The sequence below is a fragment of the Cryptomeria japonica genome, chromosome 4, assembly GCF_030272615.1.
Source record: "Cryptomeria japonica chromosome 4, Sugi_1.0, whole genome shotgun sequence".
Classification (NCBI taxonomy): Eukaryota; Viridiplantae; Streptophyta; class Pinopsida; order Cupressales; family Cupressaceae; genus Cryptomeria; species Cryptomeria japonica.
Window position 1 is genome coordinate 347,113,523 of NC_081408.1, and position 72,089 is coordinate 347,185,611.

Here is a 72,089-nt window from a genome sequence, read left to right on the forward strand (position 1 = left end):
CTCAAGGCTATGAATGTTACATTTCTTGCTCTCATTCCTAAGAAGGAAGGAGCTAACTCTCTTGATCGACAAATATCCCTGTGTAATGTGGTTTATAAAATAATCATAAAGTTTATTTTTGAAAGACTCAAGCCATGGCTTTATAAGTTAATCTCTAAAGCTTGCAAGGAGGCTTTGTTGCTAGAAGACAAATTTTAGATGGGATTATCATAGCGACATAAGCTATTTATTCTATGGAAGTTTCTAACAAGAAGGCTATGTTCATAAGTTGGACATGGCTAAAGCCTATGATAGGGTCAAATGAAACTTCTTTCATAAAGTACTTACAACCCTTGGTTTTGGTATTGAGTGGATCAATTGGGTTACGAGTTGTATCACCTCCTCTTCTTTTGTGGTCCTTATCAATAGTGAGCCCATAGAGTTAATTGGTGCCTCTAGAGGTCTTCGATAAGGGGGTCCCCTCTCATCGTACTTATTCATTTTAATGGTTGAAGGTCTAGGAAGATTTATCAAGTCTCGTGTTAGATAGGGATTGATTCAAGGTTGGAATTGGGGTCATGGTCTTCCTCTCTTTTCCCATCTCCAATTTGTGGATGATACTGCTTTAATGGGAGTTGCTAGAATCAATGAGGCTGCTAACTTTAGAAAGGATCTTGGTATATACTTGGCAGCTTTAGGACAAAAGATTAACAAAGATAAATCTTTTATCTTCTTTTTTAATACCCCTCTTATCATCCAAGCCAAGATTTCTAGGATTTTGAGGTTTCAAGTTGGGGCTAGATTCCTTTTGTATATCTTGGAGTTCCTCTTTCAGCACGCCCTTTGGTTGATGGGCTTTGGTAGGATATTTTGGATAAACTTCATAGAAAGTTTAATGATTGGACATATAGACGGCTCTTCACTATTGAAAGAATAACTCTCTTGAAGTCGGTGGTTTAGGCTCTCCCTATCTATAGATATTTTGCGCAGACGGCTACAACAAACTTCATTAAGGAGTTTGATGCTCTCTCTAGGGAATTTTTGTGGTTAGGTAGTTTACTTTCTTCAAAGTGGAGTTTGGTTAAATGAGACTCTGTTTGTAGGCCAATATAGGATAGTGATCTTGGTTTGTGCCAAACAAGCATGAATGTTCGTGTTCTGGCTAGAAAGATTTTTTGAAAATGGTGCACCAACCAAGACCAAGGTTGGGCTAAAATTCTAAATATAAAATATCTTTGGGGAGTGGATGATAAGGATGTTCCCCAATACAATATGACAAGTAATGGCTCCATGATTTGGAATACTCTTAAGAGGGGAGTACAATTAGTTAAACAATGGCTCTTTTGGATTTATAATAAGGGTGTTGAAGCTCTCTTTTGACATGAATCTCGGGATGGATTCTGTCCCATTCTCTTTTAATTTCCTCAATTATAGTTTCTTTGCAATAGCTTTCTCGAAGTAGGTTGGAGTAGAGTTGAGGATTTTAAAGTTTCTTTGAATTTGGGACAAGGAGTGGCTAGATGGAAAGAGCCACATGAGTGGCCTCTTGGAGGATCAATGTAGGCTAGGGAAGATTTAGCTAGGATATTGGTAGGAAGAATGTGTAACTCCTTAAAAGGACCAAATACTTTTGTCTAGGGACTTGACTCAAAGGGTAGGTTTTCGATGGCTTTAGGATACTTGGAGTTGGATAGGTTGACCTATAGAAAGGAGAATGTCCCTTTGTGGAAGCAGGTGTGGAACATGTTGGCTTGGCTCAAGTATAATTTTTTATTGTGGTTAGTTATGCAGAATGGATGTCTTGCTTGGGAGAATCTCCATAAGAGAGGGTTTCAGGGGCCTTTTGTTTGTGTTCTTTGTAATAATGAGGAGAGTACTTCTCACCTTTTCTTCCAATGTTCTTTCACTAAGGAAAGTTGGCACTTTTGGTGGGGAGTCCAGAAGCATGCCTATGTTCATGATAATTCTTTGGTTGAGTTTTGGAATAGTCTTGGCAGATCCCCTGCTAAGACGTCCTTCTTCCATGTTGGATGGGATATTGGACCTCGTTTTATTATTTGGCAACTGTGGTTAGAAAAAAATTATAGGATTTTCCAGGATAAGAAGATGTTAGTGCAACAAGTGTGGCTCTGAGTTATTAATATCATTTAGGAAACTTTGATGGATAAGTGTGATCTTTCTATTGATGCGGACCCCGGGGATTCACATATAGTCCAGAACTTGAATATTTCTGTAAAGCGGAAAATCGCGATCGAACCCTAGTTGCTCTCCCCTCTTCCAACTCCAAGGAGAGAGAAGGGAGATTCACTCTAGGGTTGATGGTTTTCACTTAGGGGAGAGACTTTACATTCAAAAGAGGGGTTGAAACCCACAAGATACAATCCCACACAATGCAAGATTGGATGCTAAATGTGTTTCAAGGGTTATGACAGCAAGGCTACCCTCTTTTGTAAAGAATGTTGATAGAAGAATTAAGCTAGGAATGCATAGAAAGTGAGAAAGATTCACTTATAAACTGAGATAGGAATACAGTATGAAGCTGCGGACCTGGAATTAGTAGTAAAATGTCGATACGACGCTGTCCTGCAAATTTGAGCGAAAGTTGCCGGGACGATGGCGCCCGAGCGCCACGGTCCTCCGAAAAATCCGCGAAACGAAGGGGGATCTGTTCGTCTCTGCACAAGGATTCCAGATCTTCAATTTCAGCCGCGTACCTGCAACCTACACACAGAAAAGCGAAGACGATTGGGGGGTTAGGGATTAGGGGTTTGCCTTTAGGTCAAACCCCAGTTTTGGAATTAACCAAGAAATGAGCAATGCTGTAAATGTAAATGTCTGTAATGTAAAACAAGTACTAATACCTTGTTGTAAGGATGTTTGTATCCTTATGTGCGAAGGTATAGATGTTGTATGTTGTATGTAGCATGTAGTATGTGATCTCCTCTTCAATGGTTGAATCCTTGTCTTGAATGCAACACTTAGCCTTGAATGGAGACTTGAAATGATCAATTGCTTGAAGGAATGCTTGAATGCTTGAATGCTTGACTATAGTTTCCACGCTTTTTGCACATATGACCTTCCTTTTCCAAATGGGAGAGGACAATGTAGTTTATATACTTGTCATTTAGGGCTGATAGACTGATTTTCCCGACCTTAGGCCGACCAGGAAAGATAATTTTCCAATTTGCAAACATAAAGACCCGAAGTCTAAAAGAGACCGGGCCCAAAATAGGACCCAGGGACCAGGGCGCTGGGCGCCATGGTCCTGGGGGACCAGGGCACTGGGCGCCCTGGTCCTGAAGGACCAGGGCGCTCGGTGCTCTGGTCCCACCTCCCGGGACAGCAGGGTGCAAGGAGGTTCAGGCCAGGGTGCTTGAAAAATGCAGTTTTCAGTGTCATAATCAGGTTTCGGGGTCTCCATTCAGGTTGCGTGTTGCGTCGCCATCGTGAAGACCGAAATGCGGTCGAAATTGCAAGTGTCACAATTTTAGGACGCTACAATTTCTAATGAGGGTATTAGAGATCCCATTTTTAGGAGGAGTCAACATGTTAAGCTTCAACATGCAAAAAAGAAGGCTCAATAGGATGGTAAGTGGTCTCCTCTACCTTAGGGAGTCCTTAAGATAAATATTGATGGTTCTTCTAGAGGCAATCTTGGGCATGCGAGAATTGGAGGTGTTGGTAGAGATGGAATGTGATTTTCCTCTTTTTTGTGTATAAGGGGCAACTAATTAATAATTGTATGGAGGCTCTTACTGTTCTTTTAGTACTAGAGAGAGGATGTGCTCTTAGATGGCAAAATATTATTTGTGAATCTGATTCGTAGGTTCTTATGGATATGCTAAATAGGCAGAAGGTTGATGATGTTGATTGGGATTTGACGATCATGGGTAGACACATTCTTAGTTTTAGGGAATCTTTGGAGTCATATTCTTTTTGCTATGTTCCTTGAGAGTGGAATAAGGCAGTAGATTGTTTGGGTAAATGGGCTTCTAAATGATTAGATGGTTGGAATGTGGGAGAGGGGCCAATTGCCCCCCAGAGTATGCTCAATTTATTTAGGAGATTGTTATGGAGGATATGGGTTAGTTGTGACCCATTTTGGGTCACTTTGTTGTTGCTAGTTTATGTCTTGCTCTCCTTTCTGAGCTTGTTGGCCCTCTGATTTGTAATGCTCTTTCTAACTTAATAATTTTTTACTCCTTTTTTCAAAAATAAAAAATAAAATAAATTAATTAAATACAAAATAAAAATATATCAAAATCCAAATATTTATAAAAATAATAATTTTAAAAATAATTATAAGTGATAAATTCATTGAATTTACACATCATTAAAAAAAAGTAAAACTAACTTTCAAAGTTGATAATAATTTTTTTTTAAATATATATAAAATAAAAAATCAAATCATATATGAAATCACATAAACATTATAATTAAAATATTAAAAAAATATTCATCGTGTAAGCTGATATTTTGTAAAGAGGTGCTATCAACTTTGGGTTTGATTTTATTTATTTGACAATGAGAAGAAACAATCACGAAAATTCTGACTCAGGACAACTTGGCCAAAAGAGGATTTCAGTTCCCCAACAGATGTGTCCTTTGTAAAATTGATGCTGAAAGCTCCCCCCATCTTTTCCTTCACTGCTCCTTTGCCAAAAACCTTTGGGGGATGATCTATCACAAGCTTAACATTTCCTGGATCATGAATGAAAATGTGTTGCAGATGATGCATGAGTTTGGGGGCCCCTCCTCCAACCCTATGGTCCGTCAACTTTGGAAGCAAATTCCCCCTCACCTCTGCTGGAGTATCTGGAAGGAAAGGAATAACAAGATTTTCAGGGACAAGGTGGACTCGTTGGATTCTGTCTTTGTTGGCCTTCTTAAACTCATCCTACAGAACATTTTTGTTGCTAGGATCAAATTGCCCACCAATCCTCCCTCAAAATGGGATTGGGAGATCATTAGCAGCTGGAACCTCCCTAGCTCCTTTGCTCACTTTGATAGCTCTAAACATCTCCTAAGGCAGAATACCATTTGGTCCCCCCCTTTTCCTGGCTGCTTCAAACTCAACTTTGATGGGGCAACTTGTTTGGGCCTCGCGACTAGTTGTTGCTTATGCTGGGAACCTGAATGGCTACTCTAGCAATCAAGCGAAAGCTATGGCCTTGGCTTGGGGAATATGACTGTCCCTCTCCATAGGCATAACAAATATTGACATTGAAGGGGACTCTAAGCTCATTGTGGATGTTGTCAAAGGGCGGAACAAACTTAACTAGACTATTGAAAGTATCATCAAGGATATTCTTAGGCTTATAGCTGGGATTGACTCCTTCTGTATCATGCATGTGTATAGGGAAGGCAATGGGGTTGCTGATGCTCTCGAAACCCTTGGATTATTGAAAATTGGCCTAAGATGTTGGAGGAACCACAATTCCTTGCCTCCTCATGTTAACTCCCTCTTGAAGGTGAAGTTATCGAAATTCACTCCTATGATATTGCTCTAGTTTAACCTCTTCTGGTACTCCCTCTTGATGCTTTGCGTCTCAAGAGGATTTATTTTTTAAATTTGAATATGGGGAATATGCTGACGACTACCACCAAATTTTGGATGAGATGGATTAATTAACAGGGGAATATGCCGAATACTGCCAGCATGTCCACCAAAGGGGACGTGTGTGCAGAAATCATGTTTGGGTATGAATTTTGCGGTCACCTCCTCATGATGATCTGGAAGGGTGATGAAATGTCTGGATGTTGGCCTCGCTAGATTGTTCTCAAGGCTAGCCATATGAAAATGCCATGTGCCACTGGTATCATTAATTGAACTAGCTTTGATTACTTGATAATTTCCTATGTGCCTAAGGTCCTGTCTTTTGTTACGATTAATGACTCTCACAAGTTCCCTATTTCCAAGGTCATTAATGGCAATAATTTTGCTTTTTGGTGCCTTGTTAGTCGACTTAGGCTTAATTTATCTGACCCCTAAAAAAATTTTAAATGTATTTTCTCTAACAGTTGCATCCTTAACATTCTCTACGTGGCTTTGCTTATGTCCCCTGCTAAGAAAGAGCTCTCGGACTTGGCTATGGGGGGTGACAGTGCGTTACGAACTTGATTATCCTAATGATTTTAAGAAGGATGCCTTGGTCTGGAATTACTATATGGAAGGTGGGATTGCTGATTTCATGGAGCACCTTACTGGCCATGATGAGTAGCTCTTGGTCCAGTTTGCGACCTATTGGTTTGGCAGAAGGGTCATGATTGGGGGTATCTCTTTTGAGGTTTTAGGGGATTCTATTGCTCAAGCGATGGGTCTCTCGCTGGAAGGGAGAAAATGGAAGAGGACTAGCCATGTGTCTAATAGTGAAGGTCTGAAACACTTCTTCAGAAACAAGGAGGAGTTGGTGAAATTACAGGGTGGTCTTGTCCGTGAAGAGCTGAAGCACCCCTGGAACCAAATCTGCCTGTTAATCATGAAACACTTTACACTGGAAGGCCGCTTCAAGGTATTTTATTACTACCACATCCCTTTGCTCAATCACTTCCACAATAATGACCTGATTTGTTTACCTTTTTTCTTATTGCATTCTTTGGAAGCTTCTATTAAAGAAGCCCTGAATCCCAAGAATGGGGACAAGCTGCCAATTCCACTTCACCAAGGCCTTATTTATACGCTCTATGATTACCATAGGTCTCTCTGCCTTCCTAGGAACTTAATGTTGGTTCATCCCTTTGCTTTGGCTTCGAACCCTTTCACAACCTTCTCTTCTGGCCTGAATTTTCCTAGGTTTCTCCAATTTGCGCAGAATGCCCTTGCGATTGCCCAATTTCCCCCCTCTATTTCTATCATTGAAATTACCCACTCTGTGTCCTCTCCCTCCATTGGCAAGGAGAAGTTTCTTACCCCCCCACCAAGGGCAAAGGGAAATCTTTGGCGAAGCGTAAAAGAATTGTCATTGATGATGACTCTTCGTCAGACAATGTGGAGGAGGAAAACCCCTCTCTGGACATGGAAGGAAGGAGGAGATCCCATAGACTTGTGTCTAAGGGATCCTTGCCAAAAAAAAGTGAAAACCCAACATGTCTATGATGCTGAAGAGGATCATATTGATGACAAGGAGGGGGAAGATCTTAAGGATGTGGACATTTCTGGGCCTCCTATGTTTGCTGGAAATGATAAGATGGAAGGGGAACCTGTGGCCCCTATCAACCTAGTGGACTTGGAAGAGGTCATGAAAATGGTGGGCCTAGAGGATATGGGAGCCCAGGTGGTTAGTGCCCCTGCTAAGGATGCGCCGAAGACAGTTGAAATTACTAAGGACAGAGTGGACCTGGAAGCGGAGATGGGGCACAATTTCGAGTAGAACAAGGAGGGCAGTGCCACTGATACTTAATTCCCACAAGGGATCCCTACCATGGAGAAAATCCAGAGTATCAACACAAATGTCAAGACAATCCTGCACCAGATTGAAAGCTTGGCGCCTCTCCTCGATGTGAAGGCCATCATTGATGAGGTTAAAGAGCTGAAATGAAGGATGGACGTTTGTGATACTCAGATTATCAGTGTTAACAAATTTTGCCTGCATGTTCTTCATAGCTCGGCTCTGACTCTCTCCCTCCTGAGAGAGCGTACTGCAGACAATGATGTTGATAAGAAGGAGGCCAGGGAACTATATAAGTTCCTCTTCAATGAAAGGAACAAGGTTGTAGATATGACAGGGGTTCACAAGTCGACCCCTTAGGTCTTTTTCTGCTGGTTTGGTTGGGGTTGGTGTCCCTTGTTTTGTTGGTTCGAACTCTTGGTGTTTTTTGGTTCTAAGAGACTTTGACTTTTAACTGTTTTTGTGCTGTTATAGTGCCGTTGATAGTTCATGCTATGTAAAGGGTCAGTGCCCTAGTTCTCACTACTTTTTTAATAAAAAACAATCATGAAAGAAAAATGTTAAGGGATATCTAAAAAAAATGTTTATTTGCCATTTTAACTTTGCTCCGTTGTGCATCTATCGATGTTCAGACTACGGTAGTTGACACCTATATTAATGGCTTGCTATTTAACATGTTTTCTTTCAAAGGACAAAGCTTATGTTTCACTAACTTTTATCACATCTTTTGAATGGAAAAATGTGATCGACGAAAGAATGATGAAGGAAGAAAAATCAAATGCTTGAAAACACTCAATTGTATTGCATTGAATTTATATGATGTCAACTGTTGATGATTAAATGACATGCCCTGCTGACAGTATTTTATTAATAAATAATAAATAATGTACTTGCATTTTTTTTTCTTTTCGAAAACTGAATTTTATAGTTACACAAATCAATAAGAATAAAGAAAAATGATATTTTTATAATCATTTAAAATAAAAATTAAATTTAGATTATATAATTTTTGATGATTTTTTTTTTTAATTCTATGTATTCATTGGTTAAACTAATTAAGGAATAACATTTAATCATTATAAATTTATTGTTACATATATATTTTTTGATTGGTTATGACTTTTTTATACTGGATTTGCTAACCAATGAGGGTCACATTTGGGGGACCCCCTCCCCGTGGTTACATTTCTTTCTTGGTCTTGATGTATTGACACCTCCCAATTTTTGACTCATGCTGATCTCGAAATCATCTTCTCTTTATCACTTCACTCGTCTCTCCTTATCGCTTCATACATCTCCTTATACCTCTCGCTCCTTATCTCTCCATGTGGTCACCTCATCTCTCCTCAACCGCGAGCACCCTTATCACTCCACCAATCGCGACCCATTATCTCTCCATCTGCACAACTCTGAGTAAATGACCCCTTGTCACTCCATCTTTCGCTACTCTAAGTGCACGCCAGTGTTGGGTTCAATGCTGGTCAACGTCAAGTATGCCGACACCCAATCCACGCTGGACAAACACCGTGGCAGTGGGGAGAAGCGCCAGAAACCTCCATTTGAAATGACCCACATAAGAGTCAAACCAATGACATCGTATCAACATGGCTTGCAACTTACCGCTGCATTGTGGGTTGAACCCCTCATTGTTACATAACTAGCAGTTGCATGCTTTGTGCCCGCAACAAGAAGCCGATAGGCAGAATTTGTGTAAATGGAAGATGGGTACTTTTAAAAGTGTACCATTACATTTGATCATTTTTATTTATTAGTGAAGTAGAAAAGAAAGAGATAAACGTTTAAAAGGAGATTGTTAATCTAGCATTTGAAATATTTTAATATAGAAAAGCAATTTTCTGGCAAAGTGTGTCATATTCATAATTAGGCAGAAAACAATGATCTAATGTGAAAAAATTCTGTTTTTTGAATCACTAAATTAGAAGTGGGCATTGTATGACGAAGTCTAAACAAGTGAATAAAAATTTTAAGATGAGAATTGTTCTGAATCATTGAGCATACAAGCTGGAACTGCGAGTGTTGTGTCGATGTCATTTAAAGAAATGAGTAGCACAAAGTAGAATGTCCAAAATTAAATATCATTAAAATTCTCAATGATACATTATAACAAACTATGCATTTATAGAAAGAATGCTTCATTTATCTCATAATAGTCTATTTATTTCATACAGAGTGGTTTTCAACAGCCCTTTAGCACTTTCAAAAAAGGAAGTTCTAGTGAAGATTATAAGTTAGTGGAATAAAAAGTATATTCATTTACTGTTTATTAATTTAAAAGCGACTTTTATTAAATACAGTAACATTCTAGGACACATCTATTTTGGCTTCAAAACGATAGTACGGATTGACTAACACGCGTGTTAGTCGCGCGTTTTACATCGTCGATTTTGCAATAAACGACTGCGATTGACTAACAAGTCGCTATCACGCTGTACAAAAGATCTGTTTTACTTGTATGCCTAGGCACGGATACATTATGACCAAAACAACATATTATATAGGGCAGAGTACATGCACTCAAGTTCTTTGAAATGAATATGCACTTTATTTGTTCTAAATTTTTGTGCCCATTTTTAGTGAATGTTTTGATTAACCAATAGGCTATATTTTTTAATATCTTTCACTAGGAAAGTTGTCTCATACTGGATAAAAATCTTCCAAACAGTTCAAACAATCCTTGCCTCAGGCTTGAAAACAAATTTTGACTCAACAGCCAATATTTTCATTTAAAAGGCTGCAAAAACCTTATCTCAAGCTCAAGAATCTAGTACCTCTAAAATCACAATATTTTTACATCACTTTTTATTTATTGTTAAAAGATTGATCCAGTAGCTTAGGAAGACTGATTTTGGTTCGTCTCATTTTTTAGGAAATTCTGTTTTGACAGGGTTTCATAATATTTTTCGTACAAACTGTGTCCATTTTTTCTCATCAACATCGTTAACAGCATGACACAATCTTGTGCACAATCTTGAAATAAGTCATTTGCCATGATTTCAATTTTCAGCTGACCTGACTATGTTCTCCTTAACACCTCTTGAGCCAAAACCAAAAATGTACATGAATCTGGAGCTATCTGCTACTACACAACACAGTCTTCTTTTTTTTGCTCCCCCTGTGATGAAAAATGCAAAACAGGAAAACCTATGCCAGAGGCTTCTAGACACTACATAACTCTCTCAACATTTGCCACATCCAAACGTCAAGGCATGTGGGTTATTAACAAATTCCATCTGATCCTTGAAAACCCCATATCCCTGCAATGAACTGACAGAGCTATAGTTTTATGTGCATTCTCTTGCATTGATATTTGGGAATATATCTGCCACACATCTAAAACACCAATCACAAGACGACAAAATTATTTTCATCAAAATTTTGTATAAAAAGCATGTATGTTGCAATGACACATTAGGAAGGAAATTATACAAGAAATCCTGACAGTTTGATTGGCTAAATGGAGAATAGATTAATCACAATTTAACGTTGGTGCAAACAACTTAGATGATACTGTTATAAGGCTAGAAATCAAAGGACAGACAATGATACTTAGTAAATCACATTCAACTAAATTAGGTGATTTTAATCAACACATATTAAACTCTTTCTAGAGTTTAATGTCTACTTTTTCACCGATTTATCCAAGCTTGTCATCTCTGACAATTTTCAACTAAACATGAAATTCATTTCACCATTCAAAATATCCTCGGGAATAAGTTTATCATAAGAAGATGGCTTGGCCTCCATGATGCAATTTGGAACAAAACCCAATTAACACGTGGATAGGGGAAAAAAATTATTAAGTATTGTAAATGATAAATCTATAAAAAATATGCTTCATCTGAAAATATGCGGTTCATGATGTAAATAGGAAATACATTAAAGAAACATTCCAGTTGCCAAGACAAAGATTTATCACCTACGGTATTACATAGATCAAACTGTAGGAAGGGATATGAGGCGGTCGTGGAAGATGCGCTGATTTGCAAGTATAGAGAAGAATGTACATTTATGCAAGAATTTGCAACATGATCACCATTATCTTCTTCAAAATGCAAGACTTTGATAACTTATCAATAGTAGCCTTTATAATGCCATTTGGTAGAGCGAAGAATATGGCAAGGCCACATGAAAGGAGCACTCCCCACCACTGCAATTGACGTTGATCCTTAAACGAATCACAGAATGTAATGGTGACTGTTAAAGTCAAGGCAAGAATCATGAAAAACCACCACTTTGGTATTGCTTTGTCCTTTCTCACGAGCCTAGAGTGCACATCCATTTTTCTGTCTTAGAACGTATGTATCCTGAGATTCCATATGTCTCTGCAATTACAAATTATAAACCATTAAGACTATAATTTCTAAATCTAAAAAAAAATCAGAATCAGAATCATATTATAGTGAAAGGAATAGAGAAATATTACTTTGCATTGAAGATGACTGGGTGCATGACTGCGGCAAACAATGTTGCAAATTCTATGCTATAAGAAAAAACAAAAAAAGTGCTCATATGTAACTGGCCATACTTCTCATAGGAACAATATCGAATCAAAGTTAGTAGACTTGATATTTGACTTTGATGCAGACATTATTTAAAATGAACCATTTAGTTAAATCTAGCAATTGATCACATATTGATAGATCGGTATACTTTTGTATGTATATACTAAAACCAATTCCACTTTTCTATCATAGGTCAGGAAGAATCACCAAAGTAATCTCAAACTTAATAACTTGTGTTCCTTATAAATGAAATATAAACAATCTACGAAAAAGATTCAACTCATCAAATAAATTATAAAATATTTGTTTTGCATTGATCCAAATTATCACAAAATAAGATGATGTACATAAAATCTATCACCTTGAATGGTTCCAAAAGCTAAATTGCAGCTCTAACAATCAAAAACCTAAAAGAGCATGCAGATTTCCATGCAACTTCCAAATGTGCCAGCAGTAAAATAGATTACTTGAAGAAATTAGAAATTATGTTCTTCATTGCAAAAGCCAAATTCCCTGAATGAAACTTCTCACATAAGGATAAGAGATTGACACTCATGCTGAATTGATTGGCCACAACCATGGAGAACACAAAGATTTTTAACCAAAAGAAATTTCTTGTGCATGGTCTAACAAAATTTCTATATATAGCTATGCTTTTGAGTATTTCCAAATTCAAAATGTAAAGATGGTTAGAGTTTAACAACTTCTTTCTAAATCTAAGACAACAAATAACACAGGAAGTGTCATTTTCCTGCTTGCAATGATATATAGCAAGGCAAGTTACCAAAGTGCTTGAAAGATGAAACTTATACTCAAACAAAGTATTTCACAGTACAATTAATCTTTAATTTAATATTAAATAAGCATCTTCTATACTAGTATAGGTTCAAATGCTATTGTCCAACCAAGCTGCATTTAAAAAATTATCTATATACTAAATGCCGAGGATTTTTAATCTGAGATTTACAAAATTATCAATGTCTCGAATCAAAGGAAGTTAACTCTGAATTTTACTTTAATGCAGGTTCTATATTTGAAATGAATCACTTTGTTAATTATGGTTTTGACGTCTTTGGTCAATCAAATGTAAAACAGTATGAATCTCTATTTATATGCTAAAACTAATACCAAATTTATGTCATGCATCTAGAAAGAATTACCAAAATAATCTTGGGCTTGATCACTTGTGGTCCTTTTTAATTTCATGTTCAATTGATAAATTAAAAAATATGTGTTCTGCATTGACTGAAACTTAACAAAAAAAATGATAAGATGATTCACAGCCAAAATGAGATCATCCAGAAAAACCATGTCAATTAGAGGCTCCAAAAACTTGATAAAAAACTTGATGTTCATCCTAACAATCAACTGTCAAGAGAGATGCATATATCACCTAAAAACTGTCACACATGTCAAGACCAGATCTGACTACTTCAAGAATAAGACAGAGTCAAACAACTTCATATAAGAAGTTAACTCTAATCAATGTCTCGAATCAAAGGAAGCTAACTCTAATCAATGTCTCGAATCAAAGGAAGCTAACTCTGCATTTTACTTTAATGCAGGTTCTGTATTTGAAATTAATCACTTTGTTAATTCTGGTTTTGACGTCTTTGGTCAATCACATGTAAAATGGTATGAATATTTATTTATATGCTAAAACTAATACCAAATTTCTATCATGCATCTAGAAAGAATTGCCAAAATAATCTTGAACTTGTTCACTTGCGGTCCTTTTTAATTTCATGTTCATAGTCTTATGAAACAAAACAACCTACAAAAATTCCAATTTCTTCAATTGGGTATCTCAAAAATCCATTTTAAATCATATCACACACATATATATTTAATAAAGAAAGTCAAATTATATATACAGATCGGCAAACACAAGTACTGCTAGAGAAACAACCAAAGAAGCTAACACAATTGTAGCTGAAATATAAAAATCGAAATTCAAAACTTGGATACTTGAATTCGTTAAAAGTTGGCGCTAGATAGCCATTTCAGTACACCTCAAAATCTCAGATCTATTATCGAAACCCAAAAACATTATTGAAAGGAAAAAGAAAAACTTAAAAAGATACCAGAAAACAGAATCATATTTTGCATAAAATATAGCAAAGTCTAATACAAACGAAATATAAGGAAATCACACCTTAGCCATTGTATCAATCTGATCTTCTCAATTTCCGGCCAAAGAAAATTGCAAAATAGTTCAAATTTTGAACCCAAACATTTCCATATGCTTCAAATACTTGTCCTTCACACTACAGCACGACTCCATGATTTTGAGCATGGCAACGCATCCTTCCACAAAATTGTTAAGATAAACTAGTGTGTATTACCGATTAACTGCAAAAAAACCCAAAAACCCCAAAAAATTACATCCTATAAGCAACTGCAAGAACAAAAAATTAACCGTATAAAACCTAATTGCCCTTACTCTGTGAATAAAAATGCCCAATTTTTTATCTCGCATGGAAATGAGGGAAATACCGGTGCATTCAACATATAGGTATCTAAAAAACATAGATTCTTCTTCCGCCATTATCCACAAACAAAACAGAAGCTAGGTTCTTTGTCTTCTGTAATTTGACGAACCCTAATGTTTTAAGAAATCCCTACTCAGCAGAGGCTTTGGATATAAATGAAGGCAAGCAAAAACGATATTTGTAGAGACAATAGAATGAGGAGCATATGAGTTTCTTCTCTTCATCCTGAGCATCAATTTTCTCTGAATGCAAAGTGAATTCATCGTCATACTCTGCGAGGCCACCATGAACTGGTAAGCATTCAAACCAATAAATGTTTGTCCAATATTGAGTGCACCACCATCAAATGTTCAACTCAAATGAATTAACTTCGCTGACAAATACGTAGAAGACGTACTACATACATGTCGCCCAAAAATTAATACAATGTTATAAATAAAAACCTTAAACGTATTTTTTAGTTGGCAGAAAACTTGACGGAAACGTGTCGGAAAATTATTTTTTCCGGATGGCTGACACTTTCCCGATCAAAAAACCCCATACTAAAAGCCTATCGGCTTAATTATTATTATATATTTATATTATTAAAATTATTGTTTTTATTTTTGAAAGTCAAATAGCAATATTTAATCATTATAAATTTATAATTGTTATATATTTGATTTTATATATTTATATTTATTTCTATAATTATTATTTTGTAAGATATTCTCTCTTCATATTAGAATTTATTTTTAATTATATTATAAATTTTTAATTTTTTTTTATAGTATATTTTGTAGCACTGTTTTAAATTATTTTACTTCATCGATCAATCACAACAAGTATGATGATATTGACCTGAAATATGTGATGAGATCCAAGTTGAGAAAATTAATCTTTAGACCTTTGAGACCAACTAATATATATATTATCTCTCTCTTTTCTCACTATACAAATACATACACCAATCTTATTATATGTATCTCTTTTATCTATACCTCTCTCATCCTCCACCTATATCGCATCCTCTCTCTCTCTCTCTCTCTCTCTCTCTCTCTCTCCATCTCTTCCTCTCTCATTCACTCCCCATCTGCATATTTATCTCGCTATCTCTACCTCTCTATCTACTTGTCTCCCTCTTCTCTCTTTCTCTATCTTTGTCTCCACCTCTATATTCCTCTCTCCCCCTGTATCTCTAGAAAATTTCCCCTCTTTCTATCCATCCATCTCTCTACCTCCCTCTTTATAAACCTCTATATCTATATCTCTTTGTATCTTTATCTCTATCTCTCCATTTATCTTCTTTCACCTCTATATCTCTATCTATAAAAAAAATAGACCAAAATCTTCTCTAATTGACCTTCAACAACTAGTCGACATTCTTGTTTCAATATTAATCCCACACTCTTAATTTGTGAACATATAGTAATATAGTAAGAGCTAATATTTGCATTTGTCCCTCTACAATGGTAGATATTTATTGTTTCCTTTAAAATATACAAGGTCCAAATAAACGCCAAGACGCATGGTTTGGTGAACCCGATCTGTCCTTAGCTGGGGGAGGAACCGTTTTGTTCTTTGGTTCCCTTCCACTCAAGGAAAAACATTGTCGGCAGAGTTCTGGGTATCCTTGTCAGGGGTACATCGGCTGCGAGGGGGTTGCCCTTAAAACGCCTCGAGGTGAAATATTGATAATAAATAATACTCTGGGTGCCGAGGTTTGACTAATCTATTTCCTTCAATTGGCAGAGAAGGAACATCAACATTGGAGAAATCTCTGCTATTTCAGATCAGATCGCATGGCCAGTCCTTCTCCTGTTGTTGGTATGTTCGATGCAGTAATCTTCATATTTGTTTTGAATGGTTTTCTGCTTTTGATAAGATTAGTTGGAACTGTTTCATATTGAATCCAGATGGTGTTATTGATATCACAACAAATACTCAAATGGGCGCCCATAAGAAGATTGGTGTCTGTATTTGTATTTGACACATTGAATTTGGGTTTATACTTGATTCCTGAAATCTTCCACCAGTTGCACAATTTGCCATTTTGACTTATGCACATGTATTGTTTGTCAGTAAACCGAGACCGTGGATCTGATTTGATTTATCAACGACCTGTTTCAATCTGCTTTAATATTGTTATGTGGGTATTTTCGATTCAGGCGAACAAGTTCCTAATTTTGCATTATTTACAGTGAGTATAGGTTGCAATGTGTGTGGGATTTCATGTTGGAAGGTTTGATTACAGCACTAGGGGTAGTTAGTTACCAACGGATGCCATCATTATTGAATACTCTTCATAGGGTAAATCCTCTTGTTAGGTATGTACTATGTAGAGGTGAGACTCGTGGGCTTTTACTGTTTGCAGGGCTGGGGCAATTCCCCAGAAATTTTGGTTTTATCCTGTAATGACCAGGATTGCCTGCTCATCAGTGATCATTGCTTACCTCTTGCCGAGGAATTTCTCCACAGCCAAGTGGGGTGGGATTCAGCTTTTGAGCCCTGAATCTTCGTTAGCTGACAATTATGTAGGGAAAATGACAGATGAGAAAATTGTTTTCTTAAAAAAAATAAAATCAGTGCAATGGAAAAAGAACAAATATGGACTTTCATGGAGCTTGCATTTTTATCTTTTGATATGCGTCTTATATGAAGCAGATATTGTCCCCCATTTTAGGTTATACTTTCTATAACATTCGGTATTGGTACTTCATTTTCATACTATTCAAGATGTTCTAAATTTTTTCTTTAGATTTGGTTAATTGCTCTTTTGGGGCGATCTTTCATCCAGAACTTATATCTGGTCTTGTCTTTTGGGAATACGACATGCATTATTTGGCTTAATTTTAAAATTTTTCAATATTTACCGGCCTTTTCCTTTGGGGCGTTTGGCACCCCCCAAGTTGAATGCTGTGTTAGACACAATTTTAAAATCTATCAAAGTCTCATGTGAGCTCAAACGTGGGCTGACTGATAAGCCCTGATATTTTTACCATTTGAGTGAAAACATCTGAACCTATGGAATACGGTATATCTACTTCATTTTCATATCATTTGTCTGCAACAAAGTCTAAAGAAATATTTTTGAAAATAAGGTATACCTTTCAAAAATACAATTGTCACTTTTCTATACTTTTTGATATTTCTTATGGTATGATCGTGGAGTGCAACTCAGTTTAACCTCTAATACACCATGCTTTCTGTTTAAATTTGCAGTTTTTTTGAACACATTTTTAGTCTACTACACTAAAGGACGACCATATTTCATGTTCATGTGAAAAGGAATGTTTACTTAAAAAAGTACAAAAAAATGCATTCAAATGCCATTTGATTCTTAAAAATCTCTTTTTTGCTGCTATAGTGGAACATAGCGTGTCTAGGGGATTCATGTGGAGGATACAATGAGAAACTGAGCTACACCCAGTAATGCTAACCTGTTAAGGAGATTGGACGGTGTAGATTTACATATCATCTATAGTAGAATCAGATTTGGTTTACTGAGGCTCGTCCATGGACATTTCCACCAATAGGCCTCTTAATTGACTGTCATTAGTTTGCATTATTCTGCATGCATGGATCTACTTCTATCCTATTTGTATAATTTGCAAATTCTCTGGTAATTATCAGTATTAGAGGTGACAGAGTGCTTATTTGAATGGTTTTGAATTTGCAAATCCCTGCTAAGATGGGGTTTATCATAAGGGTACCATAATTTGCAGGGCAAGCTTATGAAATTTTAGATGGAGCAGTACTGATTAACATAGATGACCGTGGTCATGTTTTGATAGTTCTTATTTATGGATGATGGAAATATATTGCAACCATTGGGAACTGCATAAGAATTATCAGGGCCCTTTGTTAAAGTTGGGTTTTCTGGGAAGATACCTCTATTCTGAGAATTACTCTGAATATGAATGTTATTACAATAATAGTATGATGGAATGTTCATTTAGATGCAAAGCATTGCTCTCCTACAGGCTACAGCTGTAGTAATGAAAATCTTAGGTAAGAAAACCAATTTTAGTTTTAACATGCATTGTATTCCTGGCTCTTTGGGAATTTAATGTTACAATATGTCTGGTCTAAACGGCCAAATATCAGTGGTAAAGTTTATCCTTCTCTAAGAGGTATTCCCCTTATTATGGGCATGTCTTAACTGCCACAACTGCTCACAGAATATGTAGTAGCTTCTGCTGTGACTTCATGTACCACAGCATATCACTACAAGTACACGATAACATCTTTGGTGCCTCCGTTAAGTAATATGTCAGATTGACTTGCCAAATTCATGCCAAAAACTCATGTCTTCTTTAAAGTAATATGCCTAGAGTGTTAATAGCAATCTCTTCTGATCCTAAAACACAAAGCTCACACCTTTATTTATCTTTTACCATTAAGTAGTTTGTCTAGAATGCTTATTGCAACATTTCCAGATCTACAACACAAAGATATGTACACAAATGCAAGGAGCCAAGCGAACTGTCAAGATATGTCTAAAGTTAATCAGGGGCAAGGAACCGGGATGACCGATATGATGCAATGATTCTCCATGTCATCTAAATGTTACGGGTTATATAATGAGCATGTCCCCTTATGGGACCCCCGCAAGTGGACTTTTTCACTTTACCCTAGTCATATTGTTTACCGTTTGCTCTGCTCTGGTTTAGACCCTATTATCAAACTTGCTTGGGAATAAACTGGGTCTTACCAATTCATCCACACTATGGGTTCTATTGTGCACACATGTCAGTTACCAAGGTCTATGCCATAAATAAATTACCTAACTGCCATCTCAAATGTGGCATCCTTTATTGTCTGGTACTGATGCATATGGGGGGTTTGCCTATCTCATCGTGATGAAGGGTCACAGCGTGTGATCCAAAACATTGATATGAAAGACTGCTGCACTGTTTTATCCAGAAGCTTCAAAAACTCATTGTACATAATGTTAAGAAATAAAATATGCACATATATATCAATACCCATTCAAAGATGAAATTCAAACATCATTATAAATCATCATCATTCATTTTTCATTATAGTGAAAGCTACAAAATTATTGCGAAAGAGAGGAAACACCATTCTTCTTTTCAAAAAGAGGATAATTATTATCAAAGGATAATTTATTAAAGAGACCAAAGAGCATTCTAGCTTCGAGATCATCACATAAGTTATATTTTTGGGAGGGATGGCCTGATGGCACTTTACTGTTGACCATAACATCCATTTACACAAGAACAATCTATAAATTTTACTTCTATTTATTGATATGACTGATATTAAAGCAGTTATTTAGCCAATTTTGGTCCAGGATAAATCATGGTCCATCAACCTATTAATAGATAGCCTTATATACATTGTCTGTACTCATCATGGGTCATGAATAGAACCCATTTGTTTTGCTGCTTATAATTCTGATTTTTATCCAGGGTTAGTCTTTTTAAATGCTAAAGGAAAATATGCATTTTTTGCTCTCAGGTAAATTGTTTGCTTTTGGTCTGTTGAGCATAATATCCCTATTTTTGATTTAAGGAACCCTATTTTTGTTTTAAGGTAACCATGCCTTCCAAGGTAAAAAAAAAGTTGAAGGTTATAATAAGGTGGCCTCTTAAAATGTGATTTGTACCCTCATTTGGAGGTTTATCAGGGATTGTGGGGCCTCATATCAAGTAAATTTCAGTTGCATTTTTATTTGGTTTCAGGAAAGATGAATGCCTGTTTAGTAGTGACCCATGGATGCCTAGAGATACAGGAGTACTGATACTGGTACAGAGAGGAGTACTGATACTGGTACAGAGACATCACTCAAATTAGGGTATGCAAGAAAATCGATAGAGATACAGCTATTTTATATGTAAATGTTATCACCAGAAATTGTGGGTCTGTACAGGGATGTTATTCAGTCCATGTTCCTATGATGGAGTTTCTGTCAGCTAAGTGATTACCTTTCAAATTTAAGCCCTGGGTGCAAGGTCAACATGGGCTGATTTATTTGCCAGTTATTTTTCAAGTCGTCAAGACATATTTGTGCAAAAATATGAGGCAGACCTCTATTTCATGTAATTACAATATAAACCAGTTTGTTAATACAAAGAAATCAAGCCATCTAAAACAGTTCACGCTTATTCATACATGTAAGTCATCATGTGTAAGAGTCTAAGATAATAATTTCTTCCTGGATCTTTTCACTGATGCTGAAAACATAAATTTAATCAGTTTTTCTCCTTTCTTTTGTGTAATAAATTCAGTGGGCTTTGTCCTCATACTAGTTTCCCTTTTTCAAGGTTGAAAATGAACAAATAATAATAGATGTGTGGACATGAGAGGTTTTGGTACTTTAACAAATGCAAGGGATAAGTTATAAAATTGCATGGATCAACCTTTTTCCTACCTTTATTTATGTTTCAATCTGACATTGCAACACTGTAACATCATTTTATGGGTGCGCAACAGAAGGGGAGATCTCTTTTAAAATTTACGCAGCCTTCTGTAGCTTCTTTTCAAACTCACACAAACTTTTGTGTCTTCTATTAATCCCTTCTTAATTGACTTTTACTTATTTCAGTTTGTGAATTAATGTGAGATAGATGTATGTGACTACTACACTTGACCACGATATGTGCAATCCAGATTTAAACACATTCTTTTAAGTAAGTGGTTTTCATGAAGGTAAGTTAAATTTTGATAAAAATAAGTCACATTCATTGAAGTTTTCTTATTTTCATGTTTTTAATGTTTTTCTGGATTATACTAGTACATTTATTATCAGATAATTTTGTCACCCAATTCTCCCTTGTCTTGTTTGAGATCACCTTCCAGTTATTCATCCGATATAAGCTCACCTTTCGGTTATATGCCTTCCCTAGCATTAAGAATTTCTGTCCACAAGGGGATGGTAAGCAGTTGTGTAAATCAATAAGCAGGTTTATTGACCCAAAAATTTTAAAATAATAAAAGCTAACAAACGGTGTCCAAGAATTTCATTAGCCTAAACCTTAGGAAAGTGTACTCCCTTCAGTTATATCTGATGTAAACTCTTGTTTCTGTTATATGCCTTACCTAGCATTAATAATTTCTGACCACAATGGGTAGTTGGCAAGCAGTTGTGTAAATCAATAGGCAGGTTTACTTACCCAAATTCTTTAAAATTGTTAAAGCTAAAAAAGGTTGTCTAAGAATTTCATTAGCCTAAAGTTAAACCTCAGGATGTGCACTCACAACCTATTTGTTTTTGTTTGCGTATATTCATTGCACAGTTCCAAGAAACTTTCGGTTGCTGGAAGAGCTAGAGAGAGGAGAGAAAGGATTTGGTGATGGGACTGTCAGCTATGGAATGGATGATGGAGATGATATTTATATGCGGTCTTGGACAGGAACAATCATTGGACCACATAATGTATGGAAGTGTTTGTATGTTATATATGTTTCTTTGTGCTTCTCTAGTAGTTTACACTAAATTTTCTTCTTATTGTTTCTGTGTTCCATAATAATTTGATTAATAGTCTTTTCAAAAAGGTGGACCACCCCCCTTTTTCTATGATTGTTTTATTCAATTGTCAATAATTATCTCAGATGTTCTATGTTTGGTGGATCAACTAGAGCTCTTTTTTCCTTGGTGCAGTCAGTGCATGATGGCCGCATATATCAGCTAAAATTATTCTGTGACAAGGACTATCCACTCAAACCCCCAACTGTCAGATTTCTTTCTCGGATCAACATGACCTGTGTAAACAAGGAAAATGGAATGGTGAGTCTGATTAAACTTCTTCTGTTATTTTGAAAGCTTTCAAGGGAGGGGGATCTACTAAATTTTATGATAGATTGCCATTAACTGTTTTGTTTTTATCTTTATTGGAAAAAACATGATCTTAAATTACTATACTCATTTTATTTCTCCATTCTATCTTTCTATACATGAGCATATAGAGCATTTGGAGATATTGAAAGTTGTACATTAAAATAAATCTAAACAAGTTTTTCTAGTCTTCTTTCTCATGATTAAACCACACACCGATAATGTTAGAATTTTCAATGCTATTCAAAGCCAAAATATATTCAATCTTTTGTTCAACTCAAAACAGTGGTATGGACATCCATCTGGGCTTCCAAAAAGTTGCTTGAAACCAAAGCGACTTGGTATGCAAAATCTATCTCATCAATCAAAGAGACTTCATTAGAATAGACATATAGTGAGCAAATAAAATGAGAGTTAAGCCCATGTTTTGTGGAATATAGATTTTTTTCATTTATGTCCATGTCGCCGATTACAGTGCATTGCCCATTACATACTGCATGGTGCATAAATGATAACTACATACAAATAATTTGCAAAATTTGAATTACAATCTACTTTGTATAAAGTCAACCTTCAAACTAAATACAAAGTTCCAAAAAATCAGAGCCCATGACTCTTGCTGCTATGAAGAGAGCTATACTCAAGGGCTGCAATTCCTTATGATGAAGCTCTTGGGTTAGAACCTCTTCTAATTCATTCAACCATATTGATATTAATTTTGACCTAAATCATCAGGATTGAGGACATTATCGTCTACAATCCACTTAAAATTTGGATCAATCTTGATAGGTCAGTTGGTCTTTGTTGATGGTACCTGTTTTTTCATATTGAGTCAAGTATCTACAATGTTAAACAATTGCTAGTTTGGTGATTTGATAGTTCAAGCATTAACATTTTGATAGTCAATTTATTTGATCATAAAAACTGATTCACATTCCTTCTATGTGAAACTTGCCATATATATTTGGTAGAGGGGTTAATGTTAAAAAGTCATGAATATCCATTCTTAGTGGAGGGGTTAACGTTGAAAATAGTCTCAAATATCCATTTTCAATAGGGAGATTAACATTAAAAACACTCACAAAGGGATTGTGTTTTGACAACTTGTCACCCATTACAGGATGACTCCATCTAAAAATATAGGTTTTGGGATTAATAGAATTGTTCGTTCAATTTGATGCTCATTTATAGTTGTGTAAAAACTACCTAAGCATATTAGAAGAAAACTGCCTAAAATCTATGCTACTGGTTCGTGCTTGTTGCCTTCCAAATTTGGGTACAATTTGCTACGGGGTTAGATTTTGGTCTGGTGCTGGCGGGGGTGCATCTAGGAGGCATAATTTAGCTTGTGGGTTTGTCTTGAACAAATTTAGGAAAACCCATTTCCAACCTGCTGAAATTTCCTAGAAACCTAACTTTTTTTGACATTCCAAAAATTATCTTTTGGATGTGAAAAAACAAATTGCTAATTTTAAAGGGGAGACTGCTGGGCACGATTTCTTGTGTAATAACAAACAAGGAGGAAATACTACATATTTTTCTCTAGACTCGAAAACAATTATGGAATGTTCATGTGAGTAAATCCTTAAGATTATTTGGGTTTTTGTTTCAAGTGGAGCTTGGAAAGGATATCCTCAAATTTTATGACAAGACATATAAAACCCTATCGTGTTGAAAACCCTAGTGCAAAATGCATAGAAAATCCTGTTGCATTAAAAAAATCAGCTGTGGAAGTAAAAAATTGGTCAAGAACAGCAAAAAAATGGATTAAATCCTATGCTACCCCAAGTTTTCGGGATGGGGACGGCAGGACGCGTTTCCAGGACGGCAAATTTTTCTTGCCAAATTTGGGGATGGCGGGGGGACGGCTATATAAAATATAGGGAAAATTTAAAATATATAGGAAAATTCTAAATGTTCATATGAAAACATGGATAAAGCATGCATATATACATTATATTCATATGAAAACATGAATAAATATAATACATGCATCAAGTAAAGGGCAGATTACAAATTAAATAAATATGAACTTCTGACCTGAAAAACAAGCAATGATGGCCCTTGATGAGAGCTGGAATATGCATCCAAAATCAACAATTCTCCCTAGTTTTCCCAGTGAACATTACAATAACCAATACTGTCGTGGGAATCTTCACAACTTGGATCCAAACCAAAAATCCTGTCACGGGGACCCATTCCCTGCCTTGGTACCCCTATACCTGTCCCCGAAACATTTCAGGGACTTGGGAACTACGGGTTCCATTGCCTTAGACAGCCCATTATACTAGCAATGACTCAAATTTGACCTCCAATTTTGATACAGACCTACCAATTGCATCTGTTGATCAGGGATAGCCATATATTTTCTATGTTTTTGTCATTTTATAGTTGAAACTTGGAGCCGGGCATTTTGTTATAATTCTTGTATAATATGTGTGATCACATTGACAATGAGAGCATTTGAATTTTGTTAATTTGTTTTTCAATGCTCATGTGAAATCTCAATTCATGTCTAATGTTATGTATTAAGCATCTACAATGTCTATGATGAATGCTATAACAATGTTATGAATATTTGAAATTTTTTTATATTTTTAATTTTTATTCCATTTTTTTGTAGTCGTCCCCTACCATCCCCTAAAAAATGGTCCAAAAGTACCCCTGTACTGGAAATACGTCCCACTGTCCCCTGCTGTCCCCATCCCCAAAACTCGGTGGAGCATAGCAAAAATCAGATTGCTAACTTCCCCCAATACTCTGAAATGTTTCACACGCCAACCAGCAACATGCTATTGCTAAGCCCGACGTTCCAACTCCTCACAGACAAACAATACAAATCTCTATGCTGACCAAAATGAATCTCACGCCAATATCAGGGTGTTCTCACTCCAGCAGCACCAATATTTTCGCTCAGCAACATATTTATTTGTGCACAGTATAATGAGCTTATTCACGCCAAGTCTAGAAGGTAGATTTAATCAACCAACAGAAGAGTGTGAAGGTAACTTAGAAGAAACTCATGCCAACAGTAAACTTCAATGCCCAGCCAGAAATGAATGTCAGATGCTCAGCTGATTCTGATTTCCACGTCCAACAGGTTGCAACTCCACATCCAGCTCTAGGAAAGGGTGGCTTGCTAGTAACCCTCACATGCCGTTATATGACTGATTCAAGACCCTCAATTTGTTGCCTTAGTCACACATTCAGCTTGAACAGCAATGGCAGCTAGATGGAACACTACAATCACCCAAATGGTCCATAATTCCAACACCCATATCATTAGATGGTTGGCAGCTATTGTTGGTTGAAAATTTTGTACACTTGGCGGATGTACAAAATTGTGGTTTCAGCCATAGTGTGTGAGTATGATACTCTCCTAATTTCGGGAAGGCATCCCCTATCTACAAACTAAACTAATCTAATATGGGTGGGACAGTAGTCTTTCTTCTTCTTTCAAGAAAAACTATATTCTTTTCTCTTCACAGAAAAGTAATAGCAATTGGAAATAAATCACAACAAATATAGAAATGAGACTTTTTTGTAGGATTTTTGGAACATAAAGGGAAGCAAAGTTCCCATGAAGGCACAAAGACTTCCGTCACTTCCCCGGGATGAGAAAACAGAAAGAAAGCTCAAAGTCTTCTACTATCTATTCTCCTATCAACCTTTTTAGATGATTTTCTGCTAACTAAGCACAATATGTAGGAGCTCAAAGTCGAACTACATGATGCACTTCATCTTACATGCACAAGTCTTAAAAATAGAAGCAACACAAAGTCTACAAGCTATCTTCCCACTTTAGCTTTCCACACTAGTTTCAAATATGATAAGCAATTCAAAGTTTGCAAGACCAAATCTGAAAACCAAACATATAACTCTAAATACAATTAGCAGCTCAAAGTTTGCAAGATTGAATTCAAATCCCTCTTTCACAATAGAACAAAAATCACAATCAACTTTAGAAAATGTCGTCACATAACAACTTGAATTGGCACAAAGTCTCAACACAACTTGCCTCTTTTATTGAAAGCAATCTGATTTACATTTAAGCTCAAAGTCTTAGAGTGCACATACAAATTGGCAAAATTTTCTTGCATTGCCAAAAGGTATCAATTACAATAGACCCCCTCAAGTATTTATAGGAGAGGAGCTTTGAGAAAAAGGTGGGAGGATCCCAACAAACTTGAGAAATTCTCTCAACCACCATGACTTATTCCAATTACAATCCTAATTGAATTCAACTTGTAGTTGCTTTACATGTAATTACAAAAGTGCAAGTGATGAGTTAACTTGCAATTACAAAGTTTTTTTTTTTACATGTAACTTGTCAAAACAAAATTACAAATGCATAACTAAAGCTATTCTATGTGTCCAAAGACACGACTCTAACTGCTTCATCCTTTGTCTGTGATGATCTTCATGCCGCTAGAACTTGAAGTATTTTGGATCAATGAAGACATCTTGAACCGGAACAGGAACTTGCATCCTTTATGATCTTTGTGTCCTTGGCCAACGAACTTCAACCTTATCTTCTTGCTTGGGGTAGTACTGGCTTTTCAGGAGGGAAAGGGCTGCCTTCCTCTTTTCATGTCATGACCATCTTTGTCTTGAAAGTATTCTTTGCTTTCAACCATGAATTGTTGTTGTATCTCTTGTTTGTATCATCCTCCAATCTTGAAATCTGCTTGCAAAATAAGGCCCATGCCTTAATCCATTGATTTGATAGATCGTGTGTGCAAACCGAACCGACAAGGGAAGGGATAAACTGATGCAAAAATGGGATCACAAGTGAATTTTGGGTTCTGGAAGCTGCATTACATGTGTGGGAACAACAAGAGCATTAACTTGCAATTGTGGAGAACAAACATGCAACTTCATATGTGTATTGGGTAACTACAAGTTTGCACTTGTAATTGGACCTTTAAAAGTCATTTTCAAGTGTTTTTTTGATTGCATTTTGGACCAATTTCGGGTTCTGGATGGCTGATTGCAAGTGAAGACTTTAAATGGGAAAAATGAATGAAGGTGTGAAATGAGTGGATGAAATGGTGGGAATGGTATGTACGGATGATGGCAATGAATATGAGTGAAAATGAAAAGATTTTGGAAAGATCATCTTTATGAAAATGGGAATAACTTTCAACTTGTAATCAAGTTTTAAAAACCCGATTTTGAAAGGATGAGCATTTTTCCAACTTTGAAACTTGGAATTTCAACAAAAGATGGTTAAGATTTTTCAACCAAAGGGGTAGATCAACTATTTTTATTTCACTTGCAATCGGGTTTTTAAATCCCGAATGCAAGTAAAGAGGGAAAATGGGGAAAGACAATGCAATTCACAAATTGCTTTGCAAACTTGGAACAAAGGGGAAAATCTCTCACAAAACCGATTTTAGGCAAGAACTAACAAAACTAACTTATATACAAATTGACCAAGGAAACCCAAACAAACAAGAAATGAAAACAAAGAAGAAAGGAAAAGAACATACCTTGATCAATCAAAACGTCCTCCAAGAAGCAAGAAGCAATCGTTGAAAGAGAAGATTGAAACTCTTAAATAGACATAAACCACACTCCAAACCCTAGCCGCGTTTTAGAAAATTGCCATATGGATCAAAATGCTATTCAAAAGCATGAAGAATCAGTCAAGAAAGACATCCAACCTCCATGCCTAGGCAAAACAAGCAAGAATGATTTGGAAGAAAGAAAGATTCGTGGCATTTGCATGAAGAAAATCGTGGCATTCTACAAACACGTGTTTGCTGTTTGAAGGCCACAAAACCAGCAATAATGTCTTCTAAATGGCGTGAAAAGAGTTCCAAGATGCATGAAAATAGGAAGGAATCCAAAATGCTTTCTCCCTCCTTGAATTTCTCCACAAAAATCGGTGGAAATCTTCAACAAAATCCTCCAATATTGCTGATCGGGTTCTTGAGGAGGAATGACGAGTTTAAAATGCATGAAACCAAGGAAATTGGGTTTCTTTAACCTATTTGCAAGTTAAGAATGTTCACTTTTTCATGCACAAAGCAAAATCGGGTTTGTGAGAGCAAACAAGTTTAAAATGCATGTAAAAGGGAAATAAAACTCCCTTTACAAGTTTTAAACAAAAGACTAGTAAGGGGAAAATAAGATTCCTTTTACAACTCACAAAAACAACTTAAAAATAAAACTTGTAATAGGGAGATAAAATCCTATTACAACTTAAAGTGACTTTATAAAACTTGTACTGGAAGAGAAAAACCCCTACCATAACTTAAAATCACTTAAGTGGAACTTTTAAAAGGAATTACTAGTTTTATTTAAACTTTATAATTTAAAGTTCACTTGTAATATGTCTAAAAAGTTCCTACAATGACTAAAAAGCCAAAAAGCAACAAGGGGGAAATAAAAAGTAAGTTACAAGTTCTATTTTTCATAAACTGGACTTGTAATTAACTTAAAATTTCCCTACAACACTAAAACAAAGGAAAACATAAAACTTGCAACTTAAGGAAAATTTCCCACTTGCAGTAAGGGAGGAAAAACCCAAAATTGAAGGAAAACATAGCAAACAAACTCATAATGCGATGAAATTTGAAACGTGGTTTGAGGATGGATTGAGGATTAGTCTAGTCCAAGGATAAGGCGAAATTGTGCCTTAGTAATCGTGCCACAGATTAAATTTTTTCATTTTTTTGACAAATTGTTTATATAATGATCCATCATTTTTGAAAAGGACAACAACTATAGTCACCCAAAATGGTCCCTCACGTCCAAACTGGCAACATACATTCAATCACCCAGAACCAATAAACTCCATTGCCCCATAATCATTAAAATGTACAATCTTTGATTTCTTAAAACATGGCATTCACTTGGTTTTCCTGTAAACCCTTGCAATGACTCAAACAATTTGTCTTGCTTGCAAGACTCACAAATTGTTATATCATTTAATCAAAGTGTGAAATCTGTCTGATTTTACATGCAAATTCTTTTTTGTGCAAACTGAAAACTTGAATGGATTTCACAGTATTGGCTAGGGAGGATGTTTCATCACCAAACCTGGTCTTTGCCATAGGGTTTTTGTCTTAGGGCTGTACTTGAACAAAACTGTTCAATCTCCACAATTGTGGTTTTCACTAAATATCATACATCTAGAACGCCCAAATGCCTCTGTTCATCCTCCTTTTATTGCCATTGGAGAACTTTTTGGGAGAATATATTTTAAATTCACATTTGAATGATTAAAGCTTCCGGAATTGATTGTAAAATCACTTTTTAAAATATTTTTTTTGTTTTTGCTCATAAAGTGACATGATATTTAATATTTATTTTGGCACCAGGCAAAGTCACTTATTTAAAATAAAATATTCGACTTATAATTACAATTAATTAATTACAAGTTGCCGGAAAATATTAATTTAGGCATTGCCCCTTGCGGGGTCAAGGGGCAGCGCCCCTTGCGCGTTCCCTATCGCAATACAGGGCGGGGTTGAGGGGGAGCGCCCCGCGAGGCCAAAAATACTTTTATTATTTTTTAAAGGCGTTAGGTGTTATTTTTCTATTGGCCCACGTCCAATTAGGGTTACCCTTTAACCCCCCCAAAAGTCACATGTATATAAAAAAAATGCTTTTTTGGTTTGCTTTTGACGTGGGTGACGGGAGACGTTTGGGCGTCTCCGCAGAAGTCTCTCGAGAGATGGGGAGACGCCCAGACGTCTCTTGGGAGACGTCTCCACGTCTCCCTGGGAGACACGGAGACGTCTCGGCAGCGCTTGGGTGGCGGTGGCGGGACAGTGGGGGACATCGCATCCTTGTCCCCGAGACGTTTCTTACGGGGAGACGTGGGCAAAAAGGGGGGGGGGGGACGCGTCCCCGTGGAACACTGCAAATTATTTTCTCTTCAAATGCCTAGGCTGAAAATGGGGACATTACAACCCAAGGAACTGTTCTTAAAAAATTATAGGTTTGCTAGCCTGTCCTACTGTAGCATCTTTGGCTGCTGCTAACACTTCTTGATCACTATTTTAAAGAAGGAATTTTCCCAAGGGATCTCTTCTTCGTCACAAGCAATGTTTTAGAGTTGAAGTGTTCTCATTCCTACATAATGTTAGTGAATGGCTTGATAGTTTTGCTAGCAGTTACAGATCCTAATTGCTGGAATTACATCTGTAATCTATGGAAAGCAGGAAAACCTAATTTAAGATCCAGAAAAACTAAAGCTTGACACCATTCTCGGCAACGGTGTCAAGAATGTTGAGTCACATCAATCAAATAAGAGTTACATAACAGTTGCTACAGATGCTACAAGTTGACTAACTGGTCTTATTAATGATATAAAACTATTTATGGAAAACAAATCCAACTGTGAATACAAAAATCAATAAACTAACAGAATAAAGGCTCAGCTACAGTTCACCTCAAGTGGGCCCTTGCTTGGGTCAACTGCACCCTTCTCTTCTTCTTCTTCACAGAGTATTAACTAAATCAAATCCTCTTAGAACTCATCACGTGAAATTAACTAATATGGAAAAGCTGTCTTTGAATTATCTGCTCAGAAAAATAGTACAAGCTTGTAGAAAATCTATCCATAGATATGTTGGATCTCCAGAATACTGCTTCCTCTACACATAAATGGACTTTTAATAACTATTATATACTTGTCTACTCACTCCCTATTATATAGGATGACTCCTCTCTTATTTTGGAAAAAAAGTACTATTAAGAAACCAAGTGTAATCAAATCTAAAGAAGAGTACTACTACAACATTCAAATCTATTGCATAGGAAAAACAAGTTCATTGAGAAACATAAAGATAACTGGTGTTGGCCATTTAATCCTTGCTCGACCTTACTAGAGAATCATCATCTCCCATCTATTAGACATTTTTCTTTGCTTTGTTGAGATTTGTCCTTAACTGCATAGAAGTTATTACTGCCAACAATTGTCAGCGATTGTGATTCTTGGCTGCTGGCACTCTACATCCTTGCAATCTTTACTGTAAGATTATTATAATCACAATAACATGCTGTAATATCTTGGAAATAATTGTCTTAAACACCAACATTCGTTAAAACATTATACATTTGATATAATGCTTTTATCCAAGTGGCAAATATTAATATAAGGTCTAGGTATGGGGCAGAAATCTCTTTGGAAATATTCTTAAAATAGGAAATTAAAGCAATATATAGGCACAATCATGGGACCCATCACCATGCAATGCTATAACCCATGCTCTATTTCTCTGTGGCTATGGGGTTTTGCAGTTTTGTGATTAACAGTTTTTCTTCTATTTTTTTTGGCACAAACGTTGGGACACATAGATTTAGTATCATAAGGCACAACACTTGCTGAAGGTTTTGCAAATGGGGTTGCAAGTTGAGTGGGTTTAACCTTGGAGGAAACTCCATGGTTAAGCGCACTTGAGTTGGAGTAGTACTGGGATGGGTGACCTCCCGGGAAGGACCAATGCTTCATCTCTGTGAGCATCACCTAGATGCAATGAATGCTAAGTTTACCATTCATTCTCATGAGAGATGGGTTCTTGTGAACCACTAATTAATCATGGGTCAATGAGTTTGACTCGAAAACTACACAGTTGAATCTTGATAGCAATATCACAAAATAGCATATGTCAACAAGAGTAGATTATCATAAGGCACAACACTTGCTGAAGGTTTTGCAAATGGGGTTGCAAGTTGAGTGGGTTTAACCTTGGAGGAAGCTTTGTGGTTAAATGCGCTCGAGTTGGAGTAGTATTGGGATGGGTGACCTCCCGAGAAGGACCAATGCTTCACCTCTGTGAGCATCACCTAGATGCAATGAGTGCTAAGTGTACCATCCATTCTCATGAGAGATGGGTTCTTGTGAACCACTACTCATGAATCATGGGTCAATGAGTTTGACTCGAAAACTACACAGTTGAATCCTGATAGCAATATCACAAAATAGCATATGTCAACAAGAGTAGATTATCATATGAATGCCTGCAAATGAATGGTTCATAAGGCACAACACTTGCTGAAGGGACCCCAAATGGGGTTGCAAGTTGAGTGGGTTTAACCTCGGAGGAAACTCCGTGGTTAAGCGTGCTCGAGTTGGAGTAGTACTGGGATGGGTGACCTCCCGGGAAGGACCAATGCTTCACCTCTGTGAGCATCACCTAGATGTAATGAGTGCTAAGTATACTATTCATTCTCATGAGAGATGGGTTCTTGTGAACCACTACTCATGAATCATGGGTCAATAAGTTTGACTCAAAAACTACACAGTTGAATCCTGATAGCAATATCACAAAATAGCATATGTCAACAAGAGTAGACCATCATATGAATGCCTGCTCCCACCCAAGTAAAAAGAGGTTGCATATCTGATCGTGTCCCACAATATGTTTCCTACCTTGTAAAAGCTCTCCACAAACCTGGATAGCTAGGTCAATTGGAATTTGTATGAAAAGTAGTTTGTACAGACATTTATTGCAGAGCATCATATGTAGTAGCGTTGCATTTTAGCTTTCATGGAATAAAAGACTAGATAACCAGATAAGATACAAGAGGATACAAGCAAACTGTTGACAAAATCAGGGGCTGTAAAATCAGAGTAACCTCCAGTAGAAATGCAAAAAGGAGATAATTGGCATTCAAGACCGACATAAGTAAAATGTGTATAAGGTTATCTTGCCTGACATACCAAGCACAATCATCCCAGGTAAAGGAATCTTGGTAACCAATTGTTGATGGCTCATCATGTCAATCACTTATGCTCATGATTCCACCAGATTAGTGAATGCTTTAGGAAAATGGAATTACAAGTTGCCAATCATCAGAATTATGTTCACTGTTAATCAAAAAACCATAAAAATAGAAGAAAAATAGTTCACTCATCTGGGAGTGTGCTTGCAGATTCCTTGACAAAGTTGAGTCTGTAAACATGGTGATAGGGATTCATTTTCTTAAATTCAGGTGTAGTCCTTTCCCAGCTACTGGATGCTTTAGAAAATTTCTCAAGTTATTTGGTTCTATTTAGATCAGTCCAAGTCAAAACGCTATTTCAAATTTTCAGGATTATGAAACTTTTAACCATAGTCGAAGAAAATAAGATTAAATACAAGTCTTGTCTTGCAATTTTATTGGTCCTGGCCAATGTCTCCTTGTTTAGGGTTTTGACGATGTGTCACAATCAAGCCTACATAGATTATAAATATTTATAAATATAAAAACTTTGAATTCAGATGATTTATATACAATTTGGTTTATCCTGCTGATTTCTGCAGCTAGACAAAAACTACAAGAGAAAAGCATTCAAGTCTGCATTTTCATGTTGACGTGGATGATATTTTCATTTTTTCATTCAGAAGGAATATCTGATCCTGTTGGACATTTCTTCCATAAATTAAACTAGTTTAATTATGTCCTTTATTTGATTGCCACCATATTCCATTATTTCCTGTGAACATCCTAAAGAATGTGACTTGAAATGTATATTTCTCTGTTTTTAGATGATCTGTGTCATTTTATGTAAAGGTTTTTGAGGATTGATATCACCTGGGTGGAAGGATTGTGCATTTTGTTTAGTTCTTTGGAAAGTATAGCTTAAGCTTCAATCCATTTATTGTATTGGTTAACATTTTAAAAGAACAACTTTGGTCATTAATATAGGTTTCTTTCTGTTCTAATTTGCAGGTGGATCTGAAGCATTTTCCGATGTTAGCAAATTGGCGATCAGAGTACACCATGGAGGATATTCTAATGGAGCTCAAACGTGAAATGGCAGCATCACACAATAGAAGGCTGTCACAGCCGGCAGAAGGGACCACATTTTAGTTGAATCAATGATTAAATGAAATAGTTTATTTATCTTGGCCTTATGAGGACTTTACATGTACAGTATTTGAGGTTTTTCATTCATGGCATACGCATGCCACAATGACATAGTGCTTGCTGTTTTAGAATTAACTTATGTTATCAAAGGTTCTAATGGATTCTGAGTTGAATTTTCAGTGTCTGTTAGCAAGAGATCATGTAGGAAGTTGAACATCATTAGTCAAAGAATTGTTTCTTATTACATTGAATTATATATTATATGGGATTTGGTGTTTTCTTATAAATCACAAAGAAATAGTGATTCTGACAGTGGACGATATATTTCTTTTAAACTGCTGTTCTAACAGAAAGTGCCTTTTGTGGAGCATATTTCTAGTTGTATAGATGACTTGACATGCAATTTGTTCCCATCTCAAAACGAGTAAACCTAATATAGTTTTGTTCATAGTCAGGTCTACATTACATCCTACAGATATTTTAGGCAATCTTGATAATAGAAATGCACAGTAAAATAGACACAATTACACATTCAGATTCAATTTTACACAGCCTTTGAATTTGGATTTTAAGAAATTTCTTAGATAAACTTTGTAGGAGTTGAGCTCTACGTTCCACCAAGTTTCCGGGATGCAGGGACGTGGGAAGCAGGGACATGTTTCAGGGACGGGATTTTTTGAAGCCATTTTGGGGGATGGCTATATAAAATTATATATACATTATAGTATCATTTATCATTTTGACATATACATTATAGAATCCTTAAAATACAACAATCTTCATGTTATTAAATGTTGGATGCATTCTTGTAGATAGTAAATATACTGTTAATGCTCCCGATTTACTATAAAACTTTTTAGTCTACAGTTATATTACTGACAATCTGTATTGATAGCTTCTTGTGCAATGATTTATGAATCTGGTTGACCGAGTTATATATATATTAAATAGCTTCTTAGTCGTTGTTAAAGCACAGTTTTTGTAAATCCAGCACAAAAAGAAGGCTGAATGATAACCGAAAATTGTGATTTTCTTCTGTATTGATATGGGACAAAATAAGTCATAATTAAGAAATCTCGGCTACAATATGATTTGGTGTTTTTGATACTTGAAAAATTGCATCATTTTGTTCATGACAAAATTTTTTATTGTTGGGATTTGTACCTTAAAATGGGAATTAATATTTTATCATTGATTTTACATAGTAGTGTTTCATATGCTTTTTTTTTTCTCTTGTCGGAAAATGCATTGTGGATGTGTAAAAAAGCTTTGAATTTTAATGATTTGCGGATGCGTTTAAAAGTTGAGGTCATTTTATCAGTCCACTCGAGTTGAGGAAGTAAGTTGTGCCCTGTGAGCTGAATCACGGTCCGAAGGATAAATGTATTGGGAAGGTCTGTCATATGAAAACACAAAATTACCTAGATTTTTGTTTGTTGCATGGTGATACATTCTTTAATGCCCATCAAACTTTAGATCTAAATTCGTTGCCAGCAAGCCTAATGTGTTGAGCCTGCTCTATAGGGCCTTAAATCGAGTTTTCTTTATGTACTAGTTTATTTTTCATGATTGTTTTGTGGTTTGTTTTAATTGGGGATTCCGTGTTGATTTTGCCCATCTTGTGCGAAATATATCCTATGAACAATGAATACTCCCAAGGATAATTTTGTGACCTTGATTTCTCTGTGTTTGAGCTCTTCTCTGTGTTTGGAGCTCATGTTGTGGCTTTTCTAATTGTTTGGTTGTTCCTATTAATGGAACTTTCTAATTTTTATGAAATTTATTCATTTACTTAGTTTTCTTGAGTTCACGGGTTTGTTCCTTATGTTTGTTTCTTGGTACATTGTTCTCCTCTTGGATATAGTCAGGTTTTTAGATGGTTTTCTTTCAAGTTCTCAAGCTTCATTATTCTCAAATATTCCTAGGAGTTCTTTATGTTTTGTAGCTTATTATGTTTATATATTTTGATTTCACTAGATTTTTAATGTAATTTTTTCAATTAATGAGATGGATATATTGGGACCTTAAATCTTATAATAAGATGATGCAAAAAGAAAATCCATAAATTAGAGCAATTGGGACAAAAGCCAAGAAAATTGAACTAATCAACGTAAAACCTCCTTGTAAAAGCCTTGAAAGAATACACAATTGTAGTGACAAAGTCATAAAACTTGAACTATACAACTAAAGGCAAGGAGAATAAGGTCTATGCTACCACTAGCCTATTGTTGTGCTGAGAGAGGTAAGTCTTTTAATCAATTGTTAAATTCTTTCTCTAGTCACATTTTGAGCTTCCTTTTGAAGTTTCTCCACCTTTGATTTGTGACTTAGCCTTGTTTTTGTTCTTAGTTGGTAGTACTTGGAACCTATAACACCTATCACCATGGAAAACCTACCTTTGCATCAAGTAACACTAATTGTTTAACCCCAAGAGTTGTTTGAGCCTCTATTCTAGAGCCATTCCAAAACACTATTACTTCAAGGTCTCTTGATGATCATCAACCATTGTCATCTAAGATTTTGATGTATCATCAAGACCAAAGAAGTAGCCACAATTTCTTCATAAAATTCTCCACTTGACATTTCGTTCCAATTCACCCAATGTAGTTGAGCCTAGGGTGCATTTTGCTTGTCTATGATTGATTCATAATTAGGTCTAGTTTTGACATTTGGACTATTGGGATCATGTGATAACTGTGTAGTTTATTCTAGGAGAACAATACCCAAAGGGAAAAGTGTTGAATACTTCTACATATTCACATTCCTTTTGAAATTTTATGCAATATTAAAGAAAATTGACATCATGTTTTAGGTCTATATGAAGAAGTTATGGCTCAAAGAAGTTTGTTGAAGTTGCACAATTTACAACTAAAATTTGTTTGATGTGTTTTTAATCCACTTAATAATTGTTGGGTGGTTATGACAACAAATAAGGGTGTACAAGTATCATATGTGGCAATACAATGTTTTAAAGCATCCAAATCACAACACAAATGATGGAAAATGTCATGTTTAATTCAAAAATTCTAAAAATGACATTCAACATTCCAACGAAGTGATGCTTTGGTTTTTTGGCATCCAACATGTTATATTCAATTCATGTGGAGATAAGGGATGTCTTAGATCCTACCACCATGCCTTAAAGAGGGCGAGTTAGGTGACAAATGGTTTAGAGCCGCAATGGTAGATCACATGTATTTAAAGTTTATGTTAGTACAAGAATGTTTACTAAGGTATTTTGGAACTCTTTTAAGCATTTGTTTAAAATAAATTCTAATATTAAAATAGCTATGAATTTGGGATTTTTGTTTTAAGTTTATCCATAATTTTTATTAACTTAAAATCTTGAAATAACTTGACTTATTTTTTAATTATAGGTATGAACTTGAAGCATCTTCTTTAATTATAAATTTATAGAAATCACATAAATTTATGATAACACATACCCCAATCACTTGAATAAGTATATTTAATAACATTAATGTATGGTCGAATTATTATTTTTGAAACAAATCAAAGATATCCATTAATCTTATTAAATAAATAATTAAACAATGTAATATGCTCTTTCTTGAAGGGCAAGGGTGATTTGATTGATGCTATTAGCAAGGGATCATCGCATACACCATTCTAGGTCAACCTCATTCAATTTAATGTTGAGTAGATCTAGAATATTACAATATTATTATATTATCTATCCCCCCATAGACACCATATTTGTCAACAAAATTAAATAAGTACAAAAAATAAAATAAAAAATATGTTATTTCTTAGTTTACACAATTTTTAAATAGATATTAGAATTGAATCAAACTATATAATATCTACTATATTGTACTTCTATAATAAATGTTCTCATACACATGATGCATCAACAAATACAATTTAATATTTTGTAAGGTTCATCACTACCCAAAAATCAAATACCTAACAGGATATTAATTTAGAATGGGTGATTACATTAAATTGTTTATTTGTAAAATAGAGCTCAGATGATCACTTCAAAATGGGTTTGTTACATTGAGAAGACAATGTTGAATGGGTTAAACAATTAAATTAGTTTCTATAGTTGTCAATCCATTTTTGGACGTCTGTTATCTCTTTTTGTTGTTGCTCTTTCACTAGGCTAGATCACCACTGACACTTTGAACAATGTCTAGGCAACATGTTCCCACATGAGATTCAATTCTTATAAGATAATATTATTTTTATTTGATTGTGAGGGTCGAAAAAAATCATTTTGAGCTAACTTACCTTCATTAGTAGTAATAGCTACAATGTTTTTCGAAATATTCACCAACATACTAAAACAATTATCGAGTTATGTGGATGCACCAATTTACATGTTATATGCATGAGGGTAACTTATGCATTGGTGCATCTAGGGGCTAGATAGCCATTTCCTTCACAACATACTCAATTAACTAAATTAGCAAAGATGTACAAAATAATACAATGATTAATAGACACCAGATCTCAAAAGAAGATTCACTTGCCCTCCACCACTCATGGATCTCTTAACCCATTGGAGAAAATGATTTTGCCCTCTAGACACTAGATCTCAAAAGAAGATTCACTTGCCCTCCACCACTCATGGATCTCTTAACCCATTGGAGAAAATGATTTTGCTTCTAAGATCTTCCAGCGCTCTTTATGCCATGTGTTAATTAGAACCAAGGCTATTTTAAAAATCAATGAAAAACCAAATTGTTGTGTATGTTTAATTATTACTAAAATTTGAAATGATTTGGCTGTAACATTTTTTGACGGATTTAGATAGTAGATTAAAATTTATTCATGTATCCTCTAAATTTAGTTTTAAGCCAGTGTTGGCATGACAAGACTCCAAATTAGAGATAGTAATTGTTGGAATAAAATGAAATTGGACGAATATATCTATCCATGTCTTCCACTCTTCCACTATCATCTACTCTTCCACTTCCATGTGATAGGGAAATGCACTTCAAATTAATAAAAAAGTAAAAATAAATTCATTTATAAAGAATTGATTGTATTCATATGTAAAAATCTATGTTAAAACATTGATAAATACCATGTTTCAAAATATTTAATATTCATTTCTAAATGAAAATCATATTATATTCTAAATTTCAATTAAATCAACAAGATAAACACTTTCTCCTCCCACCCCTTCTTCCATTGCCCACTCCTCCAAAAAGACAACCTACCAAACTTTTTGAACATGTTGATTAAAATAATTATACATGCCCAAAAGACAAAAATATGTTTGAATAATTTACAAATTGAAATACCGCTGGATGTACTTATTACCAATAATTAGAAATATTTGGACTGCAAAGAGAGTACTATAAAAATGATCCCCACAAAGTAGAAAAGAAAACATTTTGTAGACTCAAGAAGAGAACAAAGAAGCAAAATCAATAAAATGTTTGTTGCCCATGTTGTGAAGATTTACTTGAGTCACATAAATAGTGTAGCAACACTGCAAAGGCCATTTTCCCCCACATGCTTCCTTATTCTAGTCTTATCAATTGAAGCCGATGTAGTCTCATTGAACTTTTGGTCTACCCAACAAAGAGATTGGTAGGTGTGGAAGATTCATTGAACAAATGTAATGAGATTTGTTGCAAAGCTGCAAAACATTCTTCACTCATCATCCTCAAATCCACTTTCTTTTGAACAATTCTTATATTGTTCACTTTTGGTAGATGCAATAGGAAAAGTTGAATACATACAATATATATTAGGTTGGTAGCACATATATTGTTAGCATAAAGAAGTGAGATAACATGTAATATGTTGAAAAATCGAATTCTCTTAAGCCTTGTTGCACCTCCCTACACTCTCATGCACACCTACCCTATTGATGCAAGAGCATCCCCGGTTCATTGCAATCTTGCATCAACCAAAAATATTTTCCTTTCTATTTTGTTTTTTGTTTGCAGTTTCAATTTTCCTTTTTGTGTGTCCCGGTTTTGGCTCATCGAATCCTATGGAGTTGGATTCTACTTGAAGACTTGATCATCTTTCTTGCTTCCAGACCACATCGCATTTGGATCATTTTCCGGCAAGATATCGCCACCGGTTTCCATGACAGTTTCCTATTACCGGTTGTTCCTTTGTTACCGGTTGCCTGGACCTATTCTGGTGATCTACCGGAACCCATTCCGAAGTTTGCGAAACCTTGGGAGTTGATTTCGATGTTCCTTGGCGCGTGGCCGATCTTTTCCCGCGATCTATGTTTCATCCTTTGGATTTTCTGGAGGAATCTCTTGGTAGAGGCTGACCTTGTTTATTTTGCACGTTAGGTCTTGTTCTTCGGGTTTTGATCCCTTTTCGGCTGACTGGATCCTTTGGATCGATATATATATATATATATATATATATATATATATATATAATTACGCATTATAATGGGAATCAATGAGAGAACCAAATAGCTAGACTGTGCGTAGAAGATAGAACATAAGAATCAAGGTCCCAGTTGTGACCTATTCTACCAGGCCTGTGAGTCGGTATATTGTAACCTGATTGTTACCGATTGGATGTAATCGAGTTTCATGCAATAAATCAATCTGTTATGGATTGCCTCCATCATATCTTTGTATTTCTGTTGTGTTTAATCTTGCTGACCGGTTTAGATTGATCTCTTGAGGTCCCTCCTCACCGGTGACTGCTTCAAGTGGTATCAGAGTGAAGTTTTGTTCCGGAGGTTGCATGTCTTGAAATTTTGTTGTAGGGTGGTGGATTGCGGATCCGAACTGCAGCTCCACTGTAGCTACAGAGGACTAGCGTGAATGATGGCGCGAAGAGGAGCTAGGAATCGTGGAGCGCACGAGAATGCAGACCCTGCTACGATGGAGATGTTGTGAGGAATAGCAACCCAATTAGAAGCCGTGGAGACAACCCAGAGAAGAGACTGACATATTGAAGATTAAGTGAAGATGAAGGAGAAGAAGCCCCGACAAAACAAGAAAACCTACTGACATTTGATCCGGATGAGGAAAGGTTTTTGAGGGTTTTGAGTAGGGCGAACACTAAACCTCATTTTACCCCACCGGAATATGATGGGAAGTTGGATTCAGATGAATTGATGGATTGGATCTCGGAGATGGAGAAGTATTTTGATTTTGAAAACAGTACAAAAGAGAGGAAGGTGAAATATGCTTGTACCTGGTTCAAAGGTCATGCATCTCTTTGGTGGGAGCATTTGCAAGTTGATAGACAAAGAAAAGGCAAAGAGAAGATTAAGACATGGGATTGGATGATTGATAAGTTGAGGTCAAAGTTTGTGCCGACGAATTATCATGGATTTGTTTCGAAAGTAGCAGAATTTAAGATAAAAGGAATCTAGTGTGAAGGAGTACACCAAAGAATTTTACAAGTTGAATATCAGATCCGGATATGTTGATGATGAAGTTGAACAAGTTGCAAGATATTTGAATGGATTGCGGATGTACAAGATGAACTCAATATGATAAAATTGGAGAGTGTTGAAGAGGCTTAAGAGTATACCCTAAAGGCAGAAGAGAGGTTAAGCAAAAGACATGAACAAAGACAAAGAGGTAGAGGTGGAAGGTTTATCGGAGGAAGATTTCAAGGAGGAAGAAGATATACCGGAGGAAGAGGAACCAATATAGATCAAAACAAAGGCAAGGAAGTGAGCAAAGAAGGTAATTCATACCGGAAGGATGATAGAATTTTCTACCAGAGGAGAGAACTAGATGGTTATTGGAATGAGAACTTTGGAAGACAAGACAAGAGGACATTCAGAGGAACTTGCTTTAAGTGTGGAGGAGAAGGACATTGTGCATTCGAGTGTAAGAAGACAAAAACTACTGGAAGAGTAGCAGTGGTGGAAGAAAACCCCATCGGATTAGACAATAAACCGAAAGATGGAGAACTGTTGGTGATGAGGAGAGCTTTGTGTCATACCGGAGGAGATGAAGAGCCCTTGCAGAGGAAGAATCTGTTCAAGACCACATGTAAGGTATCTGGTAAGTGTTGTAAAGTTGCTATTGATAGTGGTAGTTCAGATAATATTGTTTCAGAAGAGATGGTGAATATGTTGAAATTGGAGAGATTGAAACACCCTAAGCCTTATCAGATAGCATGGATTCAAGAAGACCATAAGTTGTTAGTAAGTGAACAATATTTGGTGAAATTGAAAATTGGGAATTATCATGATGAAGTCTTGTGTGATATCATGCCTATGGATATTTGTCATCTTTTGTTGGGTAGACCTTGGCAGTTTGATAGACAGGTAGTACATGATGGGCGGAAGAATACATACACTATTGTGGCCAATGGGATGAAGCAAACCTTGTTGCCTTTGGAGGAACCTTTGAAGAATGAAGTCTGTATGAATGCTAGAATTTGTTTAGTAGATGGAAGGAAATTCCTGGATGGACTAAGACATGAGAGTGTGTGTTTTGCCTTAATTCATAGGAAGACTGAGAGACCGGAACTGGAAGGAGGACACCTGAAAGAGATAAGAGATTTGTTGACAGAATATGAGGACATCATTTCAGATAATTACCTGATGGATTGCCACCTATGAGAAATATTAGTCATTGCATGGACTTGGTTCCTGGAGCTAGTTTGCCTAACAAAGCTGCACACCGGTTGACACCGACAGAGAATGAGGAACTGAATAGACAAGTGTAGGAGATTTTGAAGAAAGGTTTGATCAGGGAAAGTCTGAGCCCTTGTGTAGTACCAACAATATTAGCACCTAAGAAGAATGGAGAATGTGTACCAATTCAAGAGCAATAAACAAGATCACAGTGAAATACCCATTTTCTTTGCCTAGGATGGATGACATAATGAACTATTTGAGTGGAGAAAAATACTTTACAAAGATAGATTTGAAGTGTGGATATCATCAGATCAAGATTAGAGAAGGTGATGAGTGATGTAGTACCCCTACTCGTTTGAACTCATTAGACTCATATTTTATTATTGTTTACTTTCAGTGGATACATTAACATTATGTGTTATTCAGAATTATATGACATTATTTCATGCTTTATCTGGATATGAGATGCATAATTTATTCGCAGTTTTTCAGTACTTGTGGTTTATGGCATTTTATGGATTATTGCTATGTACTGACATTTTACTTTATCTATGCAATGTGTAATTATATGTTGTGTGTCTGCGAGTGTATTGGATGCAAGGGGATGATTTTCCTTCACTCATTTTGTTGAGACAGGGAATGTCGCGATTCTCCTTCATCGATGTGCATGCCATGTTTTCTATATTGTATATATGCATGTGTGGTTCGGTGATGCAGAAAATTGCAGGTACAAGTATCGTGTAGGTACGGGGTATCATCTCCACCTGGCTTCACAGGTTTTAGCGTGCCTTATATTGTCTGATGGAAGTGGAGGAGATAGTAGTTGACCTTATTTTACTCAGTTACACTCTTATGAGTGTTGTCAGTTGGTCGTCCTGTCAGTTTGTTCGACCTTAGTGTATTGTCGTTTGACTTTTTCTGAGTCTTTCCTTGGGGTTTGATCAATTCGTGTGTTTTAGCGGATTTAATTAATTAATTAAATTTATGGAGTTATCTCATAGTTGGTATTTTTGAATTATATATTTTATGCATTGAGATTATAAATTTAATTAATTAAAAGAAGTTATTTAAGTAAGTTGCAAGCTGCATGATATTGGAAATATATTTTATTTAAATTTTAGTGAAAAATAAATTAGATTAATTTCATTTATTATTTCCTAGAATTTTAAATAAATAAAAGAATAAATGAATGAATAAAAGAATTAATTAGAATTAAAGTATTGCTTTAATTTCTTTATTTAGAAAACTAATTAATTTGCATGAGAAAAGAAAAGAAAGAAAAATGGTTTTTAATTATTGCATGTTAACTTATCCTTTGTTAGAAAATTAGAAAAGAAAAGAAAATTGCTTTTATTACTAAAATTAAATATTAGGGTTTTGGGAAAAATATATGCAACCTAAAATTTTAGTTTAAAAGGGGAATAGGTCTTTTATTTTGGGGAAGAACACAGGAAATAGGTCAGGGATTTAGGTGAAGAGAAATTTATTTGGAAGCTTATTGAAGGATTGGTTCTCTTCTACAAATTTCTTCCAGGAAAGCTATACCAGGTTGGGTGGCTTCGTTTGATTGTTTGTTTTAAAGAAAATATTTTATTTCTTTCTTCTTTCTGAATGATGTGTGTGTTAAGATGTTTGTCAAATCTAAAATCCTGTTTGATTCTTGGCTAAAGTTCATTCTTGAAGTTAATTTCTAGTTTGTGGAAATAAGTTATTACCTGGGTGTTTGTAGATTAAATTTTGAGAAAATTGAAAAAAGTTATTATGACAAATTTTGCCAAGATTTTTATTGTGCATGGAAATTGCAAGATTCAGGAAGAATGAGATTTACCAGAGAAATCATTCCCTCTTGTTTGATTTTTTTGTTCCGATATTTGGCTACAACAGTCTTTTTAATAAATGTAGCTTTGTGAAATTATTTAATTTACTTAATAAATAAATTTAATTATTAATTAAATTTATTGGGTTATTTAAGTTTTGGGAAAATTGTTTATTTAATTATTTAAAAAAAATTGTATTAATTAAAATTCTGTGAAAGTGAATTTTATTGGAATTGGAGATTATTGTTATTGTATTTTTTTCAAAGAAATTAATTTTAAAAAATAAAATAAAATAAGATTAAAAAAAAATAATAAAAAAAAATTAATTAAATTTTGCGTGGGGAGGCAGAGCCTGCTACCCAAAGGTAGCGTTGCTGCCGCGCTACCCAAGGGTAGCGGCTGCTACCGTATGGTAGCGACTGCTGCCATATGGTAGCAATGCTACCATTTGACAACACAGTTACCAAGATTTTCGCCTTGCCCTTTTGTGCGTGCAGCCAGTAGATGGTTATTATTAAATTTTTATTTTAAAAATATATATAATAAATAAATAATATATGTGTGTGTGTGTGTGTGTGTGTGTGTGTGTGTGTGTGTGTGTGTGTGTATTATATATATAAGGTTTTGTTTAAAAGAATGGCAGTCTTATAATATTTGAGAATGGATTAAAATCGAAGAATTTAGTCTTTATATTTTAATATATATATTTTTAATATGATATATGTTTGTATGATATATATATATATATATATATATATATATATTATTGGAGTTAATTTATTTTATTTGGAAGCATATGTTTAGACTCTTTATTAATTAATCATGAATATACATTAGGGGATTAATTTTTATGTGATTGTTTAAATCTTATTGGACAAATGACAAAATTGAATTCTTTGTATTAATATAGTTGTATTTCTTATTGTCTGGAAAATCTTTAATTGCAAGTTATTTATGCTTTTGGTTGTTTTAAGAAAAGATTGCCTGTATTAGGATCTTGTGTAATGGTATTTGCAGTCAAGCTTAATTTCATTGCAATTCTGGTTGAGTTGTCATCATGTCATATGTTATTATATCTCCTTGGTCAGGTGTTGTTGTATAACCCCGTTGATGTGATCCATTGTGTGTTTTGTCCAAATGGTCAATCTTGGGTTAGTGATTGTGTATTCTTCACTTGTGGTTTGTCAGGATTAGTTATGACTGTCTGTTTCGCCATAGAGTTCTCATAGAGAGACCTTTCCTGTTAGTGTCCTATGAGAGAGAGGTTTTTGAGCGGGGGCCGCGCTCGAAGTGGATGGCAGGATAACCTGTCAAAAGTCAGTTAAGAAGTGATAACCTAATAATTGATTAAGGGGTGGGTAGATTAAATATTAATTAAGATAATGTACCTCGTGCATAGGTGAGTGCTAGTACAAGGCTCATAATGTTGCGAGAAGGCCTGGAATGACAAACTTACCACCTTGTCTTCATGAAAGGATTGGTAGGGTCCGCATGAGACTTAGATGGAGCCGGAGGTTCAGGAGAGGTTACTAGGATAACCCAGGATGGGGGCCGGGACCTATAGAGGCTTACCACGATAACCATCGTAAGCTATGCGATGACACTCTCTCCTTAGAGTCACTAGTGTTTGTGAGTTGAGTCACATGGATATTTGTAGAGTCATGTAGTTCTTTCATACTTGTCTTATTTTGTTTGCTTGAGGGTTTTCTACTATCTCCTGGCACAGTGGGGTGGTTCCATTTCGGGATCACATGGTCGGGTGGTAGTGCCACTTCCCATCGGATGTTCTGGATTGTATCTTCAGGTGAGGAAAGGCTTCACTGGTGTTTCTTGGTTTGTGGTTCATGTACCAGCTCTTGTTCGTGATCATTGTTCAATTGAGACCTTGTGGTCATTGTATCAGACTTTTATGTAACCTTGATATTGTAACTTTTGGATTCCGTGGTATTTTTGGAAGCCATGTATTTATGAATATTGTAATACTATGTCAGTGGGATGTATGTTAATTCAATTGCTTTGATCTTTTGTATATATGATCTATGGATAAATAAATGCATTGGAATACTTTGATTCTTTCGTTATGGAATTTAGATGTATGAGTAGTTTTAAACTTAAGCATTTAATTTATCTAATTAAATGGACAATTGGATTAACCTTGGTGTTAATATAATCTATGATTAATCTTCGTTGGTAACCCTTAGGAAATCATGTGTTAGACTTCCCATGTGTTATTAAGCGTTCTATTGTTATAATTAATGCACTTAATCTTAAAAAAAAAACATTTCACCCTTTAGTTGCCTAGTTGTGTTGTTTTCCTTTAGGGTTCCTAGCGGGGCATTACATTTGGTATCAGAGCCCAAGTTTCAACACTGGGTACTCTGGGTTTGTAGTGAGCCTATTCAGTTTGACTTTGTTGCTTAGGTCTTAATGTTTGTGTTTCCCTTGTTTTATCCTTGCCATAGGTCTGAACCGGTTTCTCTATACAGTGCTAGGTCATGGCTAGGAAAGCTAGGGGAGGTGGCCATACAGGTGGTCGCAATGGAGGCAGAGGTGGAGGATGGGGCCGTGGTTCTGACCATCACAGTCTTTCACCACCACCCACTCATGTGAGTGTTGAGCCAAAACAGTTAGTTCATCATGATCCTCAACATGCAGGAGAGTAGGTTCCCGAAAGGGAAGAGCTGAGATAGATGTTTCAAGAGGTTCCAGCTAGGTTAGGCCACAGGCCTGAGTTTGAGCAGCCTATTCATGCTTAGGTTGAGGAACCGCATTAGCAGGTTCCAGAGGAGAGAGAGAGGGAGAGATCACCCAGGAGGAGGGAGATTCCACCTTGACTGAGATCCACCTTCCTTGGGTCACACTGGAAAGCATTGGAGAGATAAAATCATTTCATGGATTGGCTAGCTTTTACTAGAAGTTTATCAAAAATTTCAGTTCAGTTTGTAACCCTATGACTGAGACCATGAGAGAATATAAGAAGGAATTCAAGTGGACCACCAGAGCAAACAAAAGTTTTGAACTGTTGAAGCAGAAAGTGACTGAGCATCCTGTGTTAGCTTTACTGGATTTCAATAAAGTATTTCAAGTGGATTGTGATGCAAGTGGAACAACAATAGGAGCAGTCTTGAGTCAAGAAGGAAGAGCAGTAGCCTATTTCAGTGATATATCGAATGATGCCCAGAGGAGATATTCAGTGTATGCTGAGGATTTTTATGCCATAGTTCAAGCCATCCAACTGGAAAGTCATGGCATCGTTTGTCAGGAATCAACAAACCACCTAAGATACTGCACAATACTATAGTAAGATCATCATAGTCCAAGCGAGCCCAAGGGATATCATAATGACCACTGATTTGTAAATCCTGCTCCTCACACTCAAAAAGGGCACACAGTCCAATAATGCTATCGTCATGATCATATACAACTCTCGCACCATGGATGGGAATATGCAGTATACGCCAAACATCCTCTCACTAGTAGGAAGATGGAAGGTACATGTTTTCGAATGCCACCGCTCCACTAACATCGTAATCAAGGCCCCGTTGGCCGTAATTTCTGGCAAATGTAAAACATGATATAATCCCAGATGTCGGATATGTGAAATCTCCTCATCAAGTAACTCAGATCAAAGATCAAGCCCACTGGGTCTACTATGTTGGCACTATAACACTCCAATATTCTCCTGCACAGAGAAAACATTGAAAATGTCAGATATCGGATGCCGTGATAAAAATTTGACCAAATGCATGACAAAAAACTTCAATTAACAATGAATGCGTAGCATTTAAAACAATTTCAACGAATGCATGAAAGTTAACACTAATGCGTAAATAGATAGAGGAATGCGTAACAATAAGCACCTATGCGTGACACTTACACTCTTGCGGTAGACTTAAGGAGTTTGCGTAACACTTAAGGCTAATGCGTGAAAATCGACAGGCGTATGCATGATGGCTAAAAATTAGACCTTTGGAAATTTTTTGAAAAAATTACAAAAACAGGCAAACAATTAAGCAAAAAATTTGGAAACATACCATGCCGCCAGTCCCCGAAGGTCTCTGATAAGAATGTACTCGATCAGACAAGTGCACTCATGCCCTATAGCCAGCCATGATGATCAAATACTCGCAGGAAAGAAAAAGACTCGAAATGATCTCCAAGCACTCAACACAATGCAAATGAGCAAATGCAAGGCCAAAATCACTAATTATAGCTCAAAATTAGGGTTTTTTCCACTCTGACGCCCATGGTCCCCATGAACTTCAATGAACTTGTAGGCTACTCAAACGATCTCTAAATTGCACAAAACTTCACAGGATTGCTCACTATAATGAGATTGAAAATATGGTCTCAATTTGCCAAAATTTTCGACCACTTTTTCCAAGGGGGCATATTTACAATATACAGTGTCACTAGGGCATACTGGGGCAGCAAATTTTTGTTTTCTTTGAAACAATGTCGTTCTGACTTTGTCTCAAAGAGGGGCAAATGCAGACACTTAAAAATTTCTCATTGATCATGTACTAATTATTCGTCTAATTGATTAAATAATTCTTTTATTATTTAATTAAGTTAATTAATCTTATTCTTCTAAATTTATATTTCCTCATCATCTTACTAATTATTTCAATTTCAATTCTATCACCATTTAATCATTTAACCATTTTCTAATGTTAATTAAACATTAATTATTTAATTAATTGTGATTTTAATCCTCAATTTAAATAATCTTCATTATTTAAATAAATTCCATTTTCAATTTCTATTTCTATTCAATTAATCATTAACCCTTTTCTAAATATTAAATATTTAATTAATTGTGATTTTAATCCTTTAATTTAAATAATCTTTATTATTTAATTAAATTTAATTTTTAAATAATTAAATAGTTTCTTTAAATTATTTAATTAACTAATTTATTCTTCTAGTTTCATCTAATTCCATTAATTCAATTTCGTATTATTCTAATTTCTTCTAATTTCTAATACATGTGCATGATCTCAAAAATCAAATTGAAAATCAAAGTCAAGTTCTAAATATATTCAAATAACAAATTGAATTTAAAATAAATTCAATATTTGAATTAAATTCTCATGCAAAGATTAAATTGAAAATCAAAGTCAAAGTGCAAGCACATACTAAATTAATTCGTTCAATCAATTAATTAATTAAATCATTATCTTTTCCATCTCTATTTCTATCTTCCATTTTGTTTTTTTTTCCAAAAAACATTCAAAAAGTTTTCAATCAGTTAACTATTCCATCTATTTTAATTGATCTTTTCAATTAATTGATTAATTACATCATTTCTTTAATTCTCTCCAATCATTCTTTTTCTATCTTCTAGTTAGGTTTTTTCTAAATAAAGCTTTCTTTGTCATCCTCTTTATTTCCTCCAATCATTCTTTTTCATCTTTCAATCAACTTTTTTCTCAACCAGTTAACTCATTTTATCTATTCAATCAATTGAGTTCCACCTCCAAATCCATAGTTCAACTATCAATCAACATGTGAGCTCACCTGAGTTCCACCTCTTAATCAATCTGTTCCACCTTTCATTCAATCTCATCCAATTATCTATAAATTGAGCATTCAATCTCCATTTTCAACAATCACAAACTTTGAATCTTTGTGTCATTTGCAGGTTGCCAGCGTAATATCTGAGAGCCACCATACCACAAAGAAGAAAAGAACAATGGAAGCTACATGCAGTCATGGAATAGGGAGAATTAATTGATTTATTTTACATTCCTATTTGCTTGATTGTATCATTTCATTGAGTTTGTTTTAAATTCTTTAATTGTATAGGGATTCGTCATTTCCCTCCGAATTTTCATTGAATTACATGATGAATTTTAGCATACACAGAACCCATAAATTGTCTTGCAATGTAGATTCTTTAAGCTTGAAGATTCCAGCCTAGAACTAAATGAGTCGATTTTTTGCCAGCATCAAAAGTGGCCTCATATAGAGATGAGTACCCTTGTTCCCTTTCTGTCCTAAGATACTATTTAATTTTAAATTATTCACTCTTGCAACTAAGAGAAATCGATCTATTTGATTTGGTTTGTCCAAATAGAGCATTATATGATTTCTCTCCTTCATGCATGAATTGCATTTCTTATAATAGTTAATGGATTGTCTAGATCCCTTTTCTAAGAAAAGATATTGTTCCTAAGAGATCTTTGAATATTCAGTGTTATCTAAAGATGAAATATGTAACTTATTGAATCATTGATACAAAAATACGTGATTAAAAGTCATTTTATTTGGTAAGGTATATATATGCATATACATTGTTCGTTCCATGTTTAAATATGAGATGCTGGTAAGAATGTTATTATCATGGCTCAAAACATACAGATTTATCATATTGTAGAATCTATAACATGCTAAAACATCTTAGGGTATAAATCATAGTATAATAAGTAGATTGGCATAGGAAGGCCTTATCTTAAGAGAAGTATGTAGATCTCTAGTTTTGAAAACTAGTATGGTTTTGTGACTATTAACATAGAATTAAAGTTATTGGGAGTATCAAGCATATGGAGGTCTAACAAATACATGGTTTCTGTTAGGTCCCGGAGACAACTGAGAGGGAGGGGGTGTGGGGGGTGAATTAGTTGTCAAATAAATTCAAACCAAAAACAACTTAACCAACCTTAATGCTTAATACTGGTAAACCAAACCTTATGCCGGTAGACAGTTTATCAGTTAATTATAGTACCGGTAAAGATTAATGCATGAAATAGAAAGACAATAGCATCCACAACACATAACACCAATATTTGTATGTGGAAACCCTGTAAGGGGAAAAACCACGGTGCGAAACCTTACCCATAATTAGATGATACTACTACAGATAGTATGTGTATACAAATGGGGTCTACACATGCAGAAAGGCCAAGCGCCTAGAGCTCACTGCTCAAACACAAATAGGAGTCACATTGATTACAATTGGATGGTTAAATCCAATAATGATGTACTACTCAAAATAGCATCTTCATATGTTGGATTCAGTACCGGTGTAGTTCTGATTGTCTTTACAAAAACCTTGCTTCACCTTCAAATGATGTCTGCGTGTATAGCTCTGCTTATTATCGCATATACCTTTTTACAATTCCTTATCCCAATCGCATATCGATCTTACAAATAAGATCTTACATATATACCATAACCTGAGACCAATTTTAGTAGGTCGACTCTAAAAGATATTACAATAAAATAATTATAAGTAAATCAATAACCGATGCAATATCCGATTCAACATGTCGGCTTAATGCATTTACAATAACAACAAAATCATCTCCAAAGCGTGTTGTGTTGATTTGGAATAGATAAGCCTGTCGGTGCTTATTCTAGACCTATTTGTCGGTAACAACAAATATGCAATTACGAATACGCCAATGAAAAAAATCTCCAAGACAAAGTGTCCAAATGATGTCTTTGACATAACCAAGTGTTTTTCATGTCATTCCAAGTGTCGGTGAATAATATATCCTGCTGGTGTACCAGATACTGGTGACTGTGCATAAGTCACTTGCTTGTCAGTGAACATTGCTGATCCTCCAAAGTGCTAGAGTTGATAAGTGCTATAAGTGTTGACATCAATGACAAAATCATACCAAAATACCAACAATCTCCCCCTTTGGCATTGATGGCAACACAAGATGAAAAAACCATCAAAGTGCCAAAACAGAAATGCCAAAAACCAATAATCTCCCAAAAGAGATCATAACCAAAAATCAAAATTCAGATATAGAGAGTAATCAATCTCTCCCAAAGTATTCAATCTCTCCCCCTGAGAGTAACATGTGTTTTCCTTGTGTTTTTCCATATCAATCTCTCCCCCTTTGACATCAAATGCCAAAGCCAATACAAAAGCCAGGTTCAAATACAAAATACCAACCAATTCAATATGCTAACTACTCCCCCCAAGAAGTAGCTCTCCTCATCAAAGCTGGAATAAAAGATTTCTCTGTTAGTTCTACTGATTGATGACAAACATCAGTTGTCTAAGTCTCTACCAATGGGGGTATGACCCCAAGTTGGTCTCTGAGATATTCAAAAGTCTCCTTAGGCAAAGGCTTAGTGAAAATATCTACAATCTACTCTTTAGTATTCACATAAACCAGTTTTACTTCTTTTGCTTCAACATTCTCTTTTAGAAAATTCAATTTGATATAAACATGTTTAGTTTTAGAATGTAGTACCGGATTCTTAGATATATCAATTGCTGCAGTGTTATCACAATAGATAGTTATAGGTTCCTTGCATTTTACCTTTATGCCCTTCAACATTTGTTTAAGCTATAATACATGTGTACAGTTAGTTGCTGCTGCAACATATTCTGATTCTGCTGTTGATAAAGATGTGCAACTTTGTTTCTTACTTAACCAAGAAATTAATCTGCTTCCAAGAAAAAATGCTCCATCGGCGGTGCTTTTTCTGTCATCCACATCTCCTGCCCAATTTGCATGTATGTATGCACATAATTCAAAGTTTTCATCTCTAGGATACCATAAACCAAGATTTGTAGTGCCTTGTAAGTATCGGAAAATCCTTTTTACTGCTGATTCATGATTTTCTCTATGATCAATCTGAAATCTTGAAACAATACATACTGCATTCATAATATCAGGTCTTGTTTGTGTCAAATACAGTAGGCCTTCTATCATAGATTTGTACCTAGTCGAATTAACAGGTGTAGATTCATCCCTTAGTGATAATTTGGCATTTATAGTCATAGGTGTGCTTACCGATTTAGAGTTCTCCATCCCAAATTTCTTTAGTAACTCTTTCAAGTACTTGGATTGACTTAAGAACATGCCTTTATCAGTCTATGAAATCTGCAATCCTAAATTTTTTTTTTATCTCTCCAATCATAGACATTTCAAATTCATGCTGCATTTCAACAGAAAAGTCTTTGCATAATCCACCTTCTCCTCCAAAGATTATATCATCAACAAAAACTTCTATAACCAAGATGTCATCATTAGTTACTTTATAGTATAAGTTGTTGTCAGCATTACCTTTAGAAAAATCAATCTTCAAAAGATATTTATCCAATCTAGCATACCAAGCTCTTGGAGCTTGCTTCAACCCATACAAAGCTTTCCTTAGCCTGCAAACCATATCTTTATTATCTGTCAAAAAAAATCCATCAGGTTGCTCAATGTAAACTTCTTCTTCAAGATCTCCATTCAAAAATGCACATTTAATATCCATTTAATATACTTTGTAGTTCTTGTGTGCTGCAAAAGCAAAGAATAATCTGACTGCCTCAATTCTAGCTACCAGTGCAGAGGTTTCATTATAATCAATTCCTTCTTTATGAGAATATCCCTTACACACTAGTCTTGCTTTATTTATGATTACCTTCCCATATTCATTAAGTTTGTTTCTGAATACCCATTTTGTTCCAATCACATTTTTGTCTTTAGGCCGGGGAACTAATGTCCATGTGTTATTCTTCTCAATTTGTTCTAGTTCCTCTTCCATAGCTTTAATCCAGTGCTCATCTTCAGATGCCTCATTAATTGATGATGGTTCAATTTGAGAAATAAGACACACCTCTTCATTTGCCAGTCTTCCTCTTGTCATAACTCCTTGATACTTGTTCCCAATTATCTGATTTTCAGAGTGGTTCAATCTTACATAACGGGGTGTCTTCGTTTGCTGCTGTTCCTCAGTTACAGTGGAATTTTCAGATGATACCGTTGTACTTGGATCTTCATTTTGTACTAGTGGATTCAATGTAGGTTCATTTGTCAGTATCTCTGTTTCCGGTTCAGAGTCTATATACCTTGAAGTTCCTCTAAACTGTTCATCAATCTTCACATTTGTACTCTCAACAATTTTCTGCAGTCTCTTGTTAAAACATCTATATGCTTTTCTCTTAGATGAATAACCAAGAAATATTCCTTCATCACTTCTAGGATCAAATTTGCCAATATACTCATCTCTTCTAATATAGCATTTACTTCCAAATATTCTGAAATATTTAAGAGTAGGAGTAATACCAAACCATAGTTCATGAGGGGTCTTACCGGTTTCTCCTTTGATGTGAACTTTGTTGAATGTATAGACCGCTGTGCTTACTGCCTCTCTCCAATATACATGTGGTAGATTTGCTTCAAATAACATACTTCTGGCTGCATCCAAGATAGTTATGTTTTTCCTTTCAACAACTCCATTCTGCTGTGGTGTCCAGGGTGTTGATAACTATCTTCTGATTCCATTTACTTCACAAAATGTATTAAATTCCTTAGATGTGATTTTTCTTACCGGTTTCATTTTCTACCATTGCTTTGAATAATTTGAACTTCCCAAATGCTTCTGATTTTTCTCTGAGAAAAGTAACCCAACACATTCTAGAATAGTCATCAATGATTATCATGAAATATCTATCACCTTGTAAGCTTTTAGTTCTAGCTAGACCACATAAATCAGTGTGAATTAAGTCAAGAGTATTATTGGATTTTTTTGGAATACTTTTAAAAGATGCTATAACTTGTTTTCCAAATTGACATTCCTTACATACCGGATTGTGAGGTTTAACAATCTTAGGTAAGTCTCTAACTGCCTTAGTAGTACTAATTTTTACCATGCAATCAAAATTTACATGACAAAGTCTCTTATGCCATAGCCAACTTTCATCAATGTGTGCAATCAAACATGTCTTTTCACTGTTATTCAAATGAAAGATATTACCTCTAGTTTGGTTATCGGTTGCAATTTCCAAACTAGTTTTGTTCATAATTTTGCATTTTCCATTCTTGAATTGTAATTGAAATCCTTTCTCAACTAATTGACCAACACTCAAAAAATTATGCTTTAAACCTTCTACATAGTAAACATTGTCAGTATGATGCTTACCATCAAGAGATATAGTACCTTTTTCTTTGATCAAACAAGCTTTATCATCTCCAAATCTTACCAGACCTCCATTATATTCTTGAAAGTTCAAGAATTTACCTTTATCACTAGTCATATGATGTGAACATCCTAAATCAATGATCCATTCATCCTTAACTTCAACTTTAGCTACCAGGGCCTGCTCTACTAGTTGAACTGTAGGTGTCGGTTGATCTTCTGTTATAGCAACAAAAACCCATCCATTGTCTACCAGATCTTCATCAGAATCATCAGTGACTCCTTCATCAACAAGATAACAAGATTTATCTTTATTCTTCTTAAATATGTATCTTTGATATTCAGGGTTAGGCTTGTATGTTCTTCTAGCTTCTTCTCTTAGTCTAGCATGTCTATCAGGGCATCTTGAAGCATATGACCAATCTTATTACAGTTAAAACATTTAAAGGGTGCTTTACCTTCATACTTACTTCCAACTGAACCTTTAGGCATTTTCCTTGCAAATAGTGTTTCAAGTTCTTCAAGTTCTTCATTTTCTCTCCTGCTTTCCTCAAGTTCTCTTGCATAAAAGGCTTTCCAATCAGATTTGTCAAAAGATGGTGCACATGATGTTGATGCTTTAAAGGCTAAATCTGTCTTTATAGTAGCAACATGACCAAATTCCTCAATTTCAAAAGCTGAAAGTTTTCCAATCAATGTATCCCTAGTTACTGATGTATTAGACACTGTTCTCAATTCATTTATAGCAGTAACTTTCATTTTATATGCCAGTGGCAATCCTCTTAAAACTTTTGAAACAATTTCATCTTCACTTAAGGCTCCTCCACAACATTTAATATCCAAAACAATTTCATTTACTCTTTCCATAAAAGCAGAAATCCTTTCATCTTCTTCCATTTTCAGATTTTCATACCTGACCCGGAAGCTTTCAAGTTTTGCAATTTTGACTGAGGAATCTCCTTCATTCAATGTTTCCAAATGATCCCAAATAGCTTTAGCAGTAGACCTATCTGATAATCCCATGATTTGCTGATCTGATAATGCGCTCAAAAGTGCTTCTCTTGCTTTGCAATCATTTTCTTCATCTTTTCCTAAGGTAGGTGGATTAGGTTGACTTTGAGTAGGAGCAATGTACCCATTCTTTGTAACATCCCAGATGTCCTTTCCAATGCAATTTAGATGTGTCTCCATTCTGATCTTCCATATACCATAGTTGACTCCATTAAGTTTAGGACCATCCTTCCTAAAATAGTTAGTAGACATTGGATCTCCTCAAGTTGTTAAACTTCTGCAAAAAGAGGACCAGGCTCTGATACCAATTGTTAGGTCTCAGAGACAACTGAGAGTGGGGGGGGGGGGGGGTGAATCAATTGTCAAATAAATTCAAACCAAAAACAACTTAACCAACCTTAATGCTTAATACTGGTAAACCAAACCTTATGTCGGTAGACAGTTTATCAGTTAATTACAGTACCGGTAAAGATTAATGCATGAAATAAAAAGACAATATCATCCACAACACATAACACCAATATTTGTACGAGGAAACCCTATGAGGGGAAAAACCACGGCGGGAAACCTTACCCACAATCAGATGATACTATTGCAGATAATATGTGTATACAAATGGGTTCTGCACATGCAGAAATGCCAAGCACCTAGAGCTCACTGCTCAAACACAAATAGGAGTCACACTGACTACAATTGGATGGTTAAATACAATAATGATGTACTACTCAAAATATCATCTTCATATGCTAGATTCAGTACCGATGTAGTTCTGATTGTCTTTACAAAACCCTTACTTCACCTTCAAATGATGTCTGTGTGTATAGCTCTGCTTATTCTCGCATATACCTTTTTACAATTCCTTATCCCAATCGCATATCGATCTTACAAATAAGATCTTACATATATACCATAACCTAAGACCAATTTTAGTAGGTCGGCTCTAAAAGATATTACAATAAAATAATTATAAGTAAATCAATAACCGATGCAATATCCGATTCAACATGTCAGCTTAATGCATTTACAATAACAACAAAATCATCTCCAAAGCATGCCGTGCTGATCTGGAATATATAAGTCTGCCAGTGCTTATTCTGGACCTATTTGCCGGTAACAACAAATATGCAATTACGAATATGCCAATGAACAAAATCTCCAATACAAAGTGTCCAAACGATGTCTTTGACATAACCAAGTGTTTTCCATGTCATTCCAAGTGTTGGTGAACAATATATCCTGCCAGTGTACTAGATACCAGTGACTATGCATAAGTCACTTGCTTGCCGGTGAACATTGTTGATCCTCCAAAGTGCTAGAGTTGATAAGTGCTATAGGTGTTGACATCAATGACAAAATCATACCAAAATACCAACAGTTTCCACTACTTTGAGCATGACTTGGGTGAAATTTGGGCTTAAGCATGTTAATAAGTATGGTTGTATGTCTTCATATAGTTGGATAAAATACTATAATTCACGTAGTGTATTTATATTAAAGATAATAGTCTTAAAGCTTGTGATGATGGTATATGATATTGAGTTTTATTTAATACATCCAAGTATAAGTTTTAAACATGATTTTTCTTATATTGTGAAGTTATGCCAAAGAACACACTATGACAAGGTGGGTTCCTTTAATTACAAGAACAATTTAGACGTGAGTGGTAAGTGCAAAACTGAGTAGTTGGGAAACCAAGCAACTACAAGAATAATGGGTCACAATTTAAGGAAAGGGAACTAGAATGTTAAGAATACCATCGCTACAAATATTAGGGAGTGTATATCTCTCTATATGAAGATAATATGAGCATAGTGTTGCCAATTGTCTCAAGTTAAACTTGAGCATTAATCATACTTCAGGCTAGTGGTAAGCATTGGCATACATCTTTTAAGGTTCAAAATGATTTTATGTGGTTTTTTATGATGATGTCAGTATGATTCTTGATGTTGTTGAACCATATTGAAATAGGAACCGTCGTGAGAATTATTGAGACTTTAAGATTATATTGTCATCATTTTGATATTATGATTACATGATGTTTATTGACCTTTTATGTACCATAACCTTGATAGGAGAGATACCATAAAATTTGAGGAAGGATATGATTGCTAAGTTGGATGATAACATGCTCATAAAGGAATCTTGGTTGAGGTTATGGTAATCTATGTTGCAATACCTATAAGATTTTAGACAATTGTGATATTGGAAATATTTGAAGTGGTGTTACATAGAGAATATATCAAGATGCCTATAAATATGAACCATTGGGGTAATTATAATGTAGTGGAAATAGGAGAATTAAGTGCCTTAATGCTATTTTATCCTCCCTGATTAGTGCAATAATAATAATACATGCTTTGTAACTTTAGAATGATATTTGTGTAGAGGGGTAAAGTATGAACTTGGCTATGATTTTCCAGCTATGGGTATGTGTTATTAATTAATGAAACATTATTTATTGAGAACATGTGTATCAAAGAGGTGAACCTATAAGAGGTTTCAGAATATTTTGTTGAATAATTATGGTGAGGTCTAATTGGAGATCTCCACATATGTGAATAGAAGTGATGTGTTGTAGGATTACTAAATTGGGAAGTTGTGTGTAGGTCCTTTGAGAGACCTAGTGAGGAGAACTACTCATGACTTTGACTCGTTTGGAAGCGGGAACGTAGGCAGTCCTTGGGTGTAGGGTGCCCATGTGACTTCAAGTCCGTAGGGGTAGGGTCTGGGGGGGATAAATCTAAGGTTCAAAGTTGTTCCTAATGTTTTGACCTTACATCCCTAGCAGGCTTCAGATGAGGCCGATTCGGTATTAAAAGATTATTAAAGATTTAAGAAAATCAAATAAATGTAATATTATGTAATATGCCATCGAATGGCAATTTCAAGGACATGAACATGGGTTGACTACCATACAGTCGGTAATGGCTTAAGGGTATAGATGAGACAAGGCCATCTTGTGTTGGTTCTTTATAATTATATCATGTGTTGGTGAAGTTAAATCCTAGAGCTATAGGCTCCTCAATTACTTGATTGTCGTGTTCTTATCTATTTGTAAAGTATTGTGAATCTTGATGTGTATGACCCCCACAAGAGTGAACCGATGATATATTTATGCAGAGGCAGGCAGTCGTTGGATCGTACCAATGACTGATGTTTGGGCTACTGCAAGGGATTAGTCGGCAATCACCTGGTTCATGGAGGTGACATTGCCTAGACTACCTTGGACATGATAAGGTAACAAATAGTAGGTCGGGTCATTGGACTGTGCCAATGGCGGAGGCTAGAGCTACTTTTGTAATGTTCGATTAGCCAACACTCACCGAGTTCACAGAGGTGAAGGATTGCTAAGGGCTATCTGGGATTTGATATGGTAACAATTGCACGAGTAGTTGCCTTACCATGTGGGTAGCAGTAACCGAAGCTAACCGTTGTATTAGGAGGGTTCACTGGCAATCACCTTGCATGGGGGTGATTGATGCCAAGTGTAACTCGAGATTGTGAAGAAGATAGCTAACAATATCCCTAAGGTCACTACGAGGTATATGTCGGAAGCTACTTCTTCTTGGTTGGACAGACTTGTCGTCAGTTGCCTATAAGTGATTGAGTCAGAATCCAACAAGCTAGGTTGGTTCATTGCTTGTGGAATCCTTGGGATTGAGGATGGACCCGCAGTGTAGTATGGGATGCACTGAATCCTCTACCTAAATCCATTGGTGCAAATGACCGGGGAAAAGAATGGGACCCACTGTGTAGTGCGTAGTGCACCGAAATTCCTTCTCTATCTAGGATGCACTATGGACAGGAGACAATTATCCATTGAGGATAATTCAGTGATATTGTCTCTATGATGCCTATAGGAGCCAGTCACTATTATATGTGGTGTTTATACAGGAGCCAATCACTATTAACTTGTGATGCATGAATATGAACCAGTCACTTATCCGTAAAGCTTGTAAATGAGCCAATCCCTTATATCTTTTGATGTATATATATGAGACAATCATCATCATCTGTAATGCCTATATGAGAAAATCACTAATGTTTATGTGATGTATGTGTGAGCTACTCATTAGTTATGTGATGTATGTTGGAGCTAGCCATCATGTGAAATTTAAATGTCTAGGAAATATTTCCTTGGGTATATGTGATTGTGATAATCACCGTGTAGGAGATGTGTTATGACCCTTGTGTGTATATGTCCACATTGAACACCAACTATCAGGTACTCTTGGATATGAAACCAACACTTGATGGCAATGCGTATCTCTCCTTGCAACTAGGCTAAGTTAATAGGTTTGCTAAATTAATTGCTAGGATTAGAGTGAGATCAAGATCTCATCAAGAGGAGAGAGTAGTCTCCTGGGTGAGAACTGAGAGCCTCTAACATTCCACGAGAGGATAAGTAGGTTGGCTCATTAGGCATGAATCTTCAAGGCTAATGTTTGGGTCAATGGATGACCCTGATCATGGGAGGCTAATACTTCAATCATAAGTATATAAATATATATTGTATTGTTGAGTTTTTGCCACTGTGAAGATTGAAGGAGTTAGATACCAACAATTCTGATTGAGATAGAGGTAGCTTGGTCCACAAAGTTATTAATTGATATTAATTTTTTTTTTTGGTGGCCTAAGGGTGGATATTGCACTTGTTTGATTGGATAGCATGTAACATTTTATGAGAAAATAGAGCACCTTCTGTAATTTCTCTTCTAGAAACAAATCCTCCTTGCTCCTCTGAGATTATCCTATTGATATAGGGAAGTAATCTCAAATATATTGGTTTGGTAAAAAAATTATAGTGTGTTGCAAAGGGAGTGTTGGTTCCCAAAACCACATATTGGAAAACCAAAAGACTTGTCAAATCCTCAAGTAGTCCAATCAGCCTTGGCCAACGAACAGGGACAATCAAGGACTAGATCCCTCTACACTTTAGGCTCCACTGAACCTAGGTGGGTGTGCCTCTTCCTCTCAAGCACAAAAGAGGTTATTTATTGTGGATTTAAACCTTTTAGCAAGTTTACACAACTGACAAATTATTGTTTTGCAACTATGCTTTATTATGTGCTTTAAATGAATGCTTTTGAAAATAAATAAAAATGATTATGATTATATATTGAGAATAAGAATGCTTCAAGGACTTAAAGGAAATATGCATAGATCAGTTCATATAGGATTTGGGAAGAACGTTTCTGGATCAAGGACCTTATGCATGACAAATCAAGATCTTAGAAGATAAATAACAGACCAGTGCCTCATATATATATACACTTTGTGGACAAGTGACTTCATCAACTCAAGAGACAATATTAATCATCACTATGAAGGTTTCAGTATGTGTTACATGAACAATGAAAACTCAATCTCACATTTAATGTAACAACATGTGATGACACATCATAGCAAATCAATGATAAATTTATCAAGAGGACAAAGATAACTCATCAACATGGAAGTATACATAATATTCAGAAAAGAAACAACGAAACTTGTATATTAACCTTTAGGAAATGATTGCATACATAAGCTGCATTTGAGGATACTCCATTACAGTGTGTTTGCACAAAAAGATGCTTCTTCTTCCTATAGACTTCCCTGATACCTATTGCTTACCGCCCTTACAAGCAATGATTGTTCTCCTCCTTCATCGTGGATCACGACATACAGCCACACAAAATGCATATGGAATACCGGTAGCTCTGAGTTCAAGAGCAGTATTAGCTCCAATTTTCTTCACCAAGTCAGTATCTCTTGTTGCACCCAGCCTGTAGTTTTTACTCAAAATCATTTTTCTTTTGATCATGTTTATGCTTTGTCAATAAATGGTTTTCTTTAACTATAGAACTTTCTTTTGAAATTGCTTTAACCTTAGGTTTGGATTAATTAGGCATAAAGGCTTTGTTATCTCTCTTCCCAGAGCGTTATTTTTAATTTAGTACTTCCGTCAGTCTTCCCTTTTAAAACTGCTTCAAACTATGCAAGAGAATAAAAAAATTAATTTCTCTTGCAGCTCATTCTGGTGTAATTTCATTGTCGACTAACTAGGTTTCAGATTACCACGAAACTTGGCCAAAAGTTATGATAATTTAAATAAAACATGGGTTTTATTTCAAATTTCAATTAGCTCGCCAAATTTTGGTACTTTCTTTGTAAACTGGCCTGTCGAAGCTAGTCGCGGGCAATATAAATTTTAAATTAATACATCAAATGACCTCTGATATCTGTGAAAATTAAAATGGAAGCAATTGACATAAAAATATTAGGTGGGTTATCCTCCGATCGTTCAAATTCAAAACTTTTTTCCGACACATTTTTATGTCAAGATCAGTTAGGAAACAATTAAGAATCATATCAGAACTTCTTCGATCCTTGCGAAATCGCCCAGGGTCATAATCCCATATACCAACAAACCTTTCACCAACCGGTTTCTTGAGATCATTACTGAGTGCAAATATTTTGATCACCAAAGTCGACAACTTTTCATTTCTGAAAATTTCACAGGTGTAAACATTTGAAAATTGCCTTTGGTCTTGCTTTCAAAAACATATCAGATGGGTTGATGAAGGTTTGAAACATGGAATGATTTTGCCTTTGCAACCACATACATACCTGGAAATCGACCACCTTGTTCATGCACCAAACCTGGTTTCTTAGAGTTGGAAATGGAAGAACCTGCTTGATTATGATTGAACATAGAAATCTGCTTTTTGGCTTGAATCTAGAACCCTAAAATTTTCAAATTTTAGGGTTCCAAGAAGGAGATTGGTCTGAAATTAGAAAAGGTGTTTGGTCTCTTCAACTTTGGGATGATTTCTATACTTGTCATATAAAATTCTTTGAGTATGATCCCTGATTTTTTTATTCCTCCAAGGCCTGCAACAAATTTACACGTGAAAATCCCAACATTTTAAAAAAAAATTGTCATAAATCCATCAAGGCCTAGAGCATTATTTGAAGGCAATGAGAAAATGAATGATTTCAATTCTTCCATTGAGAAACACTTTAGTAGCTGAAAATTGTCTTGCTAATTAATTAGAGAAGGGATGGCTAATAAGAGATGTTCTCTTTTTTGGTTAACTTCAAGATCTTATTGAGATGGTTTACTAAGAAAGGTTAAAAAGAAGGTTACTACTTCATTTTGAATGTTAGTTTCCTAAACAAAATTGATCACACATTTGATTCATACGTAGAAACCTTGGAGCATTATATTAAATCAATTTATCTCATAAGTACATAGAGTGTTATAATGACAATATTATATTATTTAATATATAAAATTAAAATTAAAGAATTTAAGATCATTTTGACTACTTGGGAGGTTAAGAAGTTGAGCTAAGAATAATAGATGATTGAGCTATCCTAAATATTCATTTTTTGTTTAAACATAATTTAATTTGACCCTTATCTATAATGAATTCTTTCGTTTTAAATAATTAGTGGAAATAAATCTAGTTATCATCTCATATAGTAATGGGTCTAAGATCTTGAAGGCTTCTCTTACTTTCATGTGTATTCTTAACACTATAACCTTGTGAAGGTTAAATTGAATAAGGTATCATAGGGAAGGTCATTAAATGACCGCATAATATCAGTGATAACAATTCAATGCAAAGCTAGAGAGTTATAAAACTAATTATCATAGCCTAAAGTCTATATCATCTAATGATTACCTAGATTTAAATATCACATTACAAGTAATAGGTAAATATATATAACAATACTAAATGAATCATTAAATAGATAAGGCATAAATTTCAAAGGGTTTTGTCGGCCTTCAATTCATGACTAACTAAAATCGTTTATGGATTTAGTTAATTTATGCTTCATCAAGCTTGAACAAGTTGTTGTACTCTTAGCAATGGTAGTTGTGTATAGCATTGTTTAATTAGGATTTGTCTTCTTAGTGGAGTGTGAGTTTTGCTTTAGTTTTCTAAGCATGTCACTACGAGTGGAGCAGTTTTATCCCATAAGTGAATTGCCTAAATATTGCATGTTTAATTATTGCAAGGTCTACTTTCACAAGGAAAATGATGCTATTATGATGTGTCAAAAAAAATTATTCCAGTTTTCTTGTCTTTAAAATATTAGCATGACATGAACCTTAAACTAAAATTGTAACAACCTTGTTTATTCATTTGAAAATATTGTTTGAGGAGATAGAGGAATAAATTATGTAACTCCTTGTGGTGAAACTATAAATAATGAATATGTGAGTACGTGTTGTTTTTTATTAAAAAAGTAGCGTTAATTAGGGAGCTGACCCTTAACAAAGAAAGAGACTATCGAAAAAAGAAAAGCCCGCAGGCAGGAAAAACAACACATCGGAGCAAGCTTGGGACCAACAAGGTCGAACAAAGGGAACTTGTCCAACCTTCAACAACTCAAACCTGAGTGGAGTGGACACCCAATCCAAGGGGGGCGAGGAGGACTTCCCCTTCCGCCTACGACAAACAACAGTCCAGGCAATACCACTCTCAGGGCCATCAAGGGAATGACCAAGAGGAAAGGATCCCTCTTGTAAACCATCGAGAAAGCCACTGTCATTAGGAATCAAAGAACAATCAGGTAGGGAAGACCCTGCAGAGACACTATCAAACTGCTGTAGAACAATATAAAGAGCAGAACTTCTAGGAGAAGAGCGAAGGAAAGGCGCGGGAGCAACAAATGTAGGAGCCAAGGGGGCAGGAGAGTCCACGGTAGTGGTAATATCAGCAAAGGCTTCATCAGCAGTAAGGGGCACCTCATCATGAGAGGATTCAACCAAAGAGTCTGAAGCATTAATAGTCAAGTGATCTTAAATAGCACCCTTCCACCAAGAAGCAACACCTCTGCGGCGAGAGAGAGAACAGTTTGAAGCTAAGTGACCCGCTGAGAAGCACCTTCGACAGTGAAAGGGGAGGCCCTCATAATCCAACGGCTGAGTCCAAGGCCTCTCCCCAACCATAAGAACCACATCCTTCGGGAGGGCTAGAGATGTGTCGACATCAACTAATAGATGAGCAAAGGTAGAATGACCCATGGAGAACGTGGCATCATCAACCTTCAAGAAGCTGCCAATGAAATTACCGATAGCCTCGAAACAAGAAGGCTCCTAGAAATGGAGAGGGAGATTGGGGAGGCGGACCCAAACCAGACGAACAGAGAGAGATTTAGTAAGGGGGTTGAAGGAAGAAGTCTAGGGCTTAATAGAGAGGGAGAGATCCCCCCAAGTCCACAACTTTCCTAGAACCAAATCACGATCAAGAGTAGAGGTAAAAGAAGCAACAAAAAAGCCTTTTGCACAAGGGAAAATCTCAATTTCATGAGTAACTAAAGGCTTCCAAGAATCACTCACCCAACGATGAAGGTCCGGAAGAGAAGGCCAAGACCCAACAAATCTGCAGACCAAAGCAAGACATTAATAGAAACCAACATTCTCCACAACCTCCTAGCCACAGACCACAATAGGGGAATTACTAAATTAAGATTGGAAGTGGGAGGAGTTTACCAAATAGATTGTTAAAAAAAGAATGGGTTAACTTTATATTCACCTTGGGGCTTTGGGAAAAGCAAGTCCTCTCTTTAACTCATGCATCACACTCTTGCTAGCCAACTAACACTATAATTAATTTAGAACAACTATATTGTGTTTAGGTCATGTGGCATGCGATAGAAATCCAGCCTATGAGAATGAGTAGAAAGTGTCTACTTGTACTTCCCTTCTTCCTTGATATGATTGTATGCTTCACATCATCTGAGTATTCGCTAAAAGTATCTAGGAAAAAGTAGATGAAAAACTTTATTTTCATCCTACCACTATTAGATCTATATAGATGAGCCATAGAGGGGGTTAGGCTTGGAAACTAATTCTCAAATTAGGAATTTGTTTTGAATCATAGTGCTAATACAAGTACAGGTGATAACTTTTATGGCAACGGATGGAGTTAGGACCCTACGAGGGCATAGATTGAGGCCACATACCTCTAATACATTGGCTAATTCACGATAAACACTCATGGATAAATTTTATGACTCGTTTATAGATAAGCTTATCGATACTTGAGATTGATAATATTCAAGGAGCATATTATGTCAATGGACTATTACCTAGATGATTTAGATAGTGAGATGGATTCCTCTAAGAGCAAGTGAGCCTTAGGGCCAACGACATTGCAACAATGGATGTCTTTGTTTGCATAATCATCTCTAGAATGTAAGAAAAAGAGAGTTTATAATGAAGAATAAGTGCATAAAGAACCATGCAAACCTCATAGTATAGCTATGGTGCATCCTGATATGTAAAATAATATCTTTACTTATTAGATATAGGTAATACCTTAAGTTAATGGTCATTAGCGAGTTGACCGATTACACTACAGACTAGTTGATTGTCTTATCTCTCATCACAAGCTACAAAATCCACTTAGAGGGATGGATAGGGATGGAATCCCTTGTGTTGGGGATCACATTGACCCCAATGCAAACCATGAGAAGTTAAGGACATGGATATTTTAGGATTAAGGAACCATCTACCTTGTAAATCCTATTGCAAGGTTCCAACATCCTTGGAAAGTGTCCAAAGGAACATAGTGTGTATTGAGAAAATAATTTGTAATATTTAATTCTCCCTATTGTTTGTAATACATTCACAGGGGGTGATGAGTTGCACTAGTAGCAGTAAAGGTGGGTTGTGAATGTACAATTATTTAATATTGTTTTCCCCACATGTGAATGCCTAGAATAAGATAATTAATGATTTAGTAAGTGGACAAATGAGTAACCTTTAGGCTTCTCCAAGTGGGTGCTTGGAAGAGGCAACATGTGTCTCTTGGTATTCTATCATTTATTACATTTAATGTAATGTTTATCTTGCAAGAATTTGCACCCAAATTGGAGGGAAAGTATTGGAGCCAAAACCAATTTCTTTTCAATTTTGTAGAGGCATTCCAAGGGTTGTGGTCATGAGGAATGAAGAACCTTATTTGGACATCTTTATTGATGGTTTTGAACCTCATGACATTCTATAAATCCAGCCTTTGGAAGTAGAATTATGTGATATAGTTGAATGTAGAGTTTCTATGAAAGAACAAGGACATATACAAGGTGTAAGGAGGTTGTTCACAGGTACATAAGTGCTTCTATATTGGAGACGAAGATGATAATGGAAGTGATTATAATATAATCACATTTATTATTGTTAATCCATATTTGGCATGTCTTTTTGGTGGAGTTTTTTTCTTGCAGGGGTTTCTCCATGTAAATTCTATGTTATGTGGTGATCTTATGTTGTTGATGTGTGCCTCATAACTACTATTTTATGTTGAAGGAAGGGAGTGATGCGGGAGAGGAGAAGGGAGCAACTTTGAATTTGAACTTAGGATAGGGCAGGAAACCCTGCAATGGACAGACGAACCAGGGGGAGGGCGGAAAGGATGAATCTCGGGACTACCCTAATTACTCTGAGCTGATGGAAAGGACCTGGTGAATGGGGACCCACAAGTTGGAGACAAGCCTCTTGATCCTGATGGGGGGATGAGAGAGTCACGTGCTGGAGACAACCCAAGGCAAGGACCTGTTCGAAGGGATATTCGTTGGTCGTGGATGTCTCTATTCGGTGTCAAACTGAGTGGAAAGTCCTCGCTCCCTCTAGTTCGTAATATCTCAGAACCAGAAAAGGGTAGATTTGCGATTGAAGTTCTAGACCAATTGATTGAGCATAACATTAACCTTATGGCACTCACTCTACTTGGAAAAAATTTGGGCCCGAGGCCAAATATTGATGTTGTCAGGGCATTTGCTAAACATAAATGGGCGCTTAAAGGTCAAGTGGAGATCACTACCATGTCCAAAGGTGCATTGTTGATGACCTTTTCATGTGAGGAAGATATGTCAAGGGTTCTTTGTGATGGTCCTTGGTTCATTGGAAAATCTATGCTTGCACTGCAAAAGTGGTCGCCTAAGATGGACCTAACTGAATCTTTTTTTGTACAAACTCTTGTTTGGGTCAAATTGTCGGGCCTTCCTTTGTAGTTTTGGGTTGAATATGTTTTTAAAGGAATCACTAGTTCCTTTGGGGAACTCTTATCTATGGATCCTATCACAACAACTAGAAGAAGACTTACCTTTGCAAGGATTTGTGTGGGAGTTATGCAAGGCACAAATATGCCCTTATCTATCGAGATTAACTCCAGATTGGGGAAGTGGGTCCAACCTATGGAATATGAAAGTGTCCCTTTTGCATGTTTTCACTACAAAAAATTGGGGCATGCTGCTAGAAAATGCCCTCTATAGGATGTCAAAGAGAAAGAGAAGAAAGATAAGACAACACAATGGAGAGCCAAAAATCCTCCTAAGCAATTGAAGATTGCTGAAAAAGAAAAATGGTAGAAGAAGCCCAGAGTGTTATCATCCTTGACACCTTCAAGAAACAAGGGAACATTAACGTGGAAAACCTAAAAAACCAGATGGTTGAAGAAGGGAAAGAGGATCAAACAGGCAAAGACAAGAGAGAACAACAAAACACCAATCAGGAGTAACAACAAAGTGATAACCTGGAAGATGGAGAAATACAGGTGGTGTTACAGACCAAGGAGGAAGCGGATTCAAATTGCATTATGGAAAATAGAAAACACTAACAGAGATGGCCCTAGATCCGACTATGAGGAAGCCTAGAGGTGTTTGATCCTTGGAGGGATCTCATCATCAGAATCACAACAATCAGTGGATATGGTGAAATCTACCTTCCAGCAGTCCCCAATGATCTCACTGTTTAATATAAGTACTAAGTGGGTTGAGGATGATGATGTCAAGATGAAGACAATAACCCAAAACATCCAAGAAGAAGATATCCAGAATAACAAATTTTGTGGAATGAAAGAAAGTTGGAAAAAAGGGGCCAAAATCCACCCCTCAGGCTACTCCAGTCAAGACAAGAAATCGGACTAAAGCCGATATGAGTTTTATCCCCTCTCCTCCTGGAAGAAGATCAACAAGCCAGATCAAAGATCAAGAGGCAAGCAAGACTGTAGCGGATGGTACTCAGATGACCATCCTTGAGGTATGTTCCCTAAAAAGAAAATAAAAATTATTTTATGGAATATACATGGATTTAATAGTCCACATAAACAAGATGTTCTTAGAAATTTAGTTAGAGAGCATAAACCGGACATTGTTCTTATCCAAGAAATTGAAATGACTAAAGAGAAAGTTGAAAAGATTAAGCCTTTTAAGGATGGGGGAGTTTTAGTAGGTAGCTCGGATGGTGCTTCTGGGGGCATTGCCATTTTTTGGAATCTAAGGCGTGTTACAATGTTGTCTGTAAAGAAGGATAGCAATTTGGCCTTTATTAGGTTTAATCATTTAGGGGATGGTACTTCTTGGCTCCTAACTAATATTTATGCCCCTAATAATGGACTCGATAGATGTAAATATTGGAAGAAGCTGGAGGCCATTCGGTCTCTTTTTAAGGATGAAACATGGATGGTCATGGGGGACTTCAACACCCCTCTCTGTGACAAAGAGAAGTTTGGAGGTGTCCCCTCTCAGTTAGAAAGTAGAATGGATCTGTTGAACTTTATTAATAACCAGGGTTTGCATGATATTGATCTCTAAGGTGCCAATATTACCTGGACCAACTGAAGGGTGGGGGGAGATCTTATTCAAGTCAGACTTGATAGAGCACTTATCTCTAATGACTGGTTTAACCATTATCTGTGCTCCCTATTGGCTATTTCTCGGATTGGTTTTGACCACTTTCCCGTGGTTTTTGTGGCATAGAATATAAGTGTTAAAAGAAACTTCCCGTTTAGATTTGAAAGGATGTGGCTAGACCATCCTAACCTTGAGAAGGTCATTGAGAACTGGTGGTCTATTGATGTCAAAGGTACCGCGATGTATAGAATGGCAAAAAAATTAAGGCATGTGAAAGATAATATAAAGAAATGGAACAAGGAATTTTTTGAGGATCTTTTTGTTGCCAAGTCCGAAACCTAGCTTGAGCTAAAGGAAATATAGGATAAAATCCAAACCAATGGATATAATGAAGTGTCTATCAGGGAGAAAAATGAAGTTCTTGTTAAGTATCATAAGATTATCAGAAGAGAAGAAGAATTTTGGAAACAACGGTCCAAATCTCTTTGCCTTAAAGTTGGGGACATAAATACCAGGTTCTTCCATATGACTGCTATGAAACATAAGGCTACTTATAGGATCTCTAAGTTGAGAATTGGTGGAATTGAAACAAGGAAGGATGATAAGATTGGGAATGAAGCTAGGATTTTTTTCAAATCTCCTCTCAACGGATTGTGTTTTGGATGATCTTTCTCAGAGGGCCCTCTTAGAGACCATTCCTTCTTCCATCATTAATGATGTTCAAAACAAGGCTTTGGTGGCCATTCCCTCTAAGGAGGAAGTTAAGAAAGTGGTTTTCTCCTTTGATGACAATAAAGCCCCGGGTCTGAATGGGTTCCCGATGTTCTTCTTTCAAGCCTTTTGGAACATTCTCAAATGTGATGTGGTTAAAGGAGTGCAATAATTTTTGGGGGCTACGATTATCTTAAAGAAACTCAATGCTACTTTTCTGGTTCTGATTCCCAAATATCCTGGGGCTGATTCCATGGATCAGTTTCGACCGATAAGTTTATGCAATTCCTTCTATAAAATTATCTCGAAGGTGGTTACTTGTAGACTGCTAATGATTTTTCCCTTCTATAATATCGCCCCAACAGAGTGGCTTCGTTCCTGGCATACAAATCCTTGACTCTATCATTACTATTCATGAAAACATACACTCACTGGTGGAATCTAAGAAACAAGGCTTCCTAATGAAGTTGGACTTGTTTAAAGTCTGTGATCGTGTGGACTGGGGCTTCTTGGGTAAGGTGCTTGGAGCTTTTGGCTTCTGTGATAGGTTTATTCAGTTGATTGACCAACTTATATTGACCCCTTCTTTCTCTATCATTGTGAATGGTGTTCCTTCCCCCTTCTTTAAAACTTATAGGGGCATCAGGCAGGGGGATCCCATCTCCTCTATTCTCTTCATTATTCTGGATGAATGTCTGGGTAGATTTATTAGAAAATTTGTTTCTCAGGGTCTTCTGCTAGGAGTCTCTCCCTCTTATGGTTTCAAAGCCTATTCCCACCAACAATTTGTTGATGATACCATCTTAATGGGAACTTAATCGATCAAAGAAGCTTCTACTATGAATAACCTTCTCAATATTAATAGTTCTGCTTCGGGTCAAGCGATTAATTGAGAGAAAAACTCTGTTTTCTTCTTCAACACCCCTGAGGACAGAGAAAATAGGATGGCTTGGATCCTTGGTTGCCAAATTGGAAAGCCCCCATCTATTTACCCGGGTTTTCCTTTGGGCACTAAACCTACTCATTTGTTTTGGAACAGTCTTGTTAATAGATTCAGTAGGGAGTTGGCTAGTTGGAAAGGGACCCTTCTTAGGCAAGCTGGTAAAATCCAACTTTTAAAATCTTCTCTCCCGAGTCTTCTAGTTTATGCTTTAAGCCTATTCAAAATTCCTAGAAAATTTCCAAATGCTATCAAGAAAATTCAGAAAGCTTTCCTCTGGTCCAAGGTCGAGGAGAAGAAGAGAGTTACCCTCATTGTCTAGGAGAATGTCTGCAAACCCAAAAAGGTGGGGGTCTGGGATTAAGAAATATTAGAACCCTGAACAAGACCCTTCTGGCCAAATAAATTTGGAGAATCTATCAGGGAAATGGTGAGTGGAATGAAATCTGGAAGGCTAAATACTTACATGTGGTCCCTACCATGGAATATTTCCTTGCCTCTGATTAGATACTGAGTGACTCTACTATCTGGAACAATGTCATCCATGCTAAAGGTATTTTCCATTTGGGAAAA

The 72,089-nt window shown here is 35.9% G+C and overlaps 1 protein-coding gene and 1 long non-coding RNA gene across 3 annotated transcripts; one reads left to right on the forward strand and one right to left on the reverse strand.

Annotated features, from left to right (window-relative positions):
• Window positions 1-10,339: 10,339 nt before the first annotated feature.
• LOC131874766 (uncharacterized) lies at window positions 10,340-14,920 on the reverse strand. 2 transcript variants are annotated; one of them, XR_009372137.1, is made up of 5 exons: window positions 14,387-14,916; window positions 14,046-14,242; window positions 11,812-11,868; window positions 11,305-11,710; window positions 10,340-10,718 (listed from the first exon to the last, which is right to left on the reverse strand). It is a non-coding gene; the product is annotated as an uncharacterized LOC131874766 (long non-coding RNA). The 2 variants fall into 2 exon arrangements; XR_009372136.1 differs by lacking the exon at window positions 10,340-10,718 and having other exon boundaries at window positions 11,177-11,710; window positions 14,387-14,920.
• Window positions 14,921-15,869: 949 nt separating this feature from the next.
• Window positions 15,870-34,282, forward strand: LOC131063626 (ubiquitin-conjugating enzyme E2 variant 1C). Its single transcript, XM_057997512.2, has 4 exons — window positions 15,870-16,188; window positions 21,624-21,763; window positions 21,989-22,114; window positions 33,833-34,282. Exons 1-4 carry the CDS (start codon window positions 16,164-16,166, stop codon window positions 33,971-33,973), a joined length of 432 nt encoding a protein of 143 aa, XP_057853495.1. The 5' UTR covers window positions 15,870-16,163; the 3' UTR covers window positions 33,974-34,282.
• Window positions 34,283-72,089: the final 37,807 nt, after the last annotated feature.

Excerpts from the sequence above, each read along its gene's own strand:
- LOC131063626 (XM_057997512.2), top strand. The coding sequence starts at position 16,164 with ATGGCCAGTCCTTCTCCTGTTGTTG. Across the intron at positions 16,189-21,623 it reads CAGTCCTTCTCCTGTTGTTG|TTCCAAGAAACTTTCGGTTG; the intron begins GTATGTTCGATG and ends TTCATTGCACAG. Across the intron at positions 22,115-33,832 it reads TAAACAAGGAAAATGGAATG|GTGGATCTGAAGCATTTTCC; the intron begins GTGAGTCTGATT and ends TCTAATTTGCAG.